General features: G+C 35.0%; 4 protein-coding genes across 4 annotated transcripts in view; 1 reads left to right on the top strand and 3 right to left on the bottom strand.

The window, feature by feature from the left end:
* The window catches only part of LOC146526636 (uncharacterized), a 2,163-nt gene extending 1,860 nt beyond the window's left edge, over positions 1 to 303 (bottom strand). The window contains exon 1 of the mRNA XM_085206927.1: positions 1 to 303. This exon is cut by the window's left edge and continues 1,860 nt beyond it. Coding sequence (XP_085063053.1) covers positions 1 to 303 — 303 coding nt within the window.
* A 17,537-nt stretch (positions 304 to 17,840) lies between these two features.
* Positions 17,841 to 18,644, bottom strand: LOC146526635 (uncharacterized). The gene has a single exon (XM_085206926.1). The coding sequence runs from the start codon at positions 18,642 to 18,644 to the stop codon at positions 17,841 to 17,843; it is 804 nt and encodes a 267-aa protein (XP_085063052.1).
* Positions 18,645 to 47,307: 28,663 nt separating this feature from the next.
* On the bottom strand, positions 47,308 to 48,111 carry LOC146526634 (uncharacterized). The gene has a single exon (XM_085206925.1). It carries the CDS (start codon positions 48,109 to 48,111, stop codon positions 47,308 to 47,310), a length of 804 nt encoding a protein of 267 aa, XP_085063051.1.
* A 7,147-nt stretch (positions 48,112 to 55,258) lies between these two features.
* Positions 55,259 to 55,720, top strand: LOC146526633 (uncharacterized). The gene has a single exon (XM_085206924.1). It carries the CDS (start codon positions 55,259 to 55,261, stop codon positions 55,718 to 55,720), a length of 462 nt encoding a protein of 153 aa, XP_085063050.1.
* Positions 55,721 to 72,089: the final 16,369 nt, after the last annotated feature.

Raw genomic sequence — 72,089 nt, 5'->3', positions numbered from 1 at the left:
GCCATCGGCGTCTGACTCGGAAGCCGCACAGAAACGGCCTCGCGACGAAAGTGACGACCTGGACCTATCTCTTATAATAGAGGCAACCTCCTCATGGTCCAGACGCTCTAACACGACTCGCGCATCCTTCAACCCCCCTCCTATTGGCACAAGTGCCGGACTTTTGCCCCTTTCGAGCAAAGTACTCCCTACGCCTTTCTCGGGCACAACTACTACTCCGCCCATCTCGGGCAACAACAGATCACCGCCCTCCTCGGGCCTCCCTACGTCATCATTTTGGGTTTTTAAGTTAACATTTTCCATTTTGTTCCCACGAGTGTGGGGGAAAAACGGTCCATCCGAGCAGTGCCCCCTGTACTCGGATACGCCTATTACGCCAGGGTGTCGGCCGGTACCCTGGCGGGACCAGCAGTAGCGACTGATCTCCCCATCAGCCATGAACCCCTCGCGCTGCTTCGCCGCTTGGGTTGGGGCAATTTTTTATAACACTGATTTTTTTATAACACTAATTTTTTATAACTGTAATAAATTTAATATATAAAAATTTAATATACTAATTTTATCATTATTTCTAATTTTTCACTGTTATAAATTATATTTTTATAAAAATTTAAATATAATTTTAAATTTTATTTTTTCTTATTAAAATTTTTTATAATAAATTTTATTTTATAAACAATATAAATTTTAAAAATTTTAAATTTAATTTAATATACATATATATATATATATATATATATATATTAAATTAAATGGTAAAATAATTAAAATTAAAATAGATAAAACTAAAGCAATTACACCTCCTAATTTATTAGGAATTGATCGTAAAATTGCATAAGCAAATAAAAAATATCATTCTGGTTGAATATGAATTGGGGTAATTAAAGGATTAGCTGGAATAAAATTATCAGGATCTCCTAATAAATATGGATTTGTTAAAGTTAATAAAGATAAAAAAAAAAATAATACAATAAATCCAATTAAATCTTTAAAAGTAAAAAATGGGTGAAATGGAATTTTATCTAAATTTCTATTAATTCCTAAAGGGTTATTAGATCCAGTTTGGTGAAGAAATAATAAATGAATTATAGTTAATATTAAAATAATAAATGGAAATAAGAAATGAAATGTATAAAATCGAGTTAAAGTTATGTCTGTGAACTTAGCAGAGCATTGTCCAGCAGATCAAAAAAAAAATGGAGTTCTCTTCGCATGCACCTGAGTTCTATAGTTCCTTATAGGTTTTATAAATAGTTCTGTCGTTTTTACCCCTGAAAAAGTTATGTAAAAAAATGATCTGCTAACTTCCCTTAGCAGATCATTTTTTTGCAAATAAAAATCGGGGCGAGATCTGCACTCATAGGGATGAATAAAATAGTTCCTGATAATTTTTAACAATAGTTCTGTTAATTTCACGAAGAAAAAAATTTTTAAACAGAAAAAAAGAACGTTCGTTTCGAAAATAGTTCGAAAGGTAAAGTAATTTTTAAAATTAATAAAATGATACTCAGACGCAAGAACTCTTATTTTACAATAAAATATAAGTAGTTCTACGATATTTAGCCTGAAAGAAAACCAGAACTCTGAAAAAACTGCCAGCAGAGCATAGTTTAATGTATGAAATATTGAAAAATGTCCATTTCAACTCTTCATATGTAAAAGTACTAAATAATTTATTTCTGAATGTGCTCAAACACGAGAACTCTTGTATTTCTAACAGAATATGAGTTGTTCTATTATACAAAGTCAATTACAAAACTAGAACTCCTGTAAAAATGCCAGCAGAGCATAGTTGAAGATTGAACTTGTTGAAAAATATCAAATTTGTTGAGATGCAAAAATATTTTTTAAAAATATTAATATCTTGCTCAGAAGCGAGAACTCTTTATTTTACTATAGAATATAGGTAGTTCTACGATATTTAGCCTGAATAAAAACCAGAACTCTGATAAAACTGCCAGCAGAGCATAGTTGATTGTATGAAATATTGAAAAATGTCCATTTCAACTCTTCATATGTAAAAGTACTAAATAATTTATTTCTGAATGTGCTCAAACACGAGAACTCTTGTATTTCTAACAGAATATGAGTTGTTCTATAATAAAAAGCCAATTACAAAACTATAACTCCTGTAAAAATGCCAGCAGAGCATAGTAGAAAATTCGATTTGTTGAAAAATATCAAATTAACTAGTTGCGAAGAAAAATATTTTTTAAAAATATGAATATCTTGCTCAGAAGCAAGAACTCTTCATTTTTCAACAAAATACAGGTAGTTCTACGATATTTAGCCTAAAAGAAAACCAGAACTCTGAAAAAACTGCCAGCAGAGCATAGTTGATTGTATGAAATATTGAAAAATGTCCATTTCAACTCTTCATATGTAAAAGTACTAAATAATTTATTTTTGAATGTGCTCAAACACGAGAACTCTTGTATTTCTAACAGAATATGAGTTGTTCTATTATACAAAGCCAATTACAAAACTAGAACTCCTGTAAAAATGCCAGCAGAGCATAGTTGAAGATTGAACTTGTTGAAAAATATCAAATTAATTTGTTGAGATGCAAAAATATTTTTTAAAAATATTAATATCTTGCTCAGAAGCGAGAACTCTTCATTTTTCAACATAATACAGGTAGTTCTACGATATTTAGCCTAAAAGAAAACCAGAACTCTGAAAAAACTGCCAGCAGAGCATAGTTGATTGTATGAAATATTGAAAAATGTCCATTTCAACTCTTCATATGTAAAAGTACTGAATAATTTTCTATTTTAATGTGCTCAGACTCGGGAACTCTTTGATTTCTACTAGAATATGAGTAGTTCTATTATAAAAAGAAAATCATAAAACTAGAACTCCTGTAAAAATGCCAGCAGAGCATAGTTGAAAATTGGATTTCTTGAAAAATATCAAATTAACATGTTGCGACGAAAAATATTTTTTTAAAATATTAATATCTAGCTCAGAAGCAAGAACTCTTCATTTTTCAATAGAATATAAGTAGTTCTATGATATTTAGCCTTAAAAAAAACTAGAACTCTGAAAAAACTGCCAGCAGAGCATAGTTGATTGTATGAAATATTGAAAAATGTCCATTTCAACTCTTCATATGTAAAAGTACTGAATAATTTTCTATTTTAATGTGCTCAGACTCGGGAACTCTTTAATTTCTAACAGAATATGAGAATTTCTACTATAAAAAGCCAATTACAAAACTAGAACTCCTGTAAAAATGCCAGCAGAGCATACCTTAATATTCAATTTGTCGAAAAATATCAAGTTAATTTGTAGCGAAGAAAAATATTTTTTAAAAATATTAATATCTTGCTCAGAAGCGAGAACTCTTCATTTTTCAATAGAATATAAGTCTTTCTACGATATTTAGCCTGAAAGAAAACCAGAACTCTGAAAAAACTGCCAGCAGAGCATAGTTGAACATGTGAAATGTAGAAAGATGACAAATTCAACTATTCATATGTACAAGTAGTAAATATTTTTTTCAGAGTTCTGTATTTGTTGCAGGCTAAATATCATAGAACTATTTGTATTCTATTGAAAAATGAAGACTTCTCGCTTCTGAGCACGATTTTAATATTTTAAAAAAATATTTCTGCGTTTCAGATAAGAAATTTGATATTTTTCGACAAATTGAATATTCAGGTATGCTCTGCTGGCAGTTTTTTCAGAGTTCTGGTTTTCATTCAGGCTAAATATCGTAGAACTACCTATATTCTATAGTAAAATAAAGAGTTCTCGCTTTTGAGAATGATATTTATATTTTAAAAAAATATTTTTCTTCGCAACAAGTTAATTTGATATTTTTCAACAAATTCAATCTTCAACTATGCTCTGCTGGCATTTTTACAGGAGTTTTAGTTTTGTAATTGGCTTTGTATAATAGAATATTTCATATTTTATTATAAATCCAAGAGTTCCCGTGTCGGAACACTTTCAAAAAAAAATATTTAGTACTTTAACATATGTAGAGTTAAAATTGTCATTTTTCTACATTTCATACAATCAACTATGCTCTGCTGGCAGTTTTTTCAGAGTTCTGGTTTTCTTTTAGGCTAAATATCGTAGAACTGCCTGTATTCTGTTGAAAAATGAAGAGTTCTCGCTTCTGAGCAAGATATTCATATTTTTAAAAAATATTTTTCGTCGCAACAAGTTAATTTGATATTTTTCAACAAATCGAATTTTCTACTATGCTCTGCTGGCATTTTTACAGGAGTTATAGTTTTGTAATTGGCTTTTTATTATAGAACAACTCATATTCTGTTAGAAATACAAGAGTTCTCGTGTTTGAGCACATTCAGAAATAAATTATTTAGTACTTTTACATATGAAGAGTTGAAATGGACATTTTTCAATATTTCATACAATCAACTATGCTCTGCTGGCAGTTTTTTCAGAGTTCTGGTTTTCTTTTAGGCTAAATATCGTAGAACTACCTGTATTCTGTTGAAAAATGAAGAGTTCTCGCTTCTGAGTAAGATATTCATATTTTTAAAAAATATTTTTCTTCGCAACAAGTTAATTTGATATTTTTCAACAAATCGAATTTTCTACTATGCTCTGCTGGAATTTTTACAGGAGTTCTAGTTTTGTAATTGGCTTTGTATAATAGAATAACTCATATTCTGTTAGAAATCCAAGAGTTCTCGTGTTTGAGCACATTCAGAAATAAATTATTTAGTACTTTTACATATGAAGAGTTGAAATGGACATTTTTCAATATTTCATACAATCAACTATGCTCTGCTGGCAGTTTTTTCAGAGTTCTGGTTTTCTTTTAGGCTAAATATCGTAGAACTACCTGTATTCTGTTGAAAAATGAAGAGTTCTCGCTTCTGAGCAAGATATTCATATTTTTAAAAAATATTTTTCTTCGCAACAAGTTAATTTGATATTTTTCAACAAATCGAATTTTCTACTATGCTCTGCTGGAATTTTTACAGGAGTTCTAGTTTTGTAATTGGCTTTGTATAATAGAATAACTCTTATTCTATTAGAAATATAAGAGTTCCCGTGTCGGAACACTTTCAAAAAAAAAATTTAGTACTTTAACATATGTAGAGTTAAAATTGTCATTTTTCTACATTTCATACAATCAACTATGCTCTGCTGGCAGTTTTTTCAAAGTTCTGGTTTTCATTCAGGCTAAATATCGTAGAACTACCTATATTCTATAGTAAAATAAAGAGTTCTCGCTTTTGAGAATGATATTTATATTTTTAAAAAATATTTTTCTTCGCAACAAGTTAATTTGATATTTTTCAACAAATTCAATCTTCAACTATGCTCTGCTGGCATTTTTACAGGAGTTTTAGTTTTGTAATTGGCTTTGTATAATAGAATATTTCATATTTTATTATAAATCCAAGAGTTCCCGTGTCGGAACACTTTCAAAAAAAAATATTTAGTACTTTAACATATGTAGAGTTAAAATTGTCATTTTTCTACATTTCATACAATCAACTATGCTCTGCTGGCAGTTTTTTCAGAGTTCTGGTTTTCTTTTAGGCTAAATATCGTAGAACTGCCTGTATTCTGTTGAAAAATGAAGAGTTCTCGCTTCTGAGCAAGATATTCATATTTTTAAAAAATATTTTTCGTCGCAACAAGTTAATTTGATATTTTTCAACAAATCGAATTTTCTACTATGCTCTGCTGGCATTTTTACAGGAGTTATAGTTTTGTAATTGGCTTTTTATTATAGAACAACTCATATTCTGTTAGAAATACAAGAGTTCTCGTGTTTGAGCACATTCAGAAATAAATTATTTAGTACTTTTACATATGAAGAGTTGAAATGGACATTTTTCAATATTTCATACAATCAACTATGCTCTGCTGGCAGTTTTTTCAGAGTTCTGGTTTTCTTTTAGGCTAAATATCGTAGAACTACCTGTATTCTGTTGAAAAATGAAGAGTTCTCGCTTCTGAGTAAGATATTCATATTTTTAAAAAATATTTTTCTTCGCAACAAGTTAATTTGATATTTTTCAACAAATCGAATTTTCTACTATGCTCTGCTGGAATTTTTACAGGAGTTCTAGTTTTGTAATTGGCTTTGTATAATAGAATAACTCTTATTCTATTAGAAATATAAGAGTTCCCGTGTCGGAACACTTTCAAAAAAAAAATTTAGTACTTTAACATATGTAGAGTTAAAATTGTCATTTTTCTACATTTCATACAATCAACTATGCTCTGCTGGCAGTTTTTTCAGAGTTCTGGTTTTCATTCAGGCTAAATATCGTAGAACTACCTATATTCTATAGTAAAATAAAGAGTTCTCGCTTTTGAGAATGATATTTATATTTTAAAAAAATATTTTTCTTCGCAACAAGTTAATTTGATATTTTTCAACAAATTCAATCTTCAACTATGCTCTGCTGGAATTTTTACAGGAGTTCTAGTTTTATACTTGGCTTTTTATAATAGAATAACTCATATTCTGTTAGAAATCCAAGAGTTCCCGTGTCGGAACACTTTCAAAAAAAAATATTTAGTACTTTAACATATGTAGAGTTAAAATTGTCATTTTTCTACATTTCATACAATCAACTATGCTCTGCTGGCAGTTTTTTCAGAGTTCTGGTTTTTATTCAGGCTAAATATCGTAGAACTACCTATATTCTATAGTAAAATAAAGAGTTCTCGCTTTTGAGAATGATATTTATATTTTTAAAAAATATTTTTGCATCTCAACAAATTAATTTGATATTTTTCAACAAATTCAATCTTCAACTATGCTCTGCTGGCATTTTTACAGGAGTTCTAGTTTTGTAATTGGCTTTGTATAATAGAATAACTCGTATTCTGTTAGAAATCCAAGAGTTCCCGTGTCTGAACATTTCAAAAAAAAATATTTAGTACTTTTACATATGAAGACTTAAAATAGACATTTTTCAATATTTCATACATTAAACTATGCTATGCTGGCAGTTTTTTCAGAGTTCTGGTTTTCTTTCAGGCTAAATATCGTAGAACTACTTATATTTTATTGTAAAATAAAGAGTTCTCGCGTCTGAGTATCATTTTATTAATTTTAAAAATTACTTTACCTTTCGAACTATTTTCGAAACGAACGTTCTTTTTTTCTGTTTAAAAATTTTTTTCTTCGTGAAATTAACAGAACTATTGTTAAAAGTTATCAGGAACTATTTTATTCATCCCTATGAGTGCAGATCTCGCCCCGATTTTTATTTGCAAAAAAATGATCTGCTAAGGGAAGTTAGCAGATCATTTTTATACATAACTTTTTCAGGGGTAAAAACGACAGAACTATTTATAAAACCTATCAGGAACTATAGAACTCAGGTGCATGCGAAGAGAACTCCATTTTTTTTTTGATCTGCTGGACAATGCTCTGCTAAGTTCACAGACATGTTAAAGTTGCATTATCAACAGCAAATCCTCCTCAAATTCAATTTACTAATATATTTCCTAAATATGGAATTGCAGATAATAAATTAGTAATTACTGTAGCCCCTCAAAAAGATATTTGACCTCAAGGTAAAACATAACCTATAAAAGCTGTAGCTATTAGTAAAAATAAAATAATTACTCCCACTAGTCAAGTTAATTTTAAATTGAAAGATTCATAATAAATTCCTCGTCCAATATGTAAATAAATACAAATAAAAAAAAAAGATGCTCCATTAGCGTGTAAAGTACGAATTAATCATCCATAGTTAACATTTCGACAAATATAATTTACTCTATAAAAAGAAATATCAATATTTGCTGAGTAATATATAGTTAAAAATAATCCTGTAATAATTTGAATTATTAAACATAAAGCTAATAAAGATCCAAAATTTCATCATGAAGAAATATTAGATGGAGAAGGTAAATCAATTAAAGATCCATTAATAATTTTTATAATAGGATGAATTTTTCGAATTGGTTTAAATAAACTTATCATTAGTGATTAAAATTATATAATTGAACGTAAAGGTCCAAAAAAAATATTTGTAATTTTTACTACTGCAATAAGAGTAATAAATAGGTAAATAATTAATATTATTATTAAAAAATAAGTTTGTTCATTATATAATTTTGTTAAATTAAAATTATATTCATTATTTGAAAATATAAATAAATTAAAAAAAATTAATATTTCATCATTAAAATATAAATTTATTCAAAATAAATTATTTTTAAAATAAAATGATAATATAAATAAAAAAATAATTCTTAATAGTATTAAAATTTTATTAAAGATTGAAATTTTAAATAATTCATTAGAAGCAATTCTTGAAACATAAATGAATAGAACTAATAAACCCCCTAAAAAAATTAAGAATAAAATATATGAGAATCAATAAGTATTGATTATTATTCCAGATAAAATACAAGTTAATAAAGTTTGAATTAAAATAAATAATCCTATTGATAAAGGGTTATTAGTAAAAAATATAAAAAAAGAAATAAATATAATTAAATTAGATAAAAAAATTTTTATAATTTCAAAGAATAGTTTTTTTAAAAATAATAATTTTGGAGATTATAGATAAAGATAATCTTTTTCTTTGAAGTTTTTAAAGAAAAATCTTATTTTTGGTTTACAAGACCAAAGTTTTTTTTTAAACTATAAAAACAAATGATAAATATAAGTTTAATTATTATTATATTTTTTATTGGAAATATAATTTTTGTTTCAAAACAAAAACATTTATTAATTGTTTTAATAAGATTAGAATTTATTGTTTTAAGAATTTTTTTTTTATATTATTATATTTAATAATAGTTGATTATAATATATATATGCTAATGGTTTTTTTAGTTTTTTCAGTTTGTGAAGGGGCTTTAGGTTTATCAATTTTAGTTTCAATAATTCGAACTCATGGGAATGATTATTTTCAAAGTTTTAATTTAATTTAATGATAAAATATTTAATAATAATAATTTTTATAATACCAATATGTTTAAAATATAATATATTTTGAATGGTTCAGTTTATATTTATATTTATAATGTTTATATTTATAAATATAAGAGTTTCTATTATAATTTTTTTTAATTTAAGTTATATATTAGGTTGTGATATAATTTCATATGGGTTAATTTTATTAAGAATCTGAATTACATTTTTAATAATTATAGCTAGAGAAAGATTAAATAAAAATAATTTTTTTAAAAATTTATTTTTATTTAATATTATTTTTTTAATATTAATATTATATTTAACTTTTAGAACTATAAATTTATTTTTATTTTATTTATTTTTTGAGGGAAGATTAATTCCTACTTTAATATTAATTATTGGATGAGGGTATCAACCTGAGCGAATTCAAGCTGGTATATATCTTTTATTTTATACATTATTTGCTTCTTTACCTTTATTAATAGGAATTTTTTATATTTATAAGGAAATAAATTTTATAATTATATATATAATAAAATTTTATGATTATAATTTAATTATATTATATTTAAGATTAATTTTTGCTTTTTTAGTAAAAATACCTATATATTTTGTTCATTTATGATTACCAAAAGCTCATGTTGAAGCTCCTATTTCTGGCTCAATAATTTTAGCTGCAATTATATTAAAGTTAGGGGGATATGGATTATTACGAATATTAATAATTTTACAAAAAATAAATTTAAGATGAAGATATATTTGAGTAGTAATAAGATTAATTGGAGGATTTTTTATTAGATTAAAATGTTTTTGTCAAATTGATATAAAATCTTTAATTGCTTATTCTTCTGTAGCTCATATAAGATTAGTAATTGGGGGATTAATAACAATAAATTATTGAGGATTTTTAGGTTCTTATATTTTAATAATTGGTCATGGATTATGTTCTTCTGGAATATTTTGTTTATCTAATATTAATTATGAACGATTAAATAGACGAAGAATATTTATTAATAAAGGGATAATAAATTTTATACCTTCAATAAGATTGTGATGATTTTTATTAATATCTTCAAATATAGCAGCTCCTCCATCATTAAATTTAATAGGAGAAATTAGTTTAATTAATAGATTAGTTAGATGATCTTGGTGAAGAATAATTATACTTATAATAATTTCTTTTTTTAGAGCTGGATATAGATTATACTTATATTCTTTTACTCAACATGGAAAGTATAATATAAGAATTTATAGATTTTATAGAGGAACTTCTCGAGAATATTTAATATTAATATTGCACTGATTACCATTAAATATTTTAGTTATAAAAATTGATTATAGAATAATTTGATTTTACTTAAATAATTTAATAAAAATATTGATTTGTGGAGTCAAAAATATGATATTTATCATCATTTTAAGTTATTAAAAAATATTCTATTTGTCTTATTAGTTTTTTTTTTATTTTTTTTTATATTAATTAATTTTTTTATAGTAATTTATTTTATTATAAATAATTTAGTAATTTTTTTTGAGTGAGAGATTATTTCTTTTAATTCTATAAGAATTGTTATATCAATTTTATTAGATTGAATATCATTATTATTTATAATATTTGTTTCTTTAATTTCTTCTTCAGTTATTTATTATAGAAAAAGATATATAAGATCAGAATTAAATTTAAATCGATTTATTTATTTAGTTTTAATATTTGTTTTTTCAATAATTTTGTTAATTATTAGACCAAATATAATTAGAATTTTATTAGGGTGAGATGGTTTAGGATTAGTTTCATATTGTTTAGTAATTTATTATCAAAATATGAAGTCTTATAATGCTGGAATATTAACAGCATTATCTAATCGAATTGGTGATGTAATAATTTTATTATTGATTTCATGAATAATAAATTATGGAAGTTGAAATTATATTTTTTATTTAAATTTAATAATACATGATTTTTCAATAAAATTTATTGGTTTATTAATTATTATTGCTGCTATAACAAAAAGAGCTCAAATTCCATTTAGTTCATGATTACCTGCTGCAATAGCAGCACCTACTCCTGTTTCTGCTTTAGTTCATTCTTCTACATTAGTAACAGCTGGGGTTTATTTATTAATTCGTTTTAATAATTTATTAGTTGAAATAATTTTTTTAAAAATTTTATTATTATTATCTTCTTTAACAATATTAATAGCAGGAATTTGTGCTAATTATGAGTTTGATTTAAAAAAAATTATTGCTTTATCAACATTAAGACAATTAGGTTTAATAATAAGAATTTTAAGAATAGGATTTAATGATTTAGCTTTTTATTATTTATTAACTCATGCTATATTTAAGGCTTTATTATTTATATGTGCTGGGGTAATTATTCATATAATAAATGATAATCAGGATATTCGAATAATAGGGGGAATTAGAATTTATATTCCAATAACTTCTTTATGTTTAAATATTTCAAATTTAGCTTTATGTGGAATTCCATTTTTAGCAGGTTTTTATTCTAAGGATATTATTTTAGAAATAGTAAGAATAAGAAATTTAAATATATTGATTTTTTTTTTATATTATTTTTCAACTGGATTAACAATATTTTACACTATTCGTTTATTAATATATTTAATAATTAATGATTTTAATTTATTATCAATTTATAATTTATATGATGAGGATTATACTATATTAAAAAGTATAATTATTTTATTATTTATAAGATTAGTTTCGGGGAGAATATTAAGATGAATAATTTTTTGTTATCCTTATATAATTTATTTGCCTTTTAATTTAAAAATAATAGTTATTTATGTGACTTTATTTGGTTTATTATTAGGTTATTTAATTAGAAACATAAAAATTTATTCATTAAATAATTTTTTATGTTTTTATGAATTAAGATATTTTTATGTTATAATATGATTTTTACCAAATTTATCTACATATGGGATAAATTATTTTTATTTAAAAATGGGGCAAATATTATATAAAAATATTGATTTAGGTTGAAGAGAAATATATAGAGGACAAGGATTATTTTATATTATAAAAAATAATTCTATTATTTATTATATTTATCAAATAAATAATTTTAAAATTTATTTATTTAGATTTATTTTATGAATAATATTTATATTTATTTTTTTAATAATTTAATTTAAATAGCTTAAATAAAGAGTATAATATTGAAGATATTAAGGTGATTAAAAAATCTTTAAATAAGAATTTATTTATAAAAAAAAATTTTTTATTTTTACAATGAAAATGTAATGTTTTAATAAACTATATAAATTAAATTAAAAGAAATATTAATGATAATAAATCACTAAAAATTAAGTTAGCAGCTTAATTATAATATATTTCTAATTGGAATTTTTATTCAATTTTATCATTAACAGTGATATACCTCTTTTTGGTTTCAATTAATAAATAAGGAGTTATTAACTCTATCTTTTAAGTCGAAATTAAATGCAAATTGCTTCTTATTTAAGATAAATTGAATAAAATTCAATATTTTTTGAATGCAAATCAAATGTTTAATTAAACTATAATCCTAATTTGATCAATTTAGTATATTTTGATTTCATTCATGATAAATTCCTAATAATAGTATTAAAATAAAAAAAAAACTTATTTTAAATCAAGATAAAAAATTTACTAAATAAAATGTTGGGATAATTGGAAAAATTAATGCAATTTCTACATCAAAAATTAAAAAAATTATTGTGATTAAAAAGAAATGTAAAGAAAATGGAATTCGAGCTAAAGATTTAGGGTCAAATCCACATTCAAATGGTGAACATTTTTCTCGGTCTAGAATTGATTTTTTTGAGATTAATAATGAAATTAATATGAAAATATTAGCAATTGTTATTATGATAAAAGATATTATTAATATTAATATAATTATTTATATTAAAATTATTAAACTTTTTGATTGGAAGTCAAATATACTAAATATATTATATAAATAATTAATTTAAAATTTAAAATAATTAATTAAATTAAAATCATTTTACTAAACCAGTTACTAAGGTTATTACTCCAATAGCTCCTGTTAAGGGTCAAGGTCTATAGTCAACTAAGTGATAGGGATGATTATGATTAGACATTAATTTACTTCTCTAGAATAAAGAGTTCTTAAAATAGAAATTACATAAGATTGAATAATTGCTACGGCAATTCAAGAATTAATAATAAAATTTGAACAATAATTAAAATAATTAATAAATAATTAAGTATATTAATACCTGTATTACTTAATAAAGTTAAAAGTAAATGACCTGCAATTATATTAGCTGTTAATCGAACTGCTAAAGTTCCAGGTCGAATAATATTACTAATAGTTTCAATTAGTACTATAAAAGGTATTAAAATAGTTGGTGTTCCCTGAGGAATTATATGAATAAATATATGTTGTGTATTATTTAATCATTATAAATCTTAATCATAATGTTAAAGATAATGAAATTGATATATTAAGATGACTTGTTCTAGTAAAAATATATGGGAATAAACCTAAAAAAATATTAAATAAAATAAAAAAGAATAATGAAATAAAAATAAAAGTTGATCCATTAATTCTATTTGGTTCTAATAAAGTTTTAAATTCATTATGAAGCTTATTAGAAATAAAATTTCATAATAAATAATGACGATTAGGAAAAAATCAGAAAGATAAAGGAATAAATAATAATCCAATAAATGTTCTAATTCAATTAAATGGGAAATTAAATAAATTTGTTGAAGGATCAAAAATTGAAAAAAGATTATTTATCATTTTCAAAAAAATTTTTTGAAATTATTTTTCTTATTTTTTTAAAAATTAAAATTATTTTTATAATTAAAAATAAAATAATTTATAATTATAAAACTAATAAAAATAGAAATAAAAAATAATAATGAAATTATTCAATTGATAGGTATTATTTGAGGAATAAAAGAATATTACAAAAAGTAATAATTTAAATTTGACATATTTATGTTATTTATTAACTAATTCTTTATCATTAGAAGTAAATGCTAATTCACTATAAAATGGTTTAAGAGACCAGTACTTGCTTTCAGTCATCTAATGAATAATTATTAATTCAATTAATAAAGTTTTTTATAGGGATTCTTTCAATAACAATAGGTACAAAACTATGATTTGCCCCACAAATTTCAGAACATTGACCATAATAAATTCCAGGACGATTAATAAAAAATCTAGTTTGATTTAATCGTCCTGGATTAGCGTCAATTTTTACTCCTAATGATGGAATTGTTCAAGAGTGAATTACATCTGTAGCTGTAACTAAAATACGAATTTGATTATTTATAGGTAAAATAATTCGATAATCAACATCTAAAAGTCGAAAATTATTTAAATTTTCATTAGATTGAATGAAAAATATATGAATCAAATTTATAGCGGTTGAGATGTGATACCACTATTTAATATGATCTTATTTATTTTACACTAAATGAGTAAAATTAAAAATCCAAATTTTGTGGAGAAATTGTCCAAATTTATTTAACTCACAGATACGTGAAGAGAAAATAATCACAGAAGGAAATAAAGAAATTTAAATAAATACCAATAGAAAATACAAGCTAAACTAGCACGTAATGGCAAGAAGTTAAGGTTGAGAATTGAATGCAAGCTAAGAGAGCAATGGATACACAAGTGAATGTCGCAAGCGATTCTAGCCGACTCTTTAAACGTGGCGATACTGGCTAGCAGCAAACACGCATAGCAAAAAAACTCGGAACAGGTTTGAATTGTTCCAATGCGCTGCGTGCGGATGATTCTAGTAAATGTAATAATATTAATTTTGAATAAGTAATGTTCCCTACAGTACTCCCCCCCAGAGACCTGGTTAAGGGCGATAGTAGTCTGGAAACTTGACTCTTCTTCCGCTTCTCGTCCGCTTCTCAAGTGTCTGCTCCACGTCAGATTGAGAGATAGCCTTTGGTGCTGTTATTATCCTCTTTGATGCAGGAACGGCCTCTCTCGTAACATATGCGGGCTTGATCCTGTCCACACTAACGTTATTAGGCTTACCACATATGTCTATTTTGAAATATTTAGGAGTCCTCTTGAGAACCTTGTATGGGCCTGCATAAGGTGGTTCCAGTGGTTTGCGGACGTGGTCCTGCCGTAAAAAAACATGTGTTGTCTCTGCAAGGTCAGCTGGCATATAAAAAGGATCTGTCCTATGCCATGACGTGGGCTTCGGTGAGAGTCGTGCCATACCAGCACGAAGACGAGTGACCAGATTTGTGATATCTGCTGTCCTGTAATCCTCCGAGGGTGCAAGAAATTGCCCTGGAAGTCGAAGGGGCTCCCCGTAGACCAGCTCAGCCGCTGAAGCCTGAATATCATCCTTCCAAGCGCTACGGATGCCCAGCAGCACTAAGGGAAGTGCTTCCGTCCAGGTCGAAGAGGGATGGCACATGATAGCTGCCTTCAGCTGACGATGGAGTCTCTCGATCAAGCCGTTGGAAGCTGGATGATACGAAGTAGTCGTAAAGTGATGTGCACCAACCATGGCTGATAGTGCCTTGAAGAGATGCGACTCGAATTGCCGACCCCTATCGGTTGTAATTCGAAGAGGGCAACCAAATCTTGCTATCCAACCAGAGAGAAGAGCGGCAGCACAGGAATCAGCTGTGATGTCCTTAAGTGGGAATGCCTCAGGCCATCGTGTGAAACGGTCGATGACAGTAAGGCAATATCTGAAATCAGACGAAATAGTTAAAGGTCCGACGATGTCGAGGTGGATGTGTGCAAACCTCGATGTAGGAGTTGGAATTGAGGATAAGGGAGCAAGGGTATGACGGTGAACTTTGCTCTTTTGACAAAGTACACACTCTCGTGTCCACTCTCTACAGTCTTTGCGAATCCCTGGCCATACGAATCTCTGTGTAACCAGCCGCACTGTAGCTGTCCTACCAGGATGGCTCAAGCTGTGTGAAGTTTCAAAAACTTGTCGGCGAAACTTCTCAGTAATGAACGGGCGCGGAGAAGACATTGATACGTCACAGTATAACTTCTGGTTACAGTGTGGCAAATCTACCTTAACCAGTTTTAACGATGAGCCTTTTTGAAGCAGACCTAGCAGTTCAGGATCAGTATCTTGAGCAAGTGCTAGAGCCTGGTAATCGATAGATCGACTCACCTCTTCCAGTCGTGACAGAGTATCAGCCACTACGTTCAAACGTCCTGGTAAGTATTGAATAATAGTTGTGAACTGAGAAATATAATCAAAGTACCGATATTGGCGCGGTGAGCATTTCTCCCTGTTAATGTTGAATGCATATGTGAGAGGTTTATGATCCGTGTGAATCACGAAGTTTCGAGCCTCAACCATGTGTCGAAAATATTTAATGGCTTCATAAATGGCTAACAGTTCTCTGTCGTAAGGACTATACTTCTTCTGCGCAGATGTTAATTTTTTAGAAAAGAAACCAAGAGGTTGCCATACGTTATTAACACGTTGTTGAAGAACTGCTCCAATTCCGACATCAGAAGCATCAGTGGCAATAGCTAGCTCTGCAGAAGGATCTGGGTGAGCCAGTAATGTGGCTTGAGATAAACAAGTCTTACATTTTTGAAAGGCTTCCATCATCTCCGGCGTCATAGTGATCGGCTTAGCTCCTTTCATCTTAGGTCCTAGAAGCGCAGCATCTAATGGTGCTTGGATATTTGCGGCATCGGGAATAAAACGCCGATAAAAATTGAACATACCGAGGAAACGTCGTAATTCCTTAGCAGTTTTCGGCACACTGCACTCCTCTATGCTCTTTACGTTCGTCTCTAAAGGTTGAGTCCCAGAACCTGACACTAGGTAACCAAGAAATTTTACCTGTCGCTGCCCGAAGACACACTTGGATGTGTTTATCAAAACACCATACTCTTTGAGCCTGGTGAAGAGTAGTCTGATGTGGCGCTGATGTTGTTCTTCAGAACTGGAAAATACCAAAATGTCGTCTAAGTAACCAAAACAAAAGTCATCAAAATCACGTAGCACTTCGTCCATGAACCTCTGAAAGGTTTGTGCTGCATTGCGCAGTCCGTAGGTCATGTACGGGAACTCGAAAAGTCCAAAAGGAGTTATAATGGCTGTTTTGTGGATATCATTGACGTGTACTGGTATTTGATTGTACGCCTTGACTAGATCGATAGTTGAAAATACTGTACAACCAGAGAGTTGGTAGGAAAAATCCTGGATATGGCGTATCGGATACCTGTCAGGTACTGTGCGAGCATTGAGTGCTCTGTAATCACCACATGGTCTCCATCCGTCGTCCTTCTTCTTAACTAAGTGCAGAGCGGACGACCACGAACTGTTAGAGGAGCGGGCAGTTCCCTGTGACAGCATATCGTCAAATTCTTTTTTGGCTGCTTTCAGTCTAACTGGGTCTAAACGACGAGGTCTACTGGTAACCGGTGGTCCGAGAATGGTTTTGATGTAATGCACGGTATTATGCTTAGGTAAGGAAGACGTACCTGATGGTCTCGTTACCTCTGGAAACTCATGAAGCAGCTGATGATATTTTGATTCTCCCGAAATGGCTTTGACTGACGCAAGGTCATCGGAGATATTTTCTTTTATTGCTTGCACTGACAGAGTGGTATTTCCATCGACGAGTCGCTGACATCTGCAATCTACAAGAAGATTGTAAAATATCAAAAAATCTACGCCGATAATGGGCTTTGAAACATCAGCGATGGTAAATTTCCAGGTGAAAGTACGCTTTAGTCCTAGGTCTAAGTGTAACAATGTAGGACCGTAAGTATGAATGACTGTACCGTTCGCCGCCATGAGTTCATACTTTGTCTTGGTACAGGGCGCCTTGGTAGCCAACCGTGGAAAAACGCAGAGATCCGAGCCAGTATCAATGAGGAAAAGCATTTTTGAAATACGGTCGGTAATGAAAAGACGGCCTGTAGGTAAAGGGCAGACGTTGGCCGCTACTTCCGGCTGCCCAGAGAGTTTTCCGACTCTCCGTAACTACATGGCTGCACACATTTTTTAGCATTTGAACCAAATTTAAAATGGTACCAACATTTTTGCTGGGTAGTCGACTTCCTGCGATGTCTGGAATGGCTCCGGGAACGCTCTTTAAATTTTGATGAGACCGAGTTGTGACGTACGTGGGTCGAGAGTTCCGATACCTGCTTGGTCAGGAGTTGGATCTGCTTGGCCATTTCTTCCAACATGGAGGATGCAGGGGGTGTGGCCATCGCAGATGTGCTTGCGACCTGTGGTGATGAGGGTGCTATCTCATGCACTTTGTCTGCCAGGTCAGCTAATTTTTCGATAGGCAGATCAGGCTGTGAAGCTATAACTGTTTGAATGTTTTGTGGTAACCTACTCGACCATAATGTTTTTAAAAAATCCTTGGGGACAGATGAACCCGCAAGATCTTGCATGTATCGCAGAAACTGTGATGGCTTGCGATCACCTAGCTGCTCGTGCCTCAGCAACTGCATCACTTTCTTTTCTTGAGACGCAGACAATCTTTTAATCAGTTGCGTTTTAAGAGTGATGTATTTATCCGTCTCGGGAGGAGAAATGATAATATCCTTCACCTCGACAGCAAATTGATTATCTAACTGAGCGGCAACGTAATAAAATTTTGTAGTATCACTTGTTATATTAGATAAAGCAAACTGACCTTCAATTTGTGAAAACCAAAGGGCTGGTTCTTCCGGCCAGAATGGTGGAATACGCACGCCAATTCTGCACACGTTGGATGTAGTCGCGTCCTCCATCTTGTATCAGAGGTCACTTGCCAAGGTCGTTAAAATGGCCTCCTGCCGTTTTAAATCTTCTTGCCAGCAGTAAGCGTAGGTATTTATTGTAGTGCTCACCAATTTAGGGGTCACCAATATAGCGGTTGAGATGTGATACCACTATTTAATATGATCTTATTTATTTTACACTAAATGAGTAAAATTAAAAATCCAAATTTTGTGGAGAAATTGTCCAAATTTATTTAACTCACAGATACGTGAAGAGAAAATAATCACAGAAGGAAATAAAGAAATTTAAATAAATACCAATAGAAAATACAAGCTAAACTAGCACGTAATACGATTATGATACGATTCTAGCCGACTCTTTAAACGTGGCGATGCTGGCTAGCAGCCTACGACAGGCATAGCAAAAAAACTCGGAACAGGTTTGAATTGTTCCAATGCGCTGCGTGCGGATGATTCTAGTAAATGTAATAATATTAATTTTGAATAAGTTATGTTCCCTACAAATTCAATGTTATTAAAATCAGAATATTCATATCTTCAATATCATTGATGTCCAATTGATTTTAATGTAATTAAAGGATTATTAAGTTCATCTATAAATTAATTTATAACAAAAACAAAAACCGACTTCTAACAACGAACTAAAAAGTGAAAAATAATTTTACAAAGATTTTATTATTTTGAAGTCGGTGTCAAGCTAATGCTAATACAACACCTTTACTACAATATCTAATTACTAAGCCTGTTTGTTCTACTGAGCACCGATCACTTTTTAGTTCGTTGTTAGAAGTCGGTTTTTGTTTTTGTTAAAAAATAATTTATTTTACGATTTTAAGTGATGGGTAGATCTTAAAATGATGCTTCTTGAACGAGTGGTGATGGTGGTGGTAGTGGTTGTCAACGAGTGGTTGTGAATGTCCCATGTAAAACTTCATTTAATTAGGGTTTATTTTTGCGCAAAGTAACATTTTGGTATATTGACAAGAACATACATAAAAAGTATTCGGGCGAATTGGGAATCTCCCTTTTTTGAAGTTGGTTGAAAATGAGAACATTCTCTTTTTTGAGGTTGATTGAAAAGAAATGTAACGATCAGGAATCTCACTTCTGACATCGAGTTAAAAAGTTTTTGCTTTTAACTATTACAGTATAATCAATTTTTTACCAAAAAAAACAAACTTTCTCAAATTTCACCGGATTCCATAATCGGAATCTAGCCAAACTTTCACCAAATTATCCTTGAAGTGTATCCTTTCAAATAAAATAAGAATCATCAAAATCAGTTTGCGCGACATTAAGTTATGCGTCTATTTGTCGCGCACATACCTAATGCAAATTTAAGACTTATGTGATTTTCTCATGGATACCATTGTCAGACATGAACCAAAAAAAAATGGGACCATTCGGGAAGCTTCACCTTTCAAATAAAAAAAAAATATCAAAATCGGTTCACCCAGTCAAAAGTTATGAGGTAACAAACATAAAAAAAAATAATAAAAAAAAAAATACAGTCGAATTGATAACCTCCTTTTCTTACAGAAGTCGGTTAAAAATATATAACAATCGTAATGATGGAAGTGCAATAAAAATTAAAGTAATAGCTGGTAAAATAGTTCAAATTAATTCAATTATTTGACCCTCTAATAAAAATCGATTAATATAATTATTGAAAAATAAATTTATTATTAAATATGCTACTAAAATTGTAATTATAATTAAAATAATTAATGTATGGTCATGAAAAAAAATAATTTGTTCTATTAATGGAGAAGCTCTATTTTGGTAATTTAAATTAGATCAGGTTGCCATTTCTAAAAAAAGGATATTCCTTTATAAATGGGGTTTAAATCCATTACATATAATCTGCCATATTAGAAATTTCTTAAAATAGGAAGTTCATTATAAGAATGTTCAGAAGGAGGTAAATTTTGATATCATTCAATAGAGGATGGTATATTTAATGAAAATAGGATTATTCGTTGATTAATTATTGATTCTCAAATAATAATAATAATTAAAATTATGGAAAATAATGAAATATATGAACCAAATGAAGAAATAATAGGCCTAGTGTCCGGGGAACCGGCAAGCCAGGCACGCACTGAGGAGGTGCGGGTAGCCGCAATGGAGTTGTGGGAAACTCGGCTGGCAACGCCAACTGCCGGCCTGAGGACGATCGAGGCTGTTCGTCCAGTGTTCCGCCAGTGGTTAGCGCGGCGTCACGGCGTCCTAACCTTCCGCATGACACAGGTGCTCACGGGGCATGGCTGCTTCGGGGGTTACTTGTGTCGAATCGCCGGGAGGGAGACCGACGCTCGCTGCCACCACTGCGACGACTGCCTCGATGAGACGGCCCAGCACACGTTGGAGGTGTGCTCAGCCTGGGCATCTCAACGTCGCGCTTTGCGCGACGTCATAGGGGACGACCTTTCCCTGCCGGCCGTGGTCAAGGCTATGGCCGGCAGCGAGACGTCGTGGGATGCGGTCTCATCCTTCTGCGAGGCAGTGGTGCTCGAGAAGGAGTCGGCGGAACGGGCGAGGGAGGCTTTTGCCGAAGTCGCCATCCGCCGTAAGAGACCGGGTCGCCGGAGGGCGGCACACGATCGCCGCCTTCCGCCCTAATGTGCTAGAGGGCGGTCAGCTTGGGGAAGCTGACCGCCTACCAACCTGGCCCGAGTAGGCACGCACAGGTTGCTCCCGCGCGCTACTCCGAGCAGGCCGTCGAGGGTGCCCACACACCCTTGATTCCGCGACGTGCCTTGCAGGCTCCCGCCGCCGCGTTTCGCGGAAGACTCACGTCCCCGTGTCTCGCGGCCAGTGGCGGTCGAGGAGGAGCACCGTGAGGTTTTAGTGGGTATTGGGATAATACTATCCAATTAGCAGAAAATGTTAAATTCTTAGGCATGATTCTCGATAAAAGACTGAACGGAATTGCCCATGCTGAACATGTCAGTAAAAAATGTGAAAACGGCATCAACGCTTTAAGAGCTGTGTCTGGTGTGTGGTGGCGTGCACACCCTTATACTCTCAAACTACTGTACAATGCCATTATCCGTAGTCACATTGACTACGGATTATTTGTTTTAGACCCCTTTAACAAAGTTGCTACTGAAAAACTCAATAGGATCCAATACAAATGCCTACGAATTATTATAGGTGCAATGAAGTCATCTCCCACCAACGCACTGCAGGTTGAGTGTGTTGATCCTCCTTATCCTATCCGTCGCCAATTCCTGTCTGATCGGTTTGTTGGTAAAATGTTACAGCTGTCATCCCACCCTCTATGGTCCAAGCTATCTGATTTAGCGGACCTCATTCCTCCGGGCAGGCCCCTACCCTACTTGCTCAATAGTTTCCTGAAATTTACCTCTCTTCCTCATCCCTTGTCCTCTTCTCCGTCTAATCCTTAATTCAAAAATTAAAAAAATAAAATTTATATTATAAGATAATAAAATTATTGGTGAAATTTTTTGTCATGTTATTAAAATAAATCTATTAAATCATGATAATCCTTCTATAATATTAGGAAATCAAAAATGAAAAGGAACAGAACCTATTTTTATTAATATTGCAGAATTTATAATAATTGATAATAAATCATTAATAAATATTTTTATAAGAAATAAATTCAATAGGATAGAAAATAAAAAAATAATTGATGCAATAGATTGAGTTAAAAAATATTTTAAGGAAGCTTCTGAATTTAATAGATTATTGGGGGAAGAGATTAAGGGGATAAATCTAAGTAAATTAATTTCTAAGCCAATTCAGCATCCTAATCATGAATTTGATGAAATAGAAATTATAGTTCTGAAAAATAAAATAAATAAGAAAAATATTTTATTGGAATTATTAATTAATAAAATAAAAAATAAGAATAAAATATTCTAAAGATGAATTTAAATTCATTATAAAAAAAATATATTTTAGTGTAAAATGCACAATAATTTTTGAAATTATTAGATATAGTTTAATTCTATAAAATATAATAAAGGTAAAAAATTACATTATTTATCCTATCAGAATAATCCTTTTATCAGGCACTTTATTTTAAAAAAAAAGGGATTTCCTTTATATTTGGGGTATGAACCCAAAAGCTTATTTTAGCTTTTTTTTATTTGTTAAGTAATACTTTTTGCGCCTTACGATAATTTCTTGCATAAGTCCTGCACTTTTAATGGTTGCCTGTAAGAGATCACTTGCAGTGATAAGGCCGCCATTGCACATGTTAATTTAAGTACCTATGTATCCTTCGTTTTCTTTTCTTTTCTATTTTTTTTTTCTGTGTAAATTTTATATATATATTTTTTTTTTCAATGCAATAAAGTATTATTATTATTATTATTTTTTAAATTAATTAATTATTATTTAATTAATATTATATTTATAATATAATTTTTTAAATAATTATTAATCGTTTATTATATATTTTAATTTTTAATATGAATATTATAAAAATAAGAGAAAGAAAAATATTAAAAATTTAATAATTAATATTAATATATATATACATTAATTAAATTTATTATTATATATATATATACGTCGGAGTTGGGTGGATTTCCCTCGCACATAGTTTTGAGTGCCCGGTCTACTGTGTGCTTTAGTCGGCCACTCTTCGACTCGCCCCTTCCATACCAATGCATAACACTAACTCTGTCGAGCGCCAATAGATGGCGCTGGCGTTCCGGAACCACATCAATACTACAAATTCCGACACGGCCATCCTGCTAGCACACGTCCTCGTGTGTTGGTTAGCCTAGAAGAAAAAGCTACAACAGTACCTCGTACCGCTCGGCCAACCTACATCAGAACCTTACCAACCAACTTCCAGAACCGTACACTAGAATTGTAATAGACGTACACTAGTAATTACACTAGTAATTGTATACCAGAACCTTATACCTGAACTGTATACCTGAACTGTGTACCTGAACTGTATACCTGAACCTTATACCTGAACCTTATACCTGAACAACTTGACCCTCGACACTAGATCAACTCGACACCAGATCAACTCGACACCAGATCAACTCGACACCAGATCAACTCGACACCAGATCAACTGGACACTACAATTTGACACCAATCTGGATCATAATTGTAACTAACCACTACACACAAATACCACAGCCATGTACCATCGACATCATAACCAAAACTTCACTTTACTTTACTTTACTTCACTTTACTTCAGCAACAAGTTACAACCAAATTAACAGAAACCTCCGAGTAAAGACCTCTAACGCCACAGCTCTCCAGCCGAACAGCAATCAAATTGCTCTCTCACATCTCAATACGCATATCAATCGAGTGGATCGCCCGTGTACGTCACCTCTGCGACAACACGCTACGGTCTCTGCAGACCACGACCTCAGTACGGTCGAAAACCTCTCAATACGCATATCCACCGCGTGGATAGCCCGTGTATGTCACACCTGCGACAACACGCTACGGTCTCTACAGACCACGACCTCCGCCAGAGTTAAACGCACACCGCGCACCCACGGACTACTTGAGTTGCCCCAAGAGATACCGATTTCTACCGGGCTACGACTACGAAATAACTACTGGTACGGTCGAACACATTACGGCCGATAGAACCATTTACTCGAGTCTCTTCAACTACTTAAGCTTGAACACCATCATATCATCAACAACATCATAAATTACACATTGATTTCGTCGGGTACATGACTTGCTGGCATTTTCCTCAACCTATCGTGAGCAAATTTGTACGTTACAAGACGTTTACAATTTACAGAACCAAAACTGACAACCTTAAATGAACCTTTAAATTTTGAATCGAATTTTTACACTTATTAACTTTACAATATTAACAATACGCCAACAGAAAACTTACTTACTTTCGTTTTTGTCATATCAAAACGGGACCTACCATATTCCGCACACTTCGTAATAATGTCTGATGCTACTTAACGAATTTCGTCAATGTCAACGACAGTCTATACCTCACTACTACACATAAATGATATAAATCAATGATACATACCAATGATACACATCAAAGATACACACCACAGATACACACCATTGACACACATTAACGACAAATCAATGACACACACCAATGATACACATCAATGACACATCAATGATACACACCACCGATACACATCAATGATAACGGTATCGTTATTTTATGAATTAAAATCTACCGGTTCATCGTACAATTTATCTCGAGTTGTACCCTCCTACAGATTCTTGCCACAACTTATTACCACCGCTAGTCTCAAACGTTGTCGACATGGACTTTAACACACTTCTGACGCGCTTTACCTGCCTGTTAGCACTGGGTAAGCCCGCCGCCGTAAGATGCCAACCTAAGTCTACTAGTGAAAACTACCACCAGTAAAACAATCTTCCCTGGTCAGCTATGATGCGAGTTGGAGCCCCAAACAAAGCCACAAGTCACCTCGTGAACACTCCAAGAGTCAATGCCTGCCGCACGAAACAAAAGAACACACTTCGCGAACGCGTCTGTCAGAATGAAAATGTACTCCTTATCGTTTCACCGCTGAGCCTATTCGCCACGTCTACACGAACCGTATTTTACGGCATCATTACCTTAGGGATTTGATGCAGGCCAGTTTGAACTCTTCCTGAGTGAGATTTCGCGACCCTACAAGTAACGCAGACATCCACAAATCCTCCAGCACACCATGACCGGAAACCAGCAAAAGTCAAAATGCTGTTCAATAGTCCCCTCAGCCTCGAGACGAACAACAGATTCAAAACTGACGGAAATAGGAAGCTAATCCGACGAACTGCTACTACTTAATCACAGTCTCTGGAGGCGATAGAGACCTGACTAGCCTCCACTTCAAAAGGAACACTTCACTAGGTTCAAAGAGAAACCAGCCCTTGTCACAGCTTCCAACACTGCATTAAGTCCTCCCATACTGGACCGCTAAATCGGTTGAGACAATGTCAATGTCAAAATGTCCTCAAAATACACCATCACGCAATCACGAACCAAATCACCCAACACGATCACAATTGTCTTCTGAAAAATCGAAATTGAATTCTTCAGACCAAAAGGCACAGTCAAGATTTCAAACTGCCCTTCAGCTGTTATGAAAGCAGTACTGTCTACAGAATTTTCGTTTACTGTGATCAAATGAAAACCGCTTGCGCTATAGAGTTTCAAAAAATAATTAGCACCCTGAAAACGTGAAGTTTGATCAGTAATTAATGGAAGCGGATAACTGTCAGGGTTGGTATTATTGTTAAGCTCACTATAGTCAATACAGATACGGTCTGAACCGTCATACTTCTTTACTAATAAAGCCGGACTTTCAAAAGGAGGACAGCTCGACCTAATGATATTCACGTGTAAACCTTCCTTTACTCTGTTGCGTATAACGCTACGTTCGTCCGGCGACATCCTATATGGACGCCGCTGTACTGTGCGATTCGAACCAACCCGGTCACTACCACCGGTCACTACCAGTAATATCAGCTGAGATATCAGTCAAAGTCAACTCACTCACACTATCGTTATTCACTGAATTTACATAAAGATTCCCGTCAAACAAAATGTCAGTCAGTTATGTTTACTGTACAACCCTGATTTAAAATCTCGCGACAATAATATCCTAAGAGGGCAATCGTTAATACTACAAAACACAGAATTTGTTCGGTACTGTATACTCGTGTTTGACTAATACCGGTCATAGTAACAACATTACTAAACCGTCGACCACTAAATGTAACAGAAAAACTTTCAACTAACGAGAATTTAGCACCAGAATCGTAAACAAAACAAAACAGTTCACCTTTTGTCTTGTACCCTACCCTTTGGAAATTGGACACTGCATACGTCCACACGCCGCTCCATCCACTCACCGTTCATCACGCGCTGCGCCGTCCCTGCTGCCATCGCTTGGCCCGCCGCCTTCGCTCGTACACCAGATGGCGATATGACCCGGTTTGCCACACTTGAAGCACACTAAAGGCCTCGCTGCCGGCTGCTGCACCGCTTGACTCAACGTTGAAGATACAGGTGTTCGTACCGTCGCATCGATAGGCTTGCTTCTGCATTCCGCTCACTTATGGTCAGCCATTTTTCCACCGCTCAAACACTTCAGTGTTGTAAACGCTATACGTTAAAGCCGCGGGTCAGACTGATGTGATGTGAGAGAGTACAGTAGCCACAGCAACCTCTTCTTTGCCCACATCACAATGTCCAGTGATTTGTGAGGGTAGCATGTCATACTCTCGTACGCTGTTTGAGACAGCCACAAAGATGCTTCACCTTCCAGTGCCTTACTTACAGCAAGCTCAAGTTGACTGCCTCTCGGGGTGTTTGTCAAAAGCACAAGTCAGCCGTTGCGCACTACGATCTCGCGTCCGTGTCTTCTTTGTCAGGATCATAAGTGGGTAACCACATATACCTCCCTGAATTAGCCTCGGTGTATACAGGGCTTCGAACATAGCACGCCAGTGGTTATCTCCATTGTTCTCTGTGCCAACACCGATCGCACTTCTGATGTCGGAGTTGGGTGGATTTCCCTCGCACATAGTTTTGAGTGCCCGGTCTACTGTGTGCTTTAGTAGATAATGTTGGCATGAGTAAACACAATTTGTGATATTACGAATTAATTACAACACCGTAATCAATACACAAGAAAGCAGCTACCGCTATCCCAGTAGGTAGATACACAACACGGAACGCGGGACAGTTTCAGTGTCGTCTGCACCGGCCGACTGCCAAACACAAAGTGAGTCGATGTCCGTCGGCCACGCTTCGACTCGCCCCTTCCATACCAATGCATAACACTAACTCTGTCGTCACTTACCGCCGGCATCTTCCCGCGCATTCCCGCGGGTTGTATACCACCTTGAAGGCCCCTCGGAGCCCGAACGATCGAAACCAGTTTCAACTGAATCCGAGCGGGAAAAACTGAAAGAGGGGCCTTCAAGGTGGTATCCAACCCGCGGGAATGCGCGGGAAGGTGCGGGCGGTAAGTGGCGAAAAACGATTTTTTCACTTTTCCCCGCTCGGATTCAGTTTAAACTGGTGTGGATCGTTCGGGATCCGAGGGGCCTTCAAGGTGGTATACAACCCGCGGGAATGCGCGGGAAAGTGCGGGCGGTAAGTGGCGAAAACCGATTTTTTCAGTTTTCCCCGCTCGGATTCAGTTGAAACTGGTGTCGATCGTTCGGTCTCCGAGGGGCCTTCAAGGTGGTATACAACCCGCGGGAATGCGCGGGAAGGTGCGGGCGGTAAGTGGCGAAAACCGATTTTTTCAGTTTTCCCCGCTCGGATTCAGTTGAAACTGGTGTCGATCGTTCGGGCTCCGAGGGGCCTTCAAGGTGGTATACAACCCGCGGGAATGCGCGGGAAGGTGCGGGCGGTAAGTGGCGAAAACCGATTTTTTCAGTTTTCTTCGCCCGGATTCAGTTGAAACTGGTGTCGATCGTTGGATCGTTGGTGTCGCTGCGGAGGGGTCAGTTGGTGATGGCCAGAACGTAGGAGTGTGGAAGGAGCCGAGAGTGGTTCTGACCAGATTGGACGTTGATGACGGAATGTCGACTGTCGGTAGTGTCAGGTCGAGACGAGGGTCCGGATCATCATATGGACGGTTGTGGGGAGCGTTGGAGTCAAAGGACTCAGATACTGAAAGTTTTGTGTCGATGGTGTCGGAGAAGTCAAGGACACGGGCACAATACCTGAAGGACAGGCGGAAGAGGCCTCGGAAGCCGATCGATCAGTCGGGGTCTTCTGGTGAAGGAGAGCCAGATAGACCGGCGCCAAAAGTGGTTGCCATGAGGAGACGGAAAGGTCTCGGTGAGGCAGAAAGGAAGGAGTTGCCGCTGAGGTCAGAACAGGAGGTGTCTGACAGCGCTGCGGCCGTACTGGCCAGGGCTAGCTCCAGGCTCTCGGACATGTCTCTACCATCCGAGAAAGAGCAGGACGAAGCCATACTTGCGTCTGACCTACAAAATCAGGTGGTGGACAGCCTAGCGGTGATAAGGAAGGTTGCCAGCAGATCGGGCAACCTTAAAGGAACTTTCACCAAGGCCTTTTGACGGATACCGGCCCGAGTGGGGACTCGAGCGGGTTATGTGGGACTCGTGGACCGGCTGAAGGCCAATCCCAATACCCACTAAAACCTCACGATGCTCCTCCTCAACCACCACTGGCCGCGAGACGCGGGGACTATAATCGTCCACGAAACGCGGCGGCGGGAGCCTGCAAGGCACGTCGCGGAGTCAAGGGTGTGTGGGCATCCTCGACGGCCTGCTCGGAGTAGCGCGCGGGAGCAACCTGTGCGTGCCTACTCGGGCCAGGATGGTAGGCGGTCAGCTTCCCCAAGCTGACCGCCCTCTAGCACATTAGGGCGGAAGGCGGCGATCGTGTGCCGCCCTCCGGCGACCCGGTCTCTTACGGCGGATGGCGACTTCGGCAAAAGCCTCCCTCGCCCGTTCCGCCGACTCCTTCTCGAGCACCACTGCCTCGCAGAAGGATGAGACCGCATCCCACGACGTCTCGCTGCCGGCCATAGCCTTGACCACGGCCGGCAGGGAAAGGTCGTCCCCTAAGACGTCGCGCAAAGCGCGACGTTGAGACGCCCAGGCTGAGCACACCTCCAACGTGTGCTGGGCCGTCTCATCGAGGCAGTCGTCGCAGTGGTGGCAGCGAGCGTCGGGCTCCCTCCCGGCGATCCGACACAAGTAACCCCCGAAGCAGCCATGCCCCGTGAGCACCTGTGTCATGCGGAAGGTTAGGACGCCGTGACGCCGCGCGAACCACTGGCGGAACACTGGACGAACAGCCTCGATCTTCCTCAGGCCGGCAGATGGATTTGCCAGCCGAGTTTCCCACATTTCAACCGCGGCTACCCGCGCCTCCTCAGTGCGTGCTTGGCTTGCCGGTTCCCCGGACGCTAGGCCTCGACGCCGGCAATAGACCGACGCCAGAGAAAGAGCATCCAGGTCCCACGGCATGACTCCAGCCAGCACGCACGCCACTTCACCGGAGATGGTCCGGTACCCCCGTATCGCCCGGATGGCCATCGCCCTCTGCGCACGTCGCAGCAGAGTGATGTTGTGCCGGTCGGATCGGACCACTCCGGTGTACAGCCGACGGCTAGAGGCGCTCGGCCCATCAACATTGGGCAAAAGGCGCGCCAGTGCCGCCGCTGTCTTCAACAGTTTCGGGGCCAAAGATGTAAAGCGGCCCCGAAAACTCCACCGACCATCCAGAACAAGTCCGAGGTACTTCATGCTCCGGGCAACGTCAATTTTGACGCCACCGACGACGATGTGGGCATCTGCCGGTGGGCCCTTTCGAGGAGCATGGAAGTAGATTGCCTCGGACTTGTTGAGGGAGACTTCCAAGCCCAGCCGCTTTATGCGGCCGACTACCTCCGCAACTCCAGCAGTCGCGAGGACCGCCGCCTCTCGATAGGTCCACTGCTGCGCCAAGACCAGCGGCGTCATCGGCGTAACAGAGGACCTTTATCCCCCTCAGGGTGCCGCCCCGCAGCACCCAGTCGTATCCGATGTTCCAGAGGATCGGACCTAGCACCGATCCTTGTGGAACACCGGCCGACACAACGAACTCCTTCCAACCTCCTCCAGGAGCTGGAAAGGTCACAGACCTACCGGACAGGTAAGCCCCGATGACGCGGCGCAGGTATGGAGGCACACGATAGTATAACAGTGCCTTCTTTATGCAGGGCCATGGCAGGGAGTTGAAGGCGTTGGCGATGTCTAAAGACACCGCCAAGACTCCATTGCCTCGGGCCACCGCATCCTGCGCATAGGACTTTACCTCCAGTATGGCATCCACCGTCGATCGCCCCCTACGGAAGCCATACTGGTGGTCCGAGAGGTCCGGACCTGTCCCCTCCAAATAGTGTTGTAGCCTCCTGGCTACAACACGCTCAAGGAGCTTGGCGATCTCGCTCAAGAGCACGATGGGCCTGTAGGCGGAGGCTGAATCCGCCGGGCGACCCTCCTTCTTGATGAGGACTAACCTGCCTGTCTTCCACCGCTGTGGAATTATGGCTTGAGCCAGACAGGCAGTGAATAGTCCTCGCACTCTGGGCCCTAAGGTGTTGAGGGCCAGAGTTAGCGCCCGGCCGGGAATGCCATCCAAGCCCGGGGCGGTGCTCTTGAGCCGAGATCGGCGTACAGCTTCTTCGAGCTCCTCCTCCTCCACCGGTGGTGTGACGCTGTCCTCGTCGTCCTCCTCTTCCTCCTCACGCGCTGCAGGGCGGGCCATACTGGGTGGTGCAAAACTGGCCCGCTGCGGGAATAGCGACGACAGAACCCCTCGGAGTACGTCCGGTTGGAGTGTCTGCGTCAGTGGTGGTGCCCAAGCCCGTAACCTACCGAGCACCATTCGGTAAGGTGTGCCGTACGGGTCTAAGTCTATCCCCGCGATCAACCGGTCGTGCGACTCGCCTTTCACACGACCGATCTCCTCCTGCAGCTGCGTTCTCGCCTCGACATAGACGCGGTACAGTCGGTCTTCCTCCTCCTGCACCTTCTGTACCCGTCTGCGATAGTGGCTGTACTGGCGTCTCGCCGCAACGCAGGTGTTACGCAGTTGCGCGATCTCCCACGACCACCAGTACACTTGCCGCCGTTGAGGGCGTTGGGTTGGGGTAATTTTTTATAACACAGATTTTTTTATAACACTAATTTTTTATAACTGTAATAAATTTAATATATAAAAATTTAATATACTAATTTTATCATTATTTCTAATTTTTCACTGTTATAAATTATATTTTTATAAAAATTTAAATATAATTTTAAATTTTATTTTTTCTTATTAAAATTTTTTATAATAAATTTTATTTTATAAACAATATAAATTTTAAAAATTTTAAATTTAATTTAATATATATATATATATATATATATATATATATATATATATATTAAATTAAATGGTAAAATAATTAAAATTAAAATAGATAAAACTAAAGCAATTACACCTCCTAATTTATTAGGAATTGATCGTAAAATTGCATAAGCAAATAAAAAATATCATTCTGGTTGAATATGAATTGGGGTAATTAAAGGATTAGCTGGAATAAAATTATCAGGATCTCCTAATAAATATGGATTTGTTAAAGTTAATAAAGATAAAAAAAAAATTAATACAATAAATCCAATTAAATCTTTAAAAGTAAAAAATGGGTGAAATGGAATTTTATCTAAATTTCTATTAATTCCTAAAGGGTTATTAGATCCAGTTTGGTGAAGAAATAATAAATGAATTATAGTTAATATTAAAATAATAAATGGAAATAAGAAATTAAATGTATAAAATCGAGTTAAAGTTGCATTATCAACAGCAAATCCTCCTCAAATTCAATTTACTAATATATTTCCTAAATATGGAATTGCAGATAATAAATTAGTAATTACTGTAGCCCCTCAAAAAGATATTTGACCTCAAGGTAAAACATAACCTATAAAAGCTGTAGCTATTAGTAAAAATAAAATAATTACTCCCACTAGTCAAGTTAATTTTAAATTGAAAGATTCATAATAAATTCCTCGTCCAATATGTAAATAAATACAAATAAAAAAAAAAGATGCTCCATTAGCGTGTAAAGTACGAATTAATCATCCATAGTTAACATTTCGACAAATATAATTTACTCTATAAAAAGAAATATCAATATTTGCTGAGTAATATATAGTTAAAAATAATCCTGTAATAATTTGAATTATTAAACATAAAGCTAATAAAGATCCAAAATTTCATCATGAAGAAATATTAGATGGAGAAGGTAAATCAATTAAAGATCCATTAATAATTTTTATAATAGGATGAATTTTTCGAATTGGTTTAAATAAACTTATCATTAGTGATTAAAATTATATAATTGAACGTAAAGGTCCAAAAAAAATATTTGTAATTTTTACTACTGCAATAAGAGTAATAAATAGGTAAATAATTAATATTATTATTAAAAAATAAGTTTGTTCATTATATAATTTTGTTAAATTAAAATTATATTCATTATTTGAAAATATAAATAAATTAAAAAAAATTAATATTTCATCATTAAAATATAAATTTATTCAAAATAAATTATTTTTAAAATAAAATGATAATATAAATAAAAAAATAATTCTTAATAGTATTAAAATTTTATTAAAGATTGAAATTTTAAATAATTCATTAGAAGCAATTCTTGAAACATAAATGAATAGAACTAATAAACCCCCTAAAAAAATTAAGAATAAAATATATGAGAATCAATAAGTATTGATTATTATTCCAGATAAAATACAAGTTAATAAAGTTTGAATTAAAATAAATAATCCTATTGATAAAGGGTTATTAGTAAAAAATATAAAAAAAGAAATAAATATAATTAAATTAGATAAAAAAATTTTTATAATTTCAAAGAATAGTTTTTTTAAAAATAATAATTTTGGAGATTATAGATAAAGATAATCTTTTTCTTTGAAGTTTTTAAAGAAAAATCTTATTTTTGGTTTACAAGACCAAAGTTTTTTTTTAAACTATAAAAACAAATGATAAATATAAGTTTAATTATTATTATATTTTTTATTGGAAATATAATTTTTGTTTCAAAACAAAAACATTTATTAATTGTTTTAATAAGATTAGAATTTATTGTTTTAAGAATTTTTTTTTTATATTATTATATTTAATAATAGTTGATTATAATATATATATGCTAATGGTTTTTTTAGTTTTTTCAGTTTGTGAAGGGGCTTTAGGTTTATCAATTTTAGTTTCAATAATTCGAACTCATGGGAATGATTATTTTCAAAGTTTTAATTTAATTTAATGATAAAATATTTAATAATAATAATTTTTATAATACCAATATGTTTAAAATATAATATATTTTGAATGGTTCAGTTTATATTTATATTTATAATGTTTATATTTATAAATATAAGAGTTTCTATTATAATTTTTTTTAATTTAAGTTATATATTAGGTTGTGATATAATTTCATATGGGTTAATTTTATTAAGAATCTGAATTACATTTTTAATAATTATAGCTAGAGAAAGATTAAATAAAAATATTTTTTTTAAAAATTTATTTTTATTTAATATTATTTTTTTAATATTAATATTATATTTAACTTTTAGAACTATAAATTTATTTTTATTTTATTTATTTTTTGAGGGAAGATTAATTCCTACTTTAATATTAATTATTGGATGAGGGTATCAACCTGAGCGTATTCAAGCTGGTATATATCTTTTATTTTATACATTATTTACTTCTTTACCTTTATTAATAGGAATTTTTTATATTTATAAGGAAATAAATTTTATAATTATATATATAATAAAATTTTATGATTATAATTTAATTATATTATATTTAAGATTAATTTTTGCTTTTTTAGTAAAAATACCTATATATTTTGTTCATTTATGATTACCAAAAGCTCATGTTGAAGCTCCTATTTCTGGCTCAATAATTTTAGCTGCAATTATATTAAAGTTAGGGGGATATGGATTATTACGAATATTAATAATTTTACAAAAAATAAATTTAAGATGAAGATATATTTGAGTAGTAATAAGATTAATTGGAGGATTTTTTATTAGATTAAAATGTTTTTGTCAAATTGATATAAAATCTTTAATTGCTTATTCTTCTGTAGCTCATATAAGATTAGTAATTGGGGGATTAATAACAATAAATTATTGAGGATTTTTAGATTCTTATATTTTAATAATTGGTCATGGATTATGTTCTTCTGGAATATTTTGTTTATCTAATATTAATTATGAACGATTAAATAGACGAAGAATATTTATTAATAAAGGGATAATAAATTTTATACCTTCAATAAGATTGTGATGATTTTTATTAATATCTTCAAATATAGCAGCTCCTCCATCATTAAATTTAATAGGAGAAATTAGTTTAATTAATAGATTAGTTAGATGATCTTGGTGAAGAATAATTATACTTATAATAATTTCTTTTTTTAGAGCTGGATATAGATTATACTTATATTCTTTTACTCAACATGGAAAGTATAATATAAGAATTTATAGATTTTATAGAGGAACTTCTCGAGAATATTTAATATTAATATTGCACTGATTACCATTAAATATTTTAGTTATAAAAATTGATTATAGAATAATTTGATTTTACATAAATAATTTAATAAAAATATTGATTTGTGGAGTCAAAAATATGATATTTATCATCATTTTAAGTTATTAAAAAATATTCTATTTGTCTTATTAGTTTTTTTTTTTATTTTTTTTTATATTAATTAATTTTTTTATAGTAATTTATTTTATTATAAATAATTTAGTAATTTTTTTTGAGTGAGAGATTATTTCTTTTAATTCTATAAGAATTGTTATATCAATTTTATTAGATTGAATATCATTATTATTTATAATATTTGTTTCTTTAATTTCTTCTTCAGTTATTTATTATAGAAAAAGATATATAAGATCAGAATTAAATTTAAATCGATTTATTTATTTAGTTTTAATATTTGTTTTTTCAATAATTTTGTTAATTATTAGACCAAATATAATTAGAATTTTATTAGGGTGAGATGGTTTAGGATTAGTTTCATATTGTTTAGTAATTTATTATCAAAATATGAAGTCTTATAATGCTGGAATATTAACAGCATTATCTAATCGAATTGGTGATGTAATAATTTTATTATTGATTTCATGAATAATAAATTATGGAAGTTGAAATTATATTTTTTATTTAAATTTAATAATACATGATTTTTCAATAAAATTTATTGGTTTATTAATTATTATTGCTGCTATAACAAAAAGAGCTCAAATTCCATTTAGTTCATGATTACCTGCTGCAATAGCAGCACCTACTCCTGTTTCTGCTTTAGTTCATTCTTCTACATTAGTAACAGCTGGGGTTTATTTATTAATTCGTTTTAATAATTTATTAGTTGAAATAATTTTTTTAAAAATTTTATTATTATTATCTTCTTTAACAATATTAATAGCAGGAATTTGTGCTAATTATGAGTTTGATTTAAAAAAAATTATTGCTTTATCAACATTAAGACAATTAGGTTTAATAATAAGAATTTTAAGAATAGGATTTAATGATTTAGCTTTTTATCATTTATTAACTCATGCTATATTTAAGGCTTTATTATTTATATGTGCTGGGGTAATTATTCATATAATAAATGATAATCAGGATATTCGAATAATAGGGGGAATTAGAATTTATATTCCAATAACTTCTTTATGTTTAAATATTTCAAATTTAGCTTTATGTGGAATTCCATTTTTAGCAGGTTTTTATTCTAAGGATATTATTTTAGAAATAGTAAGAATAAGAAATTTAAATATATTGATTTTTTTTTTATATTATTTTTCAACTGGATTAACAATATTTTACACTATTCGTTTATTAATATATTTAATAATTAATGATTTTAATTTATTATCAATTTATAATTTATATGATGAGGATTATACTATATTAAAAAGTATAATTATTTTATTATTTATAAGATTAGTTTCGGGGAGAATATTAAGATGAATAATTTTTTGTTATCCTTATATAATTTATTTGCCTTTTAATTTAAAAATAATAGTTATTTATGTGACTTTATTTGGTTTATTATTAGGTTATTTAATTAGAAACATAAAAATTTATTCATTAAATAAATTTTTATGTTTTTATGAATTAAGATATTTTTATGTTATAATATGATTTTTACCAAATTTATCTACATATGGGATAAATTATTTTTATTTAAAAATGGGGCAAATATTATATAAAAATATTGATTTAGGTTGAAGAGAAATATATAGAGGACAAGGATTATTTTATATTATAAAAAATAATTCTATTATTTATTATATTTATCAAATAAATAATTTTAAAATTTATTTATTTAGATTTATTTTATGAATAATATTTATATTTATTTTTTTAATAATTTAATTTAAATAGCTTAAATAAAAAGTATAATATTGAAGATATTAAGGTGATTAAAAAATCTTTAAATAAGAATTTATTTATAAAAAAAAATTTTTTATTTTTACAATGAAAATGTAATGTTTTAATAAACTATATAAATTAAATTAAAAGAAATATTAATGATAATAAATCACTAAAAATTAAGTTAGCAGCTTAATTATAATATATTTCTAATTGGAATTTTTATTCAATTTTATCATTAACAGTGATATACCTCTTTTTGGTTTCAATTAATAAATAGTACAAGTTTTACATAACAATAAAACTTGTATTATTGTGGAGAGACGATGCACAGCATCTGTGAGAGGGCGCTGTATACTTCCCTTTGATTATCCAATGATTTACACTTCCGGTTGCTGTTTTCGACCAATCAGCGATTCGCCGGAAGTCACGTGGTCCCAGGTGGTAGGGCGCCGAGACGTTGTAAAGGCGACACTACGCTTCCTACCTCATAGCAGATTCTCACCAGGAGCCTTAAAATGATGCTGTGCATCGTCTCTCCACAATAATACAAGTTTTATTGTTATGTAAAACTTGTACTATTATTTGGGATGTGACGATGCACAGCATCTGTGAGAGACGTGTTTATAACTCCTGGTGACCACGCACGACGCTATGTGATCTAAATCAGAATGATTGTATAAATTGATTCTGATACATTCAGATAAATTGATCTGTAAAAACACAAAAAACACGAGTAACATTGTTTTATTTATAAGCAATTTGAGAAACAAAGAATTGTAAATTGCTTAATTTTTTTTTTTTTTTAATTCAATTAATAATCGCTCTGCCAGAAGCGGAGCCAAAATAATTAACTTCAATTATTAGACTTACTTATAATCTGCATACAAACAAATTTTGAAAGATATTTCGCAACTCGCTGATAAGCACGAGTAGGAAAGGAAGCTTCCATAACTGTCTAAATAATAAGCTAGATGTTCTCACTTTTGATATTGATATAATAACCTATTTATATAAGTATCGATTATTATTCATGAAGCCCTTGCTTAGCCTCACCTCTAAATAAGACAACAAAATTGTTACCTTTTGTAGCCCGTTTCCGGTGGTCTAGCTAGTTTCTTAATGTAGAACCTAGAAAAACATTTTTCTTAGGATGACACCACCGTCTCTAGAGCGTAATTTTCAATAGGTCTCACCTGTTTCACCGAAATATTTCTAATCGAAATATGATGTTAGAAGAACGAGCAAGATCAAAATGCCAATGAAAATGTCGTCCGGTCTATTGGAAACTATCTCCGGCTCAGACAGCAGGTCATAGATAGAACCGGCAACCGACTCCACGCTTCCTAACATCTATAATAAATTTATAGTAAGCAGAGACGCGTTCTAGAGTGGAGACCACGCCTCGCCAAGCGTAATAATGTAGGACGTCCTTCCGCCAGGTGGGGCGACGATATTCGTAAAGTGGCGGGCAACGACTGGATGCGAAGAGTTGAAGATCGAGCTCAGTGGCGTGCCATTGGACAGGCCCACGTCCAGCAGCGGACGAGGACCGGCTGATGATGATGATGAAGTAGTTACCAGAGTTAACTTTACCTTGTAATTGAAGATATTAGTACCATATATTAATAACACAAGAGCATTTAATAGAATGCTCTACAAAATACTATGTACTTAGCCCAATAATATGTTCCAATTCAGAATTAAACTGGTCAAACCTTTGAACGCCTTTGTAAAATTTAAGACTTGATACCATCATCACACACTTTGAGTATTAACTTCATAAAAGCATCAATGAATGCTCACCAGAACTGCAACCAGTCCGACCATTCATGATATGAATATCCTATCTGCTACTTATTTATTTATTTATTTATATATACTTTATTGCACAAAATTACAAATAAACAATGTACAAAAGGCGGGCTTAACGCTAAAAGCATTCTCTCCTAGCCAACCTTGTCATGTGGGATCATAAGTATGCAGGTACTTAGGTACAGTTTTGAAGAAAACTGGACTTGACATACGACGTGTTAGAAAATGTGAGTATATAAGCTCATTAGTTTTTCAACCAAAATTTAGGCCGACTAATGATTATATCATTCTTCAAAGTGTAATAAAGTTATAAGTAATTGATACTACTATACATTTATATATCAAATTATCAATTTTATAATATTTCAATTATCGCTTCTTAGCTGTATTTTAGAACTACAATAGTCCACTCTCTGAAATTCGCTTTTAGAAGCAACTTTACAGTTTCAAAATTTATACCATTTAAATACAGATGTACTCAATTTAAACGTCCGATTTTCCCCGGACTTAATGATGTCGTAGACATCCAACATGCTCTCCGCCATATTGGAGTTGCGACTACGTGTACACCTCGCTAGCCAGGTTCAGTTTAGGCAAAACTCATGGCAATATGCGGCGGAATACCTACGTTACGCACGTAGCAATCGCCAAAGTATATATGTAGACATTATATAACAAGACTGTTGACAGTAATAATTAGCACAATTACCTTACACAGCCCTCATGTTCCATAAAGACGATTATTTTCATTAGCTTTCCCCAGCTTTGGAACCAAAGTTACAAAAACGAATTACACTTCTTGATAGTCTTTTTGCAATATTATTGTGTATCATACTTTATGGTATCCAACAACTTAGTAATAAAAGGTTGTCTGTAATTCTCGCATTTCATATTTTATCCTATCTGACAACTTCAGTAATAAAAGGTCGTAATACAATACAATTCACTGCTTGATAGGCCCAACTGGCGACCTTAATTTGGTCTTGATTTGCCTTCTGAATTATTTAACTGCCTTCTTTTCCTCTTTCTCCTGCTTCTTATTAACGTTTCCTTCTATTTAAATGCAAATTTTACTACTTTTTCCAAATATGAAACTTTTATAATACTTATGTGGACTTGAACCGACTGTTTTAGTCAGTTTCTAATTTAGTTTTAGACGCATTGCTTCTTTTTATCCATTACTTAACAATTCATATATCAAACTTTTTTTTTTTTTTTTTTGATAAACCTTTCATTATCTATTAGAAAATTTCCTATTGGTTTGCTTTGTCGAACGCGAGTCGAACTGTTTTCTATCCTTGCTTTCTCGAACCGCTTGAAAATTCTTATTGGATAAAGCCAGAGATGATATGGAGAATGCTCATTATTAAATCGAAAAGAGTTTTCAGAGCCCCCAAACCATCTACACCCGTCTCCGATATACCCAGAGGCAGGCTCCGTATTTCTCAACACAATGTATACAGAAAGATACGGTTACATTTAAATAAAGTTATTAACAGTCATGCAATACCCTTGTACTAAGTTCTGGACTTGTGTTACCAGTCGGCGGATTCTCACTCCATACTACCGATATCCGGTATGCACCGATACTTGACAATTGCTAATGTATAATTAAATGTGCTAGAGTTTTATACTCAACTCATGCTTCTCAATTTCTTTGATGCATGTACGGTTCACGAAGGTCTAACTGCTTCAAATAATCTTGGAAAAGGATTATTGGTGGTATGGAGGTAAATGGCTAGATGCATTCCCGCGATTAAACCGGGAAGGGCCTACGGAGCCCAAACCATCAGCCACTGCCTCCGATACGCTCAGAGGCAGCCTCCTTATAACTACCCCCCTCCCGTACAATTGAGAGCATTTCTAATTAAAATAGTACCGAGCTTTTTTAAATTCTAATGGACAGATAAATGCACTTTAAATAATTGGACATACCTTATGTAATAGCCCGAGTCCACCTTAAGGCAACTAAGATAAGGTGACTGGCTAGATCTTTGCCGAAGATGCCATACAGAAGATCCCGTGATTGCTAAATACTATGACGCCCATTGCTAAATGTTATGACGTTCATAGCGATGGCAGTAACCACGAAAAAGCAGCAAATCCACAATTGCTTTATCCTCACTCCTCCAGGGTTGAGAAAATAAACCTCCGATATTCCGTGTTTGAAACACTTTTCCTGCCAGGCTTTGAAATTGTCTTCGAATCCTTGTGTCTAATTCTTCCGAGTATTCGCTTGCAATTGTCAAAAGAAGCCAAAAGAAACTCCCACGCAGATTTATCCATTGTTCGTTAACTCGCTTAGGATACGCTCCCAGCGAATATAACATTTCAACAAAGTTAGTAATTAACTTATTACAAATAAATAAAAAAGATTATCTAAAAATAGACAGACTTTTTATATATGTCGGAGAATGAGGTGGTTGGGACCGGAGCTTGTTCCGATCCCACTTCTGATTGTCATCGATCGGTGTCACGTCAGAGTGACAGGCAACGCCATCTGGTTTTAACAACTGGCAACTATTAAATAATCCGCTTCCCTGATATATATGATGAGAAAAGATTTTTTTTTTTTTTTTTTTTCTTTATATATTTGATAACTCGCTCAGGATACGCTCCTAACAAATTTATCGCATTTAAACGAAGGTAGTATATTAATAGATAGTATACAACTAAGTAAACTCGGTGAAAATCGATTTATTTAGTAAACTCCGTTTACATCGCATGATACTATGCCGAGAACGTCTCCAAGAGCGTTAAACAAGCGATGAGTCCTCTTGCTTTGTGCAATGCCCGTTAGCTGAATAAAATTGGGCCACAACTGCTAAAAATCTGAGACATATACCTAACCTTATTGTAGGTTATAACACAGCCGTGTTCGGTAAGCTCAGAATCCACTACTGTATTGGTATATATAATACCAAGCAATAGAACAGTATTACATGCATGTAGATACTTGTTAAACAAGAGGTTCAAATGACTCACCCGTTGTCCATTTTTGTACCTTTGAATTTCACAAAAGAAAATTCTCTGACGAGGATGTACATCTTTGCTGGAGGCCTTCCATGAGTAGGCCCGATATAGAAATCCGGGTCACGACGTGAAGAAATTCCACCTCCAACACTACACTTACCACAGCACTTTCACTTTTAAACGATGTTACTCTATTGGGAAATAACGACGCTATGAGGTAGGAAGCGTAGTGTCGCCTTTACAACGTCTCGGCGCCCTACCACCTGGGACCACGTGACTTCCGGCGAATCGCTGATTGGTCGAAAACAGCAACCGGAAGTGTAAATCATTGGATAATCAAAGGGAAGTATACAGCGCCCTCTCACAGATGCTGTGCATCGTCACATCCCAAATAATAAGGAGTTATTAACTCTATCTTTTAAGTCGAAATTAAATTGTTAATTGCTTCTTATTTAAGATAAATTGAATAAAATTCAATATTTTTTGAATGCAAATCAAATGTTTAATTAAACTATAATCCTAATTTGATCAATTTAGTATATTTTGATTTCATTCATGATAAATTCCTAATAATAGTATTAAAATAAAAAAAAAACTTATTTTAAATCAAGATAAAAAATTTACTAAATAAAATGTTGGGATAATTGGAAAAATTAATGCAATTTCTACATCAAAAATTAAAAAAATTATTGTGATTAAAAAGAAATGTAAAGAAAATTCGAGCTAAAGATTTAGGGTCAAATCCACATTCAAATGGTGAACATTTTTCTCGGTCTAGAATTGATTTTTTTGAGATTAATAATGAAATTAATATGAAAATATTAGCAATTGTTATTATGATAAAAGATATTATTAATATTAATATAATTATTTATATTAAAATTATTAAACTTTTTGATTGGAAGTCAAATATACTAAATATATTATATAAATAATTAATTTAAAATTTAAAATAATTAATTAAATTAAAATCATTTTACTAAACCAGTTACTAAGGTTATTACTCCAATAGCTCCTGTTAAGGGTCAAGGTCTATAGTCAACTAAGTGATAGGGATGATTATGATTAGACATTAATTTACTTCTCTAGAATAAAGAGTTCTTAAAATAGAAATTACATAAGATTGAATAATTGCTACGGCAATTCAAGAATTAATAATAAAATTTGAACAATAATTAAAATAATTAATAAATAATTAAGTATATTAATACCTGTATTACTTAATAAAGTTAAAAGTAAATGACCTGCAATTATATTAGCTGTTAATCGAACTGCTAAAGTTCCAGGTCGAATAATATTACTAATAGTTTCAATTAGTACTATAAAAGGTATTAAAATAGTTGGTGTTCCCTGAGGAATTATATGAATAAATATATGTTGTGTATTATTTAATCATCCATAAATTATAAATCTTAATCATAATGTTAAAGATAATGAAAGGGATATATTAAGATGACTTGTTCTAGTAAAAATATATGGGAATAAACCTAAAAAAATATTAAATAAAATAAAAAAGAATAATGAAATAAAAATAAAAGTTGATCCATTAATTCTATTTGGTCCTAATAAAGTTTTAAATTCATTATGAAGTTTATTAGAAATAAAATTTCATAATAAATAATGACGATTAGGAAAAAATCAGAAAGATAAAGGAATAAATAATAATCCAATAAATGTTCTAATTCAATTAAATGGGAAATTAAATAAATTTGTTGAAGGATCAAAAATTGAAAAAAGATTATTTATCATTTTCAACAATTTTTTTTTAAATTATTTTTATTAATTTTTTTAAAATTAAAATTATTTTTATAATTAAAAATAAAATAATTTATAATTATAAAACTAATAAAAATAGAAATAAAAAATAATAATGAAATTATTCAATTGATAGGTATTATTTGAGGAATAAAAGAATATTACAAAAAGTAATAATTTAAATTTGACATATTTATGTTATTTATTAACTAATTCTTTATCATTAGAAGTAAATGCTAATTCACTATAAAATGGTTTAAGAGACCAGTACTTGCTTTCAGTCATCTAATGAATAATTATTAATTCAATTAATAAAGTTTTTTATAGGGATTCTTTCAATAACAATAGGTACAAAACTATGATTTGCCCCACAAATTTCAGAACATTGACCATAATAAATTCCAGGACGATTAATAAAAAATCTAGTTTGATTTAATCGTCCTGGATTAGCGTCAATTTTTACTCCTAATGATGGAATTGTTCAAGAGTGAATTACATCTGTAGCTGTAACTAAAATACGAATTTGATTATTTATAGGTAAAATAATTCGATTATCAACATCTAAAAGTCGAAAATTATTTAAATTTTCATCAGATTGAATGAAAAATATATGAATCAAATTTATAGCGGTTGAGATGTGATACCACTATTTAATATGATCTTATTTATTTTACACTAAATGAGTAAAATTAAAAATCCAAATTTTGTGGAGAAATTGTCCAAATTTATTTAACTCACAGATACGTGAAGAGAAAATAATCACAGAAGGAAATAAAGAAATTTAAATAAATACCAATAGAAAATACAAGCTAAACTAGCACGTAATAGCAAGAAGTTAAGGTTGAGAATTGAATGCAAGCTAAGAGAGCAATGGATACACAAGTGAATGTCGCAAGCGATTCTAGCCGACTCTTTAAACGTGGCGATGCTGGCTAGCAGCCTACGACACGCATAGCAAAAAAACTCGGAACAGGTTTGAATTGTTCCAATGCGCTGCGTCCGGATGATTCTAGTAAATATATTAATATTAATTTTGAATAAGTAATGTTCCCTACAGTACTCCCCCCCAGAGACCTGGTTAAGGGCGATAGTAGTCTGGAAACTTGACTCTTCTTCCGCTTCTCGTCCGCTTCTCAAGTGTCTGCTCCACGTCAGATTGAGAGATAGCCTTTGGTGCTGTTATTATTCTCTTTGATGCAGGAACGGCCTCTCTCGTAACATATGCGGGCTTGATCCTGTCCACACTAACGTTATTAGGCTTACCACATATGTCTATTTTGAAATATTTAGGAGTCCTCTTGAGAACCTTGTATGGGCCTGCATAAGGTGGTTCCAGTGGTTTGCGGACGTGGTCCTGCCGTAAAAAAACATGTGTTGTCTCTGCAAGGTCAGCTGGCATATAAAAAGGATCTGTCCTATGCCATGACGTGGGCTTCGGTGAGAGTCGTGCCATACCAGCACGAAGACGAGTGACCAGATTTGTGATATCTGCTGTCCTGTAATCCTCCGAGGGTGCAAGAAATTGCCCTGGAAGTCGAAGGGGCTCCCCGTAGACCAGCTCAGCCGCTGAAGCCTGAATATCATCCTTCCAAGCGCTACGGATGCCCAGCAGCACTAAGGGAAGTGCTTCCGTCCAGGTCGAAGAGGGATGGCACATGATAGCTGCCTTCAGCTGACGATGGAGTCTCTCGATCAAGCCGTTGGAAGCTGGATGATACGAAGTAGTCGTAAAGTGATGTGCACCAACCATGGCTGATAGTGCCTTGAAGAGATGCGACTCGAATTGCCGACCCCTATCGGTTGTAATTCGAAGAGGGCAACCAAATCTTGCTATCCAACCAGAGAGAAGAGCGGCAGCACAGGAATCAGCTGTGATGTCCTTAAGTGGGAATGCCTCAGGCCATCGTGTGAAACGGTCGATGACAGTAAGGCAATATCTGAAATCAGACGAAATAGTTAAAGGTCCGACGATGTCGAGGTGGATGTGTGCAAACCTCGATGTAGGAGTTGGAATTGAGGATAAGGGAGCAAGGGTATGACGGTGAACTTTGCTCTTTTGACAAAGTACACACTCTCGTGTCCACTCTCTACAGTCTTTGCGAATCCCTGGCCATACGAATCTCTGTGTAACCAGCCGCACTGTAGCTGTCCTACCAGGATGGCTCAAGCTGTGTGAAGTTTCAAAAACTTGTCGGCGAAACTTCTCAGTAATGAACGGGCGCGGAGAAGACATTGATACGTCACAGTATAACTTCTGGTTACAGTGTGGCAAATCTACCTTAACCAGTTTTAACGATGAGCCTTTTTGAAGCAGACCTAGCAGTTCAGGATCAGTATCTTGAGCAAGTGCTAGAGCCTGGTAATCGATAGATCGACTCACCTCTTCCAGTCGTGACAGAGTATCAGCCACTACGTTCAAACGTCCTGGTAAGTATTGAATAATAGTTGTGAACTGAGAAATATAATCAAAGTACCGATATTGGCGCGGTGAGCATTTCTCCCTGTTAATGTTGAATGCATATGTGAGAGGTTTATGATCCGTGTGAATCACGAAGTTTCGAGCCTCAACCATGTGTCGAAAATATTTAATGGCTTCATAAATGGCTAACAGTTCTCTGTCGTAAGGACTATACTTCTTCTGCGCAGATGTTAATTTTTTAGAAAAGAAACCAAGAGGTTGCCATACGTTATTAACACGTTGTTGAAGAACTGCTCCAATTCCGACATCAGAAGCATCAGTGGCAATAGCTAGCTCTGCAGAAGGATCTGGGTGAGCCAGTAATGTGGCTTGAGATAAACAAGTCTTACATTTTTGAAAGGCTTCCATCATCTCCGGCGTCATAGTGATCGGCTTAGCTCCTTTCATCTTAGGTCCTAGAAGCGCAGCATCTAATGGTGCTTGGATATTTGCGGCATCGGGAATAAAACGCCGATAAAAATTGAACATACCGAGGAAACGTCGTAATTCCTTAGCAGTTTTCGGCACACTGCACTCCTCTATGCTCTTTACGTTCGTCTCTAAAGGTTGAGTCCCAGAACCTGACACTAGGTAACCAAGAAATTTTACCTGTCGCTGCCCGAAGACACACTTGGATGTGTTTATCAAAACACCATACTCTTTGAGCCTGGTGAAGAGTAGTCTGATGTGGCGCTGATGTTGTTCTTCAGAACTGGAAAATACCAAAATGTCGTCTAAGTAACCAAAACAAAAGTCATCAAAATCACGTAGCACTTCGTCCATGAACCTCTGAAAGGTTTGTGCTGCATTGCGCAGTCCGTAGGTCATGTACGGGAACTCGAAAAGTCCAAAAGGAGTTATAATGGCTGTTTTGTGGATATCATTGACGTGTACTGGTATTTGATTGTACGCCTTGACTAGATCGATAGTTGAAAATACTGTACAACCAGAGAGTTGGTAGGAAAAATCCTGGGTATGGCGTATCGGATACCTGTCAGGTACTGTGCGAGCATTGAGTGCTCTGTAATCACCACATGGTCTCCATCCGTCGTCCTTCTTCTTAACTAAGTGCAGAGCGGACGACCACGAACTGTTAGAGGAGCGGGCAGTTCCCTGTGACAGCATATCGTCAAATTCTTTTTTGGCTGCTTTCAGTCTAACTGGGTCTAAACGACGAGGTCTACTGGTAACCGGTGGTCCGGGAATGGTTTTGATGTAATGCACGGTATTATGCTTAGGTAAGGAAGACGTACCTGATGGTCTCGTTACCTCTGGAAACTCATGAAGCAGCTGATGATATTTTGATTCTCCCGAAATGGCTTTGACTGACGCAAGGTCATCGGAGATATTTTCTTTTATTGCTTGCACTGACAGAGTGGTATTTCCATCGACGAGTCGCTGACATCTGCAATCTACAAGAAGATTGTAAAATATCAAAAAATCTACGCCGATAATGGGCTTTGAAACATCAGCGATGGTAAATTTCCAGGTGAAAGTACGCTTTAGTCCTAGGTCTAAGTGTAACAATGTAGGACCGTAAGTATGAATGACTGTACCGTTCGCCGCCATGAGTTCATACTTTGTCTTGGTACAGGGCGCCTTGGTAGCCAACCGTGGAAAAACGCAGAGATCCGAGCCAGTATCAATGAGGAAAAGCATTTTTGAAATACGGTCGGTAATGAAAAGACGGCCTGTAGGTAAAGGGCAGACGTTGGCCGCTACTTCCGGCTGCCCAGAGAGTTTTCCGACTCTCCGTAACTACATGGCTGCACACATTTTTTAGCATTTGAACCAAATTTAAAATGGTACCAACATTTTTGCTGGGTAGTCGACTTCCTGCGATGTCTGGAATGGCTCCGGGAACGCTCTTTAAATTTTGATGAGACCGAGTTGTGACGTACGTGGGTCGAGAGTTCCGATACCTGCTTGGTCAGGAGTTGGATCTGCTTGGCCATTTCTTCCAACATGGAGGATGCAGGGGGTGTGGCCATCGCAGATGTGCTTGCGACCTGTGGTGATGAGGGTGCTATCTCATGCACTTTGTCTGCCAGGTCAGCTAATTTTTCGATAGGCAGATCAGGCTGTGAAGCTATAACTGTTTGAATGTTTTGTGGTAACCTACTCGACCATAATGTTTTTAAAAAATCCTTGGGGACAGATGAACCCGCAAGATCTTGCATGTATCGCAGAAACTGTGATGGCTTGCGATCACCTAGCTGCTCGTGCCTCAGCAACTGCATCACTTTCTTTTCTTGAGACGCAGACAATCTTTTAATCAGTTGCGTTTTAAGAGTGATGTATTTATCCGTCTCGGGAGGAGAAATGATAATATCCTTCACCTCGACAGCAAATTGATTATCTAACTGAGCGGCAACGTAATAAAATTTTGTAGTATCACTTGTTATATTAGATAAAGCAAACTGACCTTCAATTTGTGAAAACCAAAGGGCTGGTTCTTCCGGCCAGAATGGTGGAATACGCACGCCAATTCTGCACACGTTGGATGTAGTCGCGTCCTCCATCTTGTATCAGAGGTCACTTGCCAAGGTCGTTAAAATGGCCTCCTGCCGTTTTAAATCTTCTTGCCAGCAGTAAGCGTAGGTATTTATTGTAGTGCTCACCAATTTAGGGGTCACCAATATAGCGGTTGAGATGTGATACCACTATTTAATATGATCTTATTTATTTTACACTAAATGAGTAAAATTAAAAATCCAAATTTTGTGGAGAAATTGTCCAAATTTATTTAACTCACAGATACGTGAAGAGAAAATAATCACAGAAGGAAATAAAGAAATTTAAATAAATACCAATAGAAAATACAAGCTAAACTAGCACGTAATAGCAAGAAGTTAAGGTTGAGAATTGAATGCAAGCTAAGAGAGCAATGGATACACAAGTGAATGTCGCAAGCGATTCTAGCCGACTCTTTAAACGTGGCGATGCTGGCTAGCAGCCTACGACAGGCATAGCAAAAAAACTCGGAACAGGTTTGAATTGTTCCAATGCGCTGCGTGCGGATGATTCTAGTAAATGTAATAATATTAATTTTGAATAAGTAATGTTCCCTACAAATTCAATGTTATTAAAATCAGAATATTCATATCTTCAATATCATTGATGTCCAATTGATTTTAATGTAATTAAAGGATTATTAAGTTCATCTATAAATTAATTTATAACAAAAACAAAAACCGACTTCTAACAACGAACTAAAAAGTGAAAAATAATTTTACAAAGATTTTATTATTTTGAAGTCGGTGTCAAGCTAATGCTAATACAACACCTTTACTACAATATCTAATTACTAAGCCTGTTTGTTCTACTGAGCACCGACTTCAAAATAATAAAATCTTTGTAAAATTATTTTTCACTTTTTAGTTCGTTGTTAGAAGTCGGTTTTTGTTTTTGTTAAAAAATAATTTATTTTACGATTTTAAGTGATGGGTAGATCTTAAAATGATGCTTCTTGAACGAGTGGTGATGGTGGTGGTAGTGGTTGTCAACGAGTGGTTGTGAATGTCCCATGTAAAACTTCATTTAATTAGGGTTTATTTTTGCGCAAAGTAACATTTTGGTATATTGACAAGAACATACATAAAAAGTATTCGGGCGAATTGGGAATCTCCCTTTTTTGAAGTTGGTTGAAAATGAGAACATTCTCTTTTTTGAGGTTGATTGAAAAGAAATATAACGATCAGGAATCTCACTTCTGACATCGAGTTAAAAAGTTTTTGCTTTTAACTATTACAGTATAATCAATTTTTTACCAAAAAAAACAAACTTTCTCAAATTTCACCGGATTCCATAATCGGAATCTAGCCAAACTTTCACCAAATTATCCTTGAAGTGTATCCTTTCAAATAAAATAAGAATCATCAAAATCAGTTTGCGCGACATTAAGTTATGCGTCTATTTGTCGCGCACATACCTAATGCAAATTTAAGACTTATGTGATTTTCTCATGGATACCATTGTCAGACATGAACCAAAAAAAAATGGGACCATTCGGGAAGCTTCACCTTTCAAATAAAAAAAAAATATCAAAATCGGTTCACCCAGTCAAAAGTTATGAGGTAACAAACATAAAAAAAAATAATAAAAAAAAAATACAGTCGAATTGATAACCTCCTTTTCTTACAGAAGTCGGTTAAAAATATATAACAATCGTAATGATGGAAGTGCAATAAAAATTAAAGTAATAGCTGGTAAAATAGTTCAAATTAATTCAATTATTTGACCCTCTAATAAAAATCGATTAATATAATTATTGAAAAATAAATTTATTATTAAATATGCTACTAAAATTGTAATTATAATTAAAATAATTAATGTATGGTCATGAAAAAAAATAATTTGTTCTATTAATGGAGAAGCTCTATTTTGGTAATTTAAATTAGATCAGGTTGCCATTTCTAAAAAAAGGATATTCCTTTATAAATGGGGTTTAAATCCATTACATATAATCTGCCATATTAGAAATTTCTTAAAATAGGAAGTTCATTATAAGAATGTTCAGAAGGAGGTAAATTTTGATATCATTCAATAGAGGATGGTATATTTAATGAAAATAGGATTATTCGTTGATTAATTATTGATTCTCAAATAATAATAATAATTAAAATTATGGAAAATAATGAAATATATGAACCAAATGAAGAAATAATAGGCCTAGTGTCCGGGGAACCGGCAAGCCAGGCACGCACTGAGGAGGTGCGGGTAGCCGCAATGGAGTTGTGGGAAACTCGGCTGGCAACGCCAACTGCCGGCCTGAGGACGATCGAGGCTGTTCGTCCAGTGTTCCGCCAGTGGTTAGCGCGGCGTCACGGCGTCCTAACCTTCCGCATGACACAGGTGCTCACGGGGCATGGCTGCTTCGGGGGTTACTTGTGTCGGATCGCCGGGAGGGAGCCCGACGCTCGCTGCCACCACTGCGACGACTGCCTCGATGATACGGCCCAGCACACGTTGGAGGTGTGCTCAGCCTGGGCATCTCAACGTCGCGCTTTGCGCGACGTCATAGGGGACGACCTTTCCCTGCCGGCCGTGGTCAAGGCTATGGCCGGCAGCGAGACGTCGTGGGATGCGGTCTCATCCTTCTGCGAGGCAGTGGTGCTCGAGAAGGAGTCGGCGGAACGGGCGAGGGAGGCTTTTGCCGAAGTCGCCATCCGCCGTAAGAGACCGGGTCGCCGGAGGGCGGCACACGATCGCCGCCTTCCGCCCTAATGTGCTAGAGGGCGGTCAGCTTGGGGAAGCTGACCGCCTACCAACCTGGCCCGAGTAGGCACGCACAGGTTGCTCCCGCGCGCTACTCCGAGCAGGCCGTCGAGGGTGCCCACACACCCTTGATTCCGCGACGTGCCTTGCAGGCTCCCGCCGCCGCGTTTCGCGGAAGACTCACGTCCCCGTGTCTCGCGGCCAGTGGCGGTCGAGGAGGAGCACCGTGAGGTTTTAGTGGGTATTGGGATAATACTATCCAATTAGCAGAAAATGTTAAATTCTTAGGCATGATTCTCGATAAAAGACTGAACGGAATTGCCCATGCTGAACATGTCAGTAAAAAATGTGAAAACGGCATCAACGCTTTAAGAGCTGTGTCTGGTGTGTGGTGGCGTGCACACCCTTATACTCTCAAACTACTGTACAATGCCATTATCCGTAGTCACATTGACTACGGATTATTTGTTTTAGACCCCTTTAACAAAGTTGCTACTGAAAAACTCAATAGGATCCAATACAAATGCCTACGAATTATTATAGGTGCAATGAAGTCTTCTCCCACCAACGCACTGCAGGTTGAGTGTGTTGATCCTCCTTATCCTATCCGTCGCCAATTCCTGTCTGATCGGTTTGTTGGTAAAATGTTACAGCTGTCATCCCACCCTCTATGGTCCAAGCTATCTGATTTAGCGGACCTCATTCCTCCGGGCAGGCCCCTACCCTACTTGCTCAATAGTTTCCTGAAATTTACCTCTCTTCCTCATCCCTTGTCCTCTTCTCCGTCTAATCCTTAATTCAAAAATTAAAAAAATAAAATTTATATTATAAGATAATAAAATTATTGGTGAAATTTTTTGTCATGTTATTAAAATAAATCTATTAAATCATGATAATCCTTCTATAATATTAGGAAATCAAAAATGAAAAGGAACAGAACCTATTTTTATTAATATTGCAGAATTTATAATAATTGATAATAAATCATTAATAAATATTTTTATAAGAAATAAATTCAATAGGATAGAAAATAAAAAAATAATTGATGCAATAGATTGAGTTAAAAAATATTTTAAGGAAGCTTCTGAATTTAATAGATTATTGGGGGAAGAGATTAAGGGGATAAATCTAAGTAAATTAATTTCTAAGCCAATTCAGCATCCTAATCATGAATTTGATGAAATAGAAATTATAGTTCTGAAAAATAAAATAAATAAGAAAAATATTTTATTGGAATTATTAATTAATAAAATAAAAAATAAGAATAAAATATTCTAAAGATGAATTTAAATTCATTATAAAAAAATTATATTTTAGTGTAAAATGCACAATAATTTTTGAAATTATTAGATATATTCTATAATCCGAGCTCTATTATAATCCGAGATCTATTATAATCCGAGCGGGGAAAACTGAAAAAATCGGTTTTCGCCACTAACCGCCGGCACCTTCCCGCGCATTCCCGCGGGTTGTATACCACCTTAAAGGCCCCTCGAAGCCCGAACGATCGACACCAGTATCAACTGAATCCGAGCGGGGAAAACTGAAAAAATCGGTTTTCGCCACTTATTGCCGGCACCTTCCCGCGCATTCCCGCGGGTTTTATACCACCTTGAAAGCCCCTCGGAGCACGAACGATCGACACCAGTTTCAACTGAATCCGAGCGGGGAAAACTGAAAAAATCGGTTTTCGCCACTTACCGCCCGCACCTTCCTGCGCATTCCCGCGGGTTGTATACCACCTTGAAGGCCCCTCGGAGCCCGAACGATCGACACCAGTTTCAACTGAATCCGAGCGGGGAAAACTGAAAAAATCGGTTTTCGCCACTAACCGCCGGCACCTTCCCGCGCATTCCCGCGGGTTGTATACCACCTTAAAGGCCCCTCGAAGCCCGAACGATCGACATCAGTATCAACTGAATCCGAGCGGGGAAAACTGAAAAAATCGGTTTTTTCCACTTACCGCCCGCACCTTCCCGCGCATTTCCGCGGGTTGTATACCACCTTGAAGGCCCCTCGGAGCCCGAACGATCGACACCAGTTTCAACTGAATCCGAGCGGGGAAAACTGAAAAAATCGGTTTTCGCCACTTACCGCCATCGACACCAGTTTCAACTGAATCCGAGCGGGGAAAACTGAAAAAATCGGTTTTCGCCACTTACCGCCCGCACCTTCCCGCGCATTCCCGCGGGTTGTATACCACCTTGAAAGCCCCTCGGAGCCCGAACGATCGACACCAGTTTCAACTGAATCCGAGCGGGGAAAACCGCCACTAACCGCCGGCACCTTCCCGCGCATTCCCGCGGGTTGTATACCACCTTGAAGGCCCCTCGAAGCCCGACCGATCGACACCAGTTTCAACTGAATCCGAGCGGGGAAAACTGAAAAAATCGGTTTTTTCCACTTACCGCCCGCACCTTCCCGCGCATTCCCGCGGGTTGTATACCACCTTGAAGGCCCCTCGGAGCCCGAACGATCGACACCAGTTTCAACTGAATCCGAGCGGGGAAAACTGAAAAAATCGGTTTTCGTCACTTACCGCCCGCACCTTCCCGCACATTCCTGCGGGTTGGAAAAAATCGGTTTTCGCCACTTACCGCCGGCACCTTCCCGCGCATTCCCGCGGGTTGTATATCACCTTGAAGGCCCCTCGGAGCCCGAACGATCGACACCAGTTTCAACTGAATCCGAGCGGGGAAAACTGAAAAAATCGGTTTTCGTCACTTACCGCCCCCACCTTCCCGCACATTCCTGCGGGTTGGAAAAAATCGGTTTTCGCCACTTACCGCCGGCACCTTCCCGCGCATTCCCGCGGGTTGTATACCACCTTGAAGGCCCCTCGGAGCCCGAACGATCGACGTCAGTTTCAACTGAATCCGAGCGGGGAAAACTGAAAAAATCGGTTTTCGCCACTAACCGCCGGCACCTTCCCGCGCATTCCCGCGGGTTGTATACCACCTTGAAGGCCCCTCGGAGCCCGAACGATCGACACCAGTTTCAACTGAATCCGAGCGGGGAAAACTGAAAAAAAAGGTTTTCGTCACTTACCGCCGGCACCTTCCCGCACATTCCCGCGGGTTGTATACCACCTTGAAGGCCCCTCGGAGCCCGAACGATCGACACCAGTTTCAACTGAATCCGAGCGGGGAAAAGTGAAAAAATCGGTTTTCGCCACTTACCGCCCGCACCTTCACCTTCCAACTTCGGGTTGTATACCACCTTGAAGGCCCCTCGGAGCCCGAACGATCGACACCAGTTTCAACTGAATCCGAGCGGGGAAAACTGAAAAAATCGGTTTTCGCCACTTACCGCCCGCACCTTCCCGCGCATTCCCGCGGGTTGTATACCACCTTGAAGGCCCCTCGAAGCCCGAACGATCGACACCAGTTTCAACTGAATCCGAGCGGGGAAAACTGAAAAAATCGGTTTTCGCCACTTACTGCCCGCACCTTCCCGCGCATTCCCGCGGGTTGTATACCACCTTGAAGGCCCCTCGGAGCCCGAACGATCGACACCAGTTTCAACTGAATCCGAGCGGGGAAAACTGAAAAAATCGGTTTTCGCCACTTACCGCCCGCACCTTCCCGCGCATTCCCGCGTGTTGTATACCACCTTGAAGGCCCCTCGGAGCCCGAACGATCGACACCAGTTTCAACTGAATCCGAGCGGGGAAAACTGAAAAAATCGGTTTTTTCCACTTACCGCCCGCACCTTCCCGCGCATTCCCTCGGGTTGTATACCACCTTGAAGGCCTCTCGGAGCCCGAACGATCGACACCAGTTTCAACTGAATCCGAGCGGGGAAAACTGAAAAAATCGGTTTTCGCCACTTACCGCCCGCACCTTCCCGCGCATTCCCGCGGGTTGTATACCACCTTGAAGGCCCCTCGGAGCCCGAACGATCGACACCAGTATCAACTGAATCCGAGCGGGGAAAACTGAAAAAATCGGTTTTTTCCACTTACCGCCCGCACCTTCCCGCGCATTCCCGCGGGTTGTATACCACCTTGAAGGCCCCTCGGAGCCCGAACGATCGACACCAGTTTCAACTGAATCCGAGCGGGTAAAACTGAAAAAATCGGTTTTCGCCACTTACCGCCATCGACACCAGTTTCAACTGAATCCGAGCGGGGAAAACTGAAAAAATCGGTTTTCGCCACTTACTGCCGGCACCTTCCCGCGCATTCCCGCGGGTTGTATACCATCTTGAAGGCCCCTCGGAGCCCGAACGATCGACACCAGTTTCAACTGAATCCGAGCGGGGAAAACTGAAAAAATCGGTTTTCGCCACTAACCGCCGGCACCTTCCCGCGCATTCCCGCGGGTTGTATACCACCTTGAAGGCCCCTCGAAGCCCGAACGATCGACACCAGTTTCAACTGAATTTAACTGAATTGAATAGCTGAGGCACGAGCAGCTAGGTGATCGCAAGCCATCACAGTTTCTGCGATACATGCAAGATCTTGCGGGTTCATCTGTCCCCAAGGATTTTTTAAAAACATTATGGTCGAGTAGGTTACCACAAAACATTCAAACGGTTATAGCTTCACAGCCTGATCTGCCTATCGAAAAATTAGCTGACCTGGCAGACAAAGTGCATGAGATAGCACCCTCATCACCACAGGTCGCAAGCACATCTGCGATGGCCACACCCCCTGCATCCTCCATGTTGGAAGAAATGGCCAAGCAGATCCAACTCCTGACCAAGCAGGTATCGGAACTCTCGACCCACGTACGTCACAACTCGGTCTCATCAAAATTTAAAGAGCGTTCCCGGAGCCATTCCAGACATCGCAGGAAGTCGACTACCCAGCAAAAATGTTGGTACCATTTTAAATTTGGTTCAAATGCTAAAAAATGTGTGCAGCCATGTAGTTACGGAGAGTCGGAAAACTCTCTGGGCAGCCGGAAGTAGCGGCCAACGTCTGCCCTTTACCTACAGGCCGTCTTTTCATTACCGACCGTATTTCAAAAATGCTTTTCCTCATTGATACTGGCTCGGATCTCTGCGTTTTTCCACGGTTGGCTACCAAGGCGCCCTGTACCAAGACAAAGTATGAACTTATGGCGGCGAACGGTACAGTCATTCATACTTACGGTCCTACATTATTGCACTTAGACCTAGGACTGAAACGTACTTTCACCTGGAAATTTACCATCGCTGATGTTTCAAAGCCCATTATCGGCGTAGATTTTTTGATATTTTACAATCTTCTTGTAGATTGCAGATGTCAGCGACTCGTCGATGGAAATACCACTCTGTCAGTGCAAGCAATAAAAGAAAATATCTCCGATGACCTTGCGTCAGTCAAAGCCATTTCGGGAGAATCAAAATACCATCAGCTGCTTCATGAGTTTCCAGAGGTAACGAGACCATCAGGTACGTCTTCCTTACCTAAGCATAATACCGTGCATTACATCAAAACCATTCCCGGACCACCGGTTACCAGTAGACCTCGTCGTTTAGACCCAGTTAGACTGAAAGCAGCCAAAAAAGAATTTGACGATATGCTGTCACAGGGAACTGCCCGCTCCTCTAACAGTTCGTGGTCGTCCGCTCTGCACTTAGTTAAGAAGAAGGACGACGGATGGAGACCATGTGGTGATTATAGGGCACTCAATGCTCGCACAGTACCTGACAGGTATCCGATACGCCATATCCAGGATTTTTCCTACCAACTCTCTGGTTGTACAGTATTTTCAACTATCGATCTAGTCAAGGCGTACAATCAAATACCAGTACACGTCAATGATATCCACAAAACAGCCATTATAACTCCTTTTGGACTTTTCGAGTTCCCGTACATGACCTACGGACTGCGCAATGCAGCACAAACCTTTCAGAGGTTCATGGACGAAGTGCTACGTGATTTTGATGACTTTTGTTTTGGTTACTTAGACGACATTTTGGTATTTTCCAGTTCTGAAGAACAACATCAGCGCCACATCAGACTACTCTTCACCAGGCTCAAAGAGTATGGTGTTTTGATAAACACATCCAAGTGTGTCTTCGGGCAGCGACAGGTAAAATTTCTTGGTTACCTAGTGTCAGGTTCTGGGACTCAACCTTTAGAGACGAACGTAAAGAGCATAGAGGAGTGCAGTGTGCCGAAAACTGCTAAGGAATTACGACGTTTCCTCGGTATGTTCAATTTTTATCGGCGTTTTATTCCCGATGCCGCAAATATCCAAGCACCATTAGATGCTGCGCTTCTAGGACCTAAGATGAAAGGAGCTAAGCCGATCACTATGACGCCGGAGATGATGGAAGCCTTTCAAAAATGTAAGACTTGTTTATCTCAAGCCACATTACTGGCTCACCCAGATCCTTCTGCAGAGCTAGCTATTGCCACTGATGCTTCTGATGTCGGAATTGGAGCAGTTCTTCAACAACGTGTTAATAACGTATGGCAACCTCTTGGTTTCTTTTCTAAAAAATTAACATCTGCGCAGAAGAAGTATAGTCCTTACGACAGAGAACTGTTAGCCATTTATGAAGCCATTAAATATTTTCGACACATGGTTGAGGCTCGAAACTTCGTGATTCACACGGATCATAAACCTCTCACATATGCATTCAACATTAACAGGGAGAAATGCTCACCGCGCCAATATCGGTACTTTGATTATATTTCTCAGTTCACAACTATTATTCAATACTTACCAGGACGTTTGAACGTAGTGGCTGATACTCTGTCACGACTGGAAGAGGTGAGTCGATCTATCGATTACCAGGCTCTAGCACTTGCTCAAGATACTGATCCTGAACTGCTAGGTCTGCTTCAAAAAGGCTCATCGTTAAAACTGGTTAAGGTAGATTTGCCACACTGTAACCAGAAGTTATACTGTGACGTATCAATGTCTTCTCCGCGCCCGTTCATTACTGAGAAGTTTCGCCGACAAGTTTTTGAAACTTCACACAGCTTGAGCCATCCTGGTAGGACAGCTACAGTGCGGCTGGTTACACAGAGATTCGTATGGCCAGGGATTCGCAAAGACTGTAGAGAGTGGACACGAGAGTGTGTACTTTGTCAAAAGAGCAAAGTTCACCGTCATACCCTTGCTCCCTTATCCTCAATTCCAACTCCTACATCGAGGTTTGCACACATCCACCTCGACATCGTCGGACCTTTAACTATTTCGTCTGATTTCAGATATTGCCTTACTGTCATCGACCGTTTCACACGATGGCCTGAGGCATTCCCACTTAAGGACATCACAGCTGATTCCTGTGCTGCCGCTCTTCTCTCTGGTTGGATAGCAAGATTTGGTTGCCCTCTTCGAATTACAACCGATAGGGGTCGGCAATTCGAGTCGCATCTCTTCAAGGCACTATCAGCCATGGTTGGTGCACATCACTTTACGACTACTTCGTATCATCCAGCTTCCAACGGCTTGATCGAGAGACTCCATCGTCAGCTGAAGGCAGCTATCATGTGCCATCCCTCTTCGACCTGGACGGAAGCACTTCCCTTAGTGCTGCTGGGCATCCGTAGCGCTTGGAAGGATGATATTCAGGCTTCAGCGGCTGAGCTGGTCTACGGGGAGCCCCTTCGACTTCCAGGGCAATTTCTTGCACCCTCGGAGGATTACAGGACAGCAGATATCACAAATCTGGTCACTCGTCTTCGTGCTGGTATGGCACGACTCTCACCGAAGCCCACGTCATGGCATAGGACAGGTCCTTTTTATATGCCAGCTGACCTTGCAGAGACAACACATGTTTTTTTACGGCAGGACCACGTCCGCAAACCACTGGAACCACCTTATGCAGGCCCATACAAGGTTCTCAAGAGGACTCCTAAATATTTCAAAATAGACATATGTGGTAAGCCTAATAACGTTAGTGTGGACAGGATCAAGCCCGCATATGTTACGAGAGAGGCCGTTCCTGCATCAAAGAGGATAATAACAGCACCAAAGGCTATCTCTCAATCTGACGTGGAGCAGACACTTGAGAAGCGGACGAGAAGCGGAAGAAGAGTCAAGCTTCCAGACTACTATCGCCCTTAACCAGGTCTCTGGGGGGGGAGTACTGTAGGGAACATTACTTATTCAAAATTAATATTATTACATTTACTAGAATCATCCGCACGCAGCGCATTGGAACAATTCAAACCTGTTCCGAGTTTTTTTGCTATGCGTGTTTGCTGCTAGCCAGCATCGCCACGTTTAAAGAGTCGGCTAGAATCGCTTGCGACATTCACTTGTGTATCCATTGCTCTCTTAGCTTGCATTCAATTCTCAACCTTAACTTCTTGCCATTACGTGCTAGTTTAGCTTGTATTTTCTATTGGTATTTATTTAAATTTCTTTATTTCCTTCTGTGATTATTTTCTCTTCACGTATCTGTGAGTTAAATAAATTTGGACAATTTCTCCACAAAATTTGGATTTTTAATTTTACTCATTTAGTGTAAAATAAATAAGATCATATTAAATAGTGGTATCACATCTCAACCGCTATAAATTTGATTCATATATTTTTCATTCAATCTAATGAAAATTTAAATAATTTTCGACTTTTAGATGTTGATAATCGAATTATTTTACCTATAAATAATCAAATTCGTATTTTAGTTACAGCTACAGATGTAATTCACTCTTGAACAATTCCATCATTAGGAGTAAAAATTGACGCTAATCCAGGACGATTAAATCAAACTAGATTTTTTATTAATCGTCCTGGAATTTATTATGGTCAATGTTCTGAAATTTGTGGGGCAAATCATAGTTTTGTACCTATTGTTATTGAAAGAATCCCTATAAAAAACTTTATTAATTGAATTAATAATTATTCATTAGATGACTGAAAGCAAGTACTGGTCTCTTAAACCATTTTATAGTGAATTAGCATTTACTTCTAATGATAAAGAATTAGTTAATAAATAACATAAATATGTCAAATTTAAATTATTACTTTTTGTAATATTCTTTTATTCCTCAAATAATACCTATCAATTGAATAATTTCATTATTATTTTTTATTTCTATTTTTATTAGTTTAATAATTATAAATTATTTTATTTTTAATTATAAAAATAATTTTAATTTAAAAAAAAATAAGAAAAATAATTTCAAAAAATTTTTTTGAAAATGATAAATAATCTTTTTTCAATTTTTGATCCTTCAACAAATTTATTTAATTTCCCATTTAATTGAATTAGAACATTTATTGGATTATTATTTATTCCTTTATCTTTCTGATTTTTTCCTAATCGTCATTATTTATTATGAAATTTTATTTCTAATAAACTTCATAATGAATTTAAAACTTTATTAGGACCAAATAGAATTAATGGATCAACTTTTATTTTTATTTCATTATTCTTTTTTATTTTATTTAATATTTTTTTAGGTTTATTCCCATATATTTTTACTAGAACAAGTCATCTTAATATATCCCTTTCATTATCTTTAACATTATGATTAAGATTTATAATTTATGGATGATTAAATAATACACAACATATATTTATTCATATAATTCCTCAGGGAACACCAACTATTTTAATACCTTTTATAGTACTAATTGAAACTATTAGTAATATTATTCGACCTGGAACTTTAGCAGTTCGATTAACAGCTAATATAATTGCAGGTCATTTACTTTTAACTTTATTAAGTAATACAGGTATTAATATACTTAATTATTTATTAATTATTTTAATTATTGTTCAAATTTTATTATTAATTCTTGAATTGCCGTAGCAATTATTCAATCTTATGTAATTTCTATTTTAAGAACTCTTTATTCTAGAGAAGTAAATTAATGTCTAATCATAATCATCCCTATCACTTAGTTGACTATAGACCTTGACCCTTAACAGGAGCTATTGGAGTAATAACCTTAGTAACTGGTTTAGTAAAATGATTTCATAATTTTAATATAAACTTATTATTTATTGGATATATTATCGTATTATTAACTATATTTCAATGATGACGAGATATTTGTCGAGAAAGAACATTCCAAGGAAAACATACTATTATAGTATCAAAAGGTTTACGGTGAGGAATAATTTTATTTATTATTTCTGAAATTTTTTTCTTCATTTCTTTTTTCTGAACATTTTTACGCATTTCAGCGGTGAGGAATCATTTTAGAATAGAATAGAATAGAATATACTTTATTGCACACATAAAAGAAATATATAGAAAGAACAACACAAATAAAATTTAAAGAAAAACACGTATGCAAAGGCGGTCTTATTGCTTTAAGCAATCTCCACCAGACAACCTTTGAAACATTACGGATAAAATGTAATGAGGAGAAAGGGGATAACGTCTCAGTGCAAATTTTATGAAATATAATTAAATATTATATATAATGTGAATGTTATTTTATAGTAGTAATTAAAACACACTGAGTTTCTCGTTAAAGAAACGACATTTAATGTCTATTACTTCTAACAAATTTTTATGTTACACGTGTTCAGCAAAATTAATTAAAAAGATCTATGTTGACAGTTTTGTATAGCTTAACTATTTGTACAGATTATCTTTTTCAAACCATAGACGTAGTTACGTCTATGGCCAGGAATTAAAAATTAAAGAGAATTACATGTAATTGTCTTTACATCTCCCTCCCAAAGTAGGTTCCTCAAGCAGAGGCATTGGAGTAATTTTTGAAATGTGGAAAAAATTTGATTCAGATTTTTTATGACCAGTATTTATCTTGAAAATTGAGTTTGATATTTTTTCCATGATTTGATAGGGACCGCTTCGCAATTCATCAAGTTTCCTTCTATTTAATTTATTTCCATTGTCCACAAAAACAATGTCACCAACTTTTAAATCTATATGTTTTCTATTTTTATCATAAATCACTTTGTTATAATTATGAGACTTGATTGTATTTTCCAGAGCTTTTTCTCTATCTTTAGTAAGATCATATTCTGTCTTTTTTAGTTTAAGTTCATTTGGCAAAATAGTGACATCTGTGCCATTTAACAAATATTTTGGAGGAAATCCTGTGACAGAGTGTATAGTTTCATTATAGTTTCTAACACAATGATGTGCTATAGTTGTCCATGCTATTTTTGTATTATTTTCGTTAATCTTGCATCTGATTCTATTAACTAACGTTTGATTCAGTCTTTCATTTAAGCCATTTGAGAAGGGCGAGTTCACAGCTGTAAAAATTATGGGAATATTTTTGTCATCTAAAAATTTTTTAAATTCTTTTGAATTGATTCCGGGGTATTGATCTGAAAGAATTACGCCAATGTGGTCAGGTTCTGCACAGCTTTTTACTAGTCTAATGAAATCATTTGCATTTTGAGTACTTGATGTTAAAATATATGCATATCTTGTAAAATGATCTGATAGTAGATGTAAGTATTTCTTTGTGGACCTAGAACCCCCAAAGCCACCAATAGTATCAATAGAACATATCTCAAAGGGTTTTGTGGCAGGACCTAAGTGAGACATCAAACCATATTTATTTAGTCCTCTTGATTTGTTCTTTATACACATTATACAAGTTTCACATATCCTTTTTATGTTTTTGGTCATGTTTTTTGATGTATATAGTGAACTGATCATTTTGTGCATTTGATTGATTCCTATATGACCTAGGTTTGTATGTACATTTTTCATCAATTCTATACTAAATTTCTCTGATATAATAATTTTTTCCTTTTTTTTTACTTTTTTATAATAAACATTGTTTTTAGTAATTAACTTATTTTTCCTACACTGTATTTCTTTATTATTTACCTGATCATTTAAGATATCTTCTATTTTTATTATGTTGACTATTTTTAATTGTTCATCCTTATTTTCATTTGGTTCCAGGACTGGGTTCCTGCTTAAGCAATCAGCTTCGAGGTTGTATTTTCCTGGAGCATATTTAACCTGAAAATCATATTGGGATAGATAAAATGTCAGATCCCCTAATTCTTCGTCCGTTCTCGACTTAATATTCATATTTTCTAATGGTTTATGGTCTGAGAATACAATAAATTTCCTACCTATCAAAAGATGCTGCCAATATTTTACGCATTCTTTAATTGCTAGACATTCCAGATATATAGCTTTCTTTCTTTTTTGAACATCACTCAATTTTTTCGAGAAATATGCCACTGGTTTCACAAGATTGTCTTCTTGAGGCTGCTTTAGAACTGCACCCACTCCTAGTATACTGGCATCAGTGTATATGTAAATAGGTAAATTTGGATTAAAAATAGTTAATATAGGTTGAGAGCACAATATTTGTTTCATTTCATTAAATGCTTCTTCACAGTTTTTTGTCCAATTAAAGGATTGCCCTTTTCTTAACAAGTTATGTAATGGTTCCAGTTTAACCGCTATATTAGGGACATACTTATGATAAAAGTTTATTTTCCCCAAAAACTGTCTAACGTTTTTTGGGGTTTTTGGAGTAGGGAAGTTTTTTATTGATATTAAGTTGTCTTTCAAAGGCCTTACTGAATTGTTCTGTATAATGTGGCCCAGATATTTAACTGAATCAGCTGCAAATGTACACTTGGAAAATTTTAATCTTAACCCTTCAATTTTTATTGCTTCAAATAACTGTTTTAAGTGTCTAATATGATCTGAAAAGGATTTTGAAAACAGTAAAATATCATCAATATAGCATACTGTGAACTCACCAAGCTTATGTTTCCGGATTATGTTACACATTATTCTCTGGAATATTGCCGGAGATGTTTTTAGACCAAATGGCAAACAAGTCCATTGGTAATGACCTTCTTGTGTGACGAATGCTGTTTTATGCCTATCTGAAACACGAAGAGGAATTGACCAAAATGCAGAGTTTAGATCCAGTGTAGAAAAAAAAAAACAATCTCTTGTTTTAACTAATAGGTCCTCAATAAGTGGGAATGGCTGTGATTGTGGAACTACAATTTTATTTAAATCTCGAAAATCTATGCATAACCTTGATTTTTTATTTTCCTCTTTCTTATAAGCCAGTGTAACTGGGGCAGCAAACGGACTATATGATTCTTCTATCATATTTTTTTCCAATAACTTTGTAATCTGATTTTCTATCTCTTTCTTATCTTCAATTGTACAACGATATGGCCTTCTACTGCAATATTTGTCTATTAATAGATCAATATGTGCTTCATACTCCGTTACTTTTCCAATGTCATACTTATCCTTTGCAAACACAGATTTATGGTTCAATATTAAATCATTTATCATTGCCTGTTTTTGGAAATCGAGATGGTTAATAAAAATTTTGAAGTTCTCTTCACAGAAATTTTCATTGAAATTTATTGAATTATCCAATTTAATTTCATTTGGAATTGTAGTATATGATTCCTTAGAATCTACTTCTCTTCCCTGTAAAGGGATTTTCTGATAAACTTCCAAGTTCGGAACAAGCTCCGGTCCCAATCACCTTAGTCTCCGACATCAGAAGTGGGATGAACCTCACTCTCACGTGAAGTAAGTAATGTTTCGACACTTTCAATAGTCTACCGTTCTGTGAGTGTGTAAATACGTAGTTACGTCGCGTGAGTGTAGTAAATAATTTCGTTAGTCTGTTCGTTTCGTTAGTTACGTTAATTTCTTTAGTTTGAGATTCTTAAAGTATCGACGCCCCGTCTAATACGCACCGTATTAAATGAAAAATGTAAAAAAATATTTCAAATTTTAAAAAATTATGTCGGTAGGTCACTAATTTTATAGAAGGTTTACAATGAAATCATTATGAACGTAATTCATTTTAAAAAAGGTGAAATACAGTTGTTTCCATAATTATGGCGCAGCATATAACAGTGTAAATTAAAGAAACGGAAGTTATTTGGTAATTTAATTTTAAAAAAGTGACATATTTGAAAGTGACATATTAGGTAAAGATTGTTTAAAGAAAGTAAAGAGGTTAGTTAATTCTTTTAAAGTGATTATAAAGTTAGATGTAATTGTTAAGAGAAATAAAATAGTTAGTGAACGTACCGTATATTTCAAATTGTATTAAAAGAAAAGTAATGGCTCCGAATATTGTAAAGGTTAGTGTCGCTTAATATTTAAGTTCAACTAGGGTTTTGGTCGCCAGTAACCAGTTAATTATTTTAAGTAAATGGTGTTAATCCAATTAGTGACAATTTCATCCGCTTCATTCTTTGGTTGTTCGATGGGTTAGTTGGTCGAAGGGATAGTGTTGTCCGGGCCATGCAGCTGATAGCGGCTGGTCGAAAGGACACATTCATCAACTTCATTTTTAGGTTGATCGAAGGGTTAGTTGGTCGTAGCGTCGTAGGGTCGAAAGTTTGAAGGGTCATGCACGTGTGGCTGGTCGAAGAGACACATTCATCCGGTTCATCCTTAGGTTGTGTCGAAGGTTTAGTTAGTCGAATTGGTCGAAAGGACTCGCCCGTCCTGTTCAATTTGATAGTGTTAGGTTAATGTGTCAGGATTGGACGAGCGGAATAAAGTAGTAGTGATCTCAGTAGGAGTGGTATGGTTGGATTATTATTCTTAGGCAGGCTAAATCGAGCACTATTGAAGGCAAAAGCGCTCGAGGACGCGCGCATGTCAGGATTGGCCGTATCAGGGAAGCAGATTATTTAAGTTGCCAGTTGTCAAAACCAGATGGTGTTGCCTGTCACTCTGACGTCACACCGATCGATGACAATCACATAAAACCAACCGCACGGACGTACGCTCAGTCGAGGCTCTACCACGGCTCGGTGCACTACTCGTGCTCCACCGCTGGCCAACCTCGACTACTTCAATTACAAATGTGGTTAAGACCTATTTGCAATTATACTGGGCTGGAGCAGTGAAAGGCGAGTGTTAGTACTGTAAAGGGATCCCTTAAGCCTACAGTTGTGGTCACAAGTCCACGGCACTGCTCCAAGCTTCACGTCAAGAGTAAGATAACATTTCTTATAATTACCACGCCCGAATTAGAAGTACGATGTCGGTCATATCTGTCTACATCAGAAGTGGGATCGGAACAAGCTCCGGTCCCAATCACCTTAGTCTCCGACACATAATATTAAAAAAAATAAATAAAGATAAACTATTATACTAAATTAAATAAGTACTCTTTCAGACGATTTTTAAAACTGTATAGACATTTGGAATGACGAACTTCTGTAGGAAGTTCATTCCAAAGAATTGCAGATTTCATAGTAAAAGACTTAGAATAAAATAGGGTATGGGAAGTTGGTAATTTAAGGAGATTATCACAACGGGATCTAAGGTGGAGGTGAAGAAGTGAATCGGCACCTAGGAAACAAAATCGATCTTTTAAGTAGGAGGGAGAGAGAGAGTTGTACAGGATAGAATAGAGGAGAGTCAGCATGCGGAAATTTCGGCGATGTCGGATAGGAAGCCATCCAAGCTGACGACGATGATCAGAAACATGATCAAATTTACGTAAACCGAAGATAATAGATTTTGTAACCGCTCTAGTTTATTTAGTTGTTCCTCAGATAATTCTGGGTAACACGAATCAGCATAGTCTAAAATCGGTAACAGTAGTGAATGAGCTAGAGCAGTTTTGGTCTTTATAGGTAGGAAATATTTCCATCGTTTGAGCGATCCGATAGTGGCAAATAATTTACGGCTAACCTCAGCTATCTGTACTGACCAAGATAGGGAATTGTCTATAATAATTCGCTCGTACACGCGCTCACTTCTTCGTGAGCGCGTGTACGAGCTACACACACAGTTAAGCGTTCCTTTTGTAAATTTAAAATTATATGTCATTTAAAGTTATATAAACCATTGAACAATAATAGTGAATAATTAAACTTGATTTCTAATCATTAAAGTAATTTTCGAAAGTGTCTAGTGAATAAATAATATCATATCAGTGAAATAAAAGTCAACAATAGTTCGAAGAAAAGTCTAACCGCAGACATTGTTCGATTAAAACGTGTCAGTGCCGCGATCTGCATGGCGTTTTGGACTTTATTACAATACTAATACGAGACAGTTTAGCATCTGCGTCTTGTGGAGTGTACTGCTTAGTTAGTTAGCTAGTTACCCTCAGTTGTTTTTATTTAACAAATATAGGTTATCAAATTATTAAAATATAATTATTAACAATGTCCTCTAAATGCAGTGTATGTTCATCAAGTATATTAAAAAAAGAAGAAATATGTTGCTCTTCTTGTACGGAAAAATTTCATTACGCATGTTTAAGAATAAGTGACGCTAATTTTAAAAAGATGTCAGTGAAGCATAAGGAAACCTACATATGTCCTAAGTGCGCAGAGAAAACATCTCCGTCTGCCGAATACTTGAATAAAAACTGCAAAGAACTACAAATACAAAATTTGGAATATATTTTGGATAAAAAATTGACTGATTTTAAAAACAATATCATAGCGGAATTAAAGCAAACTGTACTATTGGAAATAAAAAATAATTTAACTACATTATCCTCGGAACTATTGAATTTGGCAACTTCTCAAAATACATTACAAAGTGAGCATGAAAAATTGATTGCGGAGCACAATATTCTCAAAACACAAGTTAGTAAATTGGAGGAGAGTGTAAGCGAACTGACTTGTCAATTTTCAAAACAGCAACAATGGGTAAGACAGCAGAATATAGAAATAATAGGTGTTCCTGAATTGAATAATGAAGACATACCTGGCATTATTATTAAAGTTGCCAAGCACGCTGGTGTGTCTCTGCACCATCATGATATTGAATTTGCGAACAGAATCACACCAAGACAAAATATCAAGGACAGGCCACGAGTTATTGTTTGTAAACTTAAAAACAGACTCCTCAAGGACAACATCCTATCCGGCTTGAAAAAAACTCGAGGTATCACGTCTCAAGACATAGATATATCAGGGAGGACAAATAGAATTTTTGTAAATGACCATCTCACGCCACAGAATAGGTATTTGTTGAAAAAAAGTAAACAACTCGCAACTGAAAAGGCTTATAAGTTTGTTTGGTCAAAAAACTGTTCCATCTTTGTGCGAAAAAACGAGGTAACACATGCAATCGCTATAAATTCAGAAAAGGATTTATTAAAAATAATTTGAAAGTTTATATTATTAATCTGTGTCACTTTACTCTTTTCATAAATGTATATCGCTATTTAAATTTTAGAATAACATTTTTTAAAGTTTTATTTTATTTTTATTATATAAACAAGTTGGGATTTAATGCACCCTTAACACACATCACTCTCACATACACTTATTACATTAACTCGCACACTTATACACTTTTTACTTGCTTATATATAATTTTTAATAAAGCAATTATTTTCTTACTGCTAATTTATCAAACACATCTGCCATCCCATAAAATTGACTATGTTTCCCCCACTATAATTTCCTATATATATTTAAAGTATGTAATCAAACTATTTAAAAATATTATTATAAATGATTAATTCAATTAAATTATATTACCAAAATGTTCGTGGTCTCCGTACTAAGGTTAATGATATTTATCAAAGTGTATTGTCTAATGATTTCGATTTAATATTTATAACAGAGACATGGTTAAATAATAGTTTCCTAAACAGTGAGGTAAGTGATGCACGCTATGATATTTTTAGATGTGATCGAGACACCAAATCCTCCCATAAAAGTATAGGTGGTGGAGTTATGATATACGCTAAGCAGGTGTACCATGCACAACTGAGGAGCGAGTTCTCACGGGTGGGTGTTGAATTAGTTTGGATAACAATAGGTGCGCGCGGTTTTGGTATTACTCAGCGACGAGCTGTCCACTTAGGAGTAGTTTATGTACCTGGAGACATGCAGCATTCTCAGAGATTAGCTTTAGTGTTGGATTCTTTGAATGCCGTAATGCAAGCTCATCCTGATGATCATGTCATATTATTGGGCGACTTCAATATGCCCAGTATACAATGGGATTCACGAGGAGGGCCAACTTGTGCAAAAGAAGGCACCAATGAAACATTTAATACTGCTGTTACTTTCCTGAATGCATTACAGTTTCATGGACTCCTGCAACTCAATAAATATTCCAATTTCAGTGGAAATATTTTAGATTTAGTTATAGCTAATACTAACTTAAATATATCAATTTCAACCGATCCTTTACTAAGTGAAGATAAATATCACCCGGCATTAGAAATTGACAGTATTGAGATTTTTACAGCCGAGGTTCGTCTTGGAAAGTTTATAAAATATTTATTTCAGAACGCAGACTATGATCGTATAAAGAAGGAACTTTCTTTAATTAATTGGAATATTATTTTTCAAAATAAATCAGTAGATGAATCTTTAAATTGTTTTTACGAAATTTTATATAAATTAATTAATGATTTCGTGCCTAAGCATGCCGTGGGAGGTAGACACAATTATCCTGTTTGGTACTCTAGGGCTTTAATAAATGTTATTAGGGAAAAATATAAAATACACCATAAATGGAAAGTATATGGTAATTTATTGGACTATGATGAATTTAAACTTTTGAGGGATAGGCAAAAGCAGATGCAAAAAACATGCTTTAAGCGTTACATACTTTACATTCAGGATCATATATTGAAATCACCGGAAGTTTTGCACACGTATGTTAGGTCGAAACGTAAGAAAGCATCGAATTATCCCAGCATCTTGTATTACGACAACGAAATCTATGACGACGAACTAAAAATCTGTCAAGGTTTCAATAAATATTTTAAAAGTGTCTTTATTGATTCCACGCTAAATTATACCGAACAAAGTTATAATGTTTCCTCCTTTTCAGACGAAAATTTATATATGATTAGGCTTACAGAGACAGAAATTCTGAAGGTATTTGAATCGCTTAATATACGAAAAGGTCCTGGTAGTGATAATATACCTTCAGTATTTTTCAAAAACTGTGCTAAAGAGGTTGCTTTTCCTTTAATGCTTTTATATAATAAATCACTGAGTGAAGGTATTTTCCCATCTAAATGGAAAGAAGCACACATCATACCTATACATAAAAAAGGATCCGAAACTCTAATTATAAACTATCGTCCTATATCTATTTTGAATATATTGGGTAAAGTGCTAGAAAAACTAATATATACTAAATTGTATTCTGTTCTCAGCAGAGCCATACCTAATAATCAACATGGATTTATGAAAAGGCGATCAACTAATTCTAATCTGATTGGGTTTACAAGTGACATTTTGAAATACATGGACGAGGGATATCAAGTTGACGTAATTTATACAGATTTCGAGAAAGCGTTTGACCGCGTGGACCATGTTATCCTTATGAAAAAACTATATGCCTTAGGTATACGAGGAGATTTATTTCGTTGGATGAAGTCTTATATATCTAATAGAAAGCAAGCTGTTAGATTGGGGGGGTCTCGATCTGATTACGTCTGTATCACTTCTGGAGTACCCCAAGGCTCACATCTAGGACCACTGCTATATAATATATATCTTTTTGATATAAGAGATTGCTTTAAACATTCTAAGTTTTCAATGTTTGCAGACGATAAGAAGGTGTACATGAAAGTGAACAGCATTACAGACTGCTTATTGATCCAAAGCGACTTAGATAGGTTAAGTCAATATTATAGAAACAATAGGATTACTGTCAATGTCGAAAAATGCAGTCAAATTACTTTTACACGAAAAAACACTTTAATCGATCATGCCTATATTATTAATAACTCTCCGATTAACAAAACTCATTTGGTTCGTGATTTAGGTATTTTATTGGATAGCAAATTGCAAATGAATGAACATATTAATTACATTACGAATAAAGCTTACAAATATTTAGGTTTTGTTATTCGTTCATGTAAACCCTTCAAAAACATTAATTGTATAAAGAGTGTTTATTTTGCGCTTGTAAGAAGCATATTAGAGTATGGTAGTTGTATCTGGAATCCTCAGTTTGCTAAATATATAAATGCTATTGAAGCTATACAAGTAAAGTTTATTAAACACCTGAACTTTAAAATATATAGGAATTTTGGGACCTATGAGGAAAGCTGTAAACACTTTCATATTGCTTCGCTAAGTGATCGTCGTGAATTATTGGACTTGATGATAATTTATAATCTTCTGTCAGGCAGCATTGATTCACCCGAATTGCTTTCATGTCTAAATATCAACGTACCTATAAAAAGAACTAGAATAGCCCAGTCTAATCTATTTTATGTACCTACATCACATACTAAATACGCGGATAACTCTTTTTTCTCTCGTGTACCATTATTATACAATAAAAAGTATGCTCATATTGATCTCTTCCATTTATCTGCAGATTCTTTTAGAAACCAAATTAAACGGTTTCAATCTACATAATTGCTTATTGTTATACACACACACACATATACATACACACACATACATACACACATAGATACACACACAACACACACACACTAATGGGGCATTTTATCTTATTATTATTATTTTTTTTTATTATTTTTGGTATATATTATTACTTTTTGTTTGGTTTTGTTTGGTTATTTCTTTTTTTATTTAAATATTTAAATATGTATCTTTTTTTTTTTTCTAATAATATGTTTAAATTTGTGTAGCTCTGTACTGTACTTAGATAATATTTATAAGTAGAAAACTATAATTGGCTTTATTTTTTTGTATAAGTTTTTTTTTTTTTATAAGTAGTTATTAATATGCTGTTGTTTTCTGTAAAATAAAATAAAAAAAAATAAAAAAAATAAATAATACCAAGGTTCTTAATAGATGGACTCAGACTCAAATCGACGCCGCCAAACTGTATAGCAGGGAGGCTATTCTGGTCAAGTTTTTTTAGTTGCTTAGAGCCACCAATAATACTGACTTGTGACTTGGCAGGATTGACAGTTAAGCCAAAAGATTTGCTCCACCTACTAACATTCCGCAAATCTTCGTTAAGCTTATGAATAGCCTCACTAACATCATCAAACGGGGCGGCTAAGTAAATTTGAAGGTCGTCAGCATATAGATGAAAGGAAGAGCGAGAGATTTTGGGAAACTGAATTAATAAAAATGGAGAAAAGGAGAGGATAGAGGACACCACCTTGGGGAACACCGGCAGAAAGAGAGCAAAGGGAAGATGACTTGTCATTGGCTTGAACGTACTGTTGCCGATCACATAAATAGCTTCTGAACCACTCAGTGGCTTCAGGAGAGATATTTATTGAACGCAGAACAGCAACCAAGAGATCAGTATCAACAGAATTAAAGGCGTTGCTAAAGTCCAGCAAAGCAATGACTGTAAGATTTTGTTTGTCCATGCTAAGTCTGATATCGTCACAAACTTTAATCAAAGTAGTGACTGTGCTATGCCCGTTACGGAATCCAGACTGGAGCTCGGATAATATATGGTTGTCAAATAGATATTGATTTAGTTGCTGAAAAACAA

Source organism: Heliconius melpomene, unplaced genomic scaffold (genome assembly GCF_056956725.1).
Source record: "Heliconius melpomene rosina isolate 202511_hmr_F unplaced genomic scaffold, ASM5695672v1 ptg000039l, whole genome shotgun sequence".
Lineage (NCBI taxonomy): Eukaryota > Metazoa > Arthropoda > Insecta > Lepidoptera > Nymphalidae > Heliconius > Heliconius melpomene.
The sequence above is the reverse complement of the archived record's forward strand: the minus strand, read 5'-3'. Positions and strand labels throughout refer to the sequence as shown.

Bases quoted from the DNA above. Each gene is read 5' to 3' on its own strand.
- LOC146526634 (XM_085206925.1), bottom strand. From the start codon at position 48,111: ATGGAGGACGCGACTACATCCAACGTGTGCAGAATTGGCGTGCGTATT.
- LOC146526633 (XM_085206924.1), top strand. From the start codon at position 55,259: ATGCAAGATCTTGCGGGTTCATCTGTCCCCAAGGATTTTTTAAAAACA.
- LOC146526635 (XM_085206926.1), bottom strand. From the start codon at position 18,644: ATGGAGGACGCGACTACATCCAACGTGTGCAGAATTGGCGTGCGTATT.